General features: G+C 49.9%; 1 protein-coding gene across 9 annotated transcripts; it reads left to right on the top strand.

Annotated features, from left to right (window-relative positions):
- Window positions 1-25,266: 25,266 nt before the first annotated feature.
- MYOCD (myocardin) lies at window positions 25,267-64,926 on the top strand. 9 transcript variants are annotated; one of them, XM_075044845.1, is made up of 14 exons: window positions 25,268-26,358; window positions 36,137-36,202; window positions 39,719-39,763; window positions 41,243-41,298; window positions 45,889-45,964; window positions 49,058-49,219; window positions 52,646-52,821; window positions 53,487-53,612; window positions 54,137-54,399; window positions 54,759-54,912; window positions 56,090-57,043; window positions 60,512-60,625; window positions 61,584-61,641; window positions 62,280-64,926. In XM_075044845.1, the coding sequence occupies exons 5-14, from the start codon at window positions 45,949-45,951 to the stop codon at window positions 62,846-62,848; spliced, it is 2,592 nt and encodes an 863-aa protein (XP_074900946.1). In that variant the 5' UTR covers window positions 25,268-26,358; window positions 36,137-36,202; window positions 39,719-39,763; window positions 41,243-41,298; window positions 45,889-45,948; the 3' UTR covers window positions 62,849-64,926. The 9 variants fall into 9 exon arrangements, with proteins under 9 accessions (XP_074900939.1, XP_074900946.1, XP_074900940.1 ...); XM_075044846.1 differs by having other exon boundaries at window positions 25,650-25,677; XM_075044838.1 differs by lacking the exon at window positions 39,719-39,763 and having other exon boundaries at window positions 25,267-26,445; window positions 61,587-61,641.
- The last annotated feature ends 6,014 nt before the right edge of the window (window positions 64,927-70,940 follow it).

Raw genomic sequence — 70,940 nt, 5'->3', positions numbered from 1 at the left:
CTGCTGCAGCCCTCTGAGTCCTTGCAGGGAAAACAGGGAGCCAGACACTGCTGCGTGATTTCAAACAGGTGATAAATCCTGCTATTTATGTAGGACAGGGAGCTTGCCTGGCAGGTAGGCAATGGTGTGCTGCTGGACCAGACACAGCACAGAGCTCCTCTCTACTCGTCGCGAGGAAGCAGTGCAGTGCCAGGATCAGGCATGCTGGCTTTCCAAGGAAGTGCTTTGTGAGTTCCTGGGAACTGCTGTGTAACCTCTTCAGGATGGGCTCTGCTCAAGTGGGGAAGCATGGCTGTCAGGCTGCCAGGGAGCGCAGCGATGGGGACTGACACTGGCTGGCAAGGAAACCACAAGTAGCTCCACCAGCATATCTAGGGACAGGAAGCCCATTTCAGGAGATTTCTAGAGCAGGATGGGGGTCCTGACCACACACAGCTGTCACTGGTGGGGATATCTCCTAATTCAGAAGCGCTTTGACCTTGAGATGGGTTTGGGCCAACAAGGCAGGCTTTGGGTGAGAAGCTGTGGGTGAGGAGGGCAGGTAAGCACTAAGCCCATGGCTGAATGGCTCAGTGCTTCACATTTCTCCCCTGCTCTCTGGGAATTAAGGAATAATATTTCTACAAGAAAGGTTTCAGATTTCCCCTGCTTGCTGCTAAGGAGCCCAGGCATGTCTGTGTTAAGAGTTTGGTACCCAGGGGCTCGTTAGTTTAGGGAAAGCTGGCTTGGCCATCAGCCCCTCTGCTGACCGAGCATCACTGTGGGTGCAGCTGTGCAGAGTTACTGTTCCCCTCAGCCTGACAATTATTCTCCATCACCTCTACATCTCAAGAGGAGCTTGGCTTTCTTGGCAAGGCAACCTTGCAGAGAAATGCTTGGCAGCTGTTAATCCCTTCACCTCTCCACTGGCCATGCTGACCCCAGCTCCCTCCTGATGGCCTGGCACCAGCAGGCATTCAAGCATCTAGGAGTCATGACTTTTGGCTGAAAGAGTCGCCTGCCGTGGTTTATCCCCAGTCCTGCTGCAGGGCTCTGCCTGGCTCCTACGTATCCTGAGGCAGCCACCTCTGCAGCCTGTCCACAAGGCTGTCTGCATGACAAATGGAGGACAGCAGACGCAAATCACTGTCAGCTGCACCTCCCAGGGCTGTAGGGATGCTGCCGAGGAAAATCCCCCTTTAGCAGGAGCTGCAGAAGCAGGCGGGTCCAGGCTGCTTCTGTCAGCGTGGGATGTCCCAGGCAGCTGCTGCGCAGAGAGTGCAAACGGGAACACAAATCAGCGAGGGAGGCTGGAAAAGCAGCAGTGGCTCCCTGCCTGAGTCACCATGCTGCTTTCGCTTTGTGCTGCGGGCTGACAGCGTTCCCGCTGCCGGTTCCCACAGCCTAAGCACTGTTCAGGTGATCCGTGCCTTGCAAACTCTGCCTGTGTTATATGCCAAGGCACATTTCACTTGCTAGGATTCAGAGCAGGTTTTATATCCTGAGTAGTGTTAGGGAGGCACTTAGGCAGGTGATTCCAAACCCCTGATGCATCCACCCTGATGAGGTGGACCTCCTGACAGAGCTGGCTGAGCATCCCATCTTGGAAACTCAAGGGAAGAGTTTGTAACAGAACAGTGCTAGGTCGTGATTTTGGGGGTTTTACTGGAGACACAGGTGAGATCCAGCTCTGGTGTCAAATCGCCTCTGAAGGGGATTCAACCACCTCTTTCCTGCAAGTGTATCACTCCTCCCTGGTAAGAGGGAGAGTTCCATGGACCTTTGATTCTCCAGAAGAGGAGGCAGGCCTATCTCAGTGCAGGAGAGGTCTCACAGCCAAAAGCCTAGAGCCCAGCTATATTTGAAGGACAGGGTCAGGACCCGTCGCTTGCCCCAGCCTTACCCGCTGCCAGTGTATGTCAGTAAAGAGGATAATATCCAGATGGGCCTCTGCAGGACAGGCTGAAGATGAGTCCTACATCACGGGACTCCCCGCTGCATGTCTGGCATAGGTCCTCCAAGGGGTTGAAGGATCTGCGTGGTTCCCTACTCAGCTGCGTAAACTCTCTGAGATGGTATTGTGAGCAGATGGCAGCTGAGAATTTGTCATGGATCTCGGAAAATCAGGGAAATGCAAATATTTGTGATATTAGAAATAGCTACAAAAATACAGACCAATAAAAGCCATGATTAGGATTATAATAAGAAATGCATTCCAGAGCTGCCGCTGTGTCTTAGCTTGCTTGGGAAGCTGGCATCTTGGCCTCCCTCTTCCAGGGCTGTTTTTCCCCAGAGGATTGCTTCAGCTACGTCTTTCCTGTGTCTATTGTCTGAGATGTCCAACACTATCCCTGGGGATGGGGATGAAGGGGGGGGGGGGGGGGCATGAAATGGAGACTTCTGAGGAACCGTGCCCATCCTCATCTGAACTTGAACATCCTTTCCTGTTTTCTTCTCCTATGTAAAGGCTCCCCCTTTGGAGGGCAAATCTGAAGAAGAGACCTCCCAGTCAGGGCACAGTGGATCAAGGGTATCTTGTTTGCAAAGCCTGCTGATTTGCACTCTGTCTTACGTTGTACTTCCTGGTTTTATTTGAAATAATTTTGTATTTAAAGGCCCTTTGCTACATGGGGTATTCATGAAGAAAAGGACAGCTTGGTAGCCCTGTTTCAAAGCTCTGGAAGACTCCTGGCCCCATCACACTGGCTGTGTACTTAAATTTGCTTTGCTTGTTGCAGTCCCTGGAAATACAGTGGGATATGTAGACCAAGAATGACATAACTAGTGGTGAACCTGGGAAAAGGGATCCTAAATTCACCAATTCAGGCTATCACCACATGACTATTTACGTGGCCTGGAGAACTGTGCACTCCAGAGTTCTGAATAAATTGTCACTGAGTCCCTGTTGCCGACATCAGAAGTTGTTAACAGCACTGGTGGGAAGCTGATCTGCAGGTGTCCAGATGCTCTAAAAACAAACTACCAACATTTTCATAGCAGCACACACAGCTGGCAGAGACAACTGCTCTTAGGTTGGCAACAACAGAAGATGTCCCCCAGTGGGGCTGCCCAGATTCCAGTGCACAGCACCGGGACTGGTATACCAGGAACAACACACTGCCACATCCCCACCTCGTATGGACACAGTGTTCCTGTCATTTTCTGTAGTAGGCGACAAGCACAATCACATGCAAGGTGCTACAAATGCAGGTTTGTTGTAAGGATTAGAGGTGGTTACCTCTCTCCTGGGCACCAGGTAGTGCAGTACACACACTTGTGCCACACACTGGTCAGTGCAGCAGCTAGATCAGGCCGTGTCCATCTTTGTGTCACATTCCTGCTGAGAAATGCTGGGCTCTGCAGAACTGCAGTGGGAACATGGTTGAACTGTGTTTCTAAGGGTTTGTCTACAGCAATCTGGAGCAGAGATGCAAAAGATATAAGGTACTCAAGTACACAGCTGAGCATAGCCCCAGCTCAGCCTCAGCTACTGGCCTGGAGCTGATGGCCCCAGCCCAGCAGCCTGCTCAGTCATCACCACCACAATCCAGTGCATGGAGATCTGGGAGGTTCACTGATGCTTGACTCGGATCAACAGTACCTGCAGTGCAGGCAGGTATTATAAAATGCAGGTAGGCACCCCTTGCTGAATGCCGTTTGCTGTCCTGCCAGAGCGGGTGTTGGAAAGATCAGTCTCCTTCTCTTCGGAAGGTTTTCCAAAGGTAGTGGCATCTGCAAGAGCAGGTGGTTCTTGTTTCATACTTGTCTGGTTATTGCTGGGGTAAAAGCAAATAGTCCAATAGCTGCACAGACTACTCACCCTTCATGGGAAGCAACGGCAGCAGTGTAGGAGATGACAACTGTGTGTGACTACAAGGCAAGGTCACACTGGGCCAAATTTGACATTGTCTGTAAGGAGCACCATCATTCTTAGCGAGGCTGTCTTCTCTGAGCAGAAGTGGTCCCTGCTGCCAGGAGTTGGCTATTCTCAAACTGTGTCAATGGCCTTGGAGATACTGCTATAGCACCTCTAAATAATGTGAGGTGGCACCTGCTGTGGACCACAGTCCTCCTGTGCTAAAAGCTATAAGATGGTGACCCAAACTATAAACACACAATTTTCACTAAAACCAAGCAGGAAGGTCAGCAGGATAATGCTAATGGTTTTCATAGACCTTTCCAGAGTCCCTGAGATATTTAATTAAGTCACAAAGTTTTATGTTAGGCCAGAGAGAAATGTCAAGGGGGGAAGAAAGAGTGGAAATTGTTGAAGGTAAGAAGCTGTATTATCTGCTCTGGGCAGATACTCAGAGCTAACCACAGACACGAGGCAACTGTTCAGCTAACCAGGCAGTAGCAGAACTATGCCAAAGTTGGCTCTAGTCTACCTGGAAGGAAGGTGAGAAAACCTTACTTGCCATACTTGTACTACAGCAGCTTCTCATTAATTCCTGAGGGGTATGAGAAGTGCCCTGCTCTGGGCAAGATTCCCAAAAAGCAGTCTCCTATCCATGCTGCAGCTCTGCTTTGCAGGTGCAGCCATGCATTTTACCTCATGAGGAGAAGGTTTTGACCCCGGAGGCTGCCAGTGTGTGTTTGATACCTGAGAGGTAAAACATGGGTGTCTGAAGCCTCCTTTCCTTATTTTGGTCTTCTAAACATTGTTCTACACATCTCTTTCTTTTCTGCACTATTTGTGTTGCATTATTCTTTCTTTAGTTGCTCCATATACAATCTGCAGTCAAAATACTTTGAAGCAATTGGTTTTCTTTTCTTTTTTTTCTGGGGAGGGACAAGTCCCTTGAATTCCTCTTCATCCCAGCTCATGTCAAGGTGCAGACACTTTCACAAGCAGGGAAAACCAAATCTCTTTCTTTTCTCCCAGGCTGTAGCACAGATTTTTTTCTTGGTCATTTGGTGTGCAGCCAAGAAGGGATGGGAACTGTCCACCACAGCAACCTAATAGTGGTAATGCAGTTCTCTGCTTGCTGAAGGCAGCGATTGTATTCATCAACAAGCAGAAAATCATGAAGAGCTTTGGGTACCATTCAGTTGGTTTCAACAGTTCTGTACTGCTTTTTGTCAGACCTTCCTGCTGCCTTCATGATGCTATGGAACTGCCTTCTGAAGAGACTTAAGAGTTTATTCCAACCCTAGCATGCAGGATGAGAAACTGTAAGCACCTGGGGGTAGAAGTGCATGGACGTATTCAGGATCTGGAGAAAGGAAAGTCAAAGGGGTTGGCCATCCAAGGCATGGAGGTGGGACGGAGACAGGCAGCCAGCGAGGGGAGGGGTTGCAGGACATGCCTGCCATCTTGTGTGCCCAAAATTTGCTACTGCCAGGAATGCATATGTGGTCATTACCATCATGCCTACTTGTTGTCCCCTTCATCACTCTGGTAATGGTGAAAACCCTCCAGTAAGTCTGTTGAGAAATACCGCTCTTTCCAAGCTGGAATGGCTTGTCCCCCCAGCCAACCTGTCCTCCCATAATAGCACAGATGTGTGTGCCTTTCAGAGATATTAGTGAGTCTAATTGAGGGCAACTTTACATAATCCTCTTGGCCAACAGTTTTCCTCTGAAAAAAAAAAAATTCCTTTCTGGAAAACACTGGAATTAAGCACATAATGCTTCAGTGAGGTATGAGCAGTCTGCAGTGTGGAAGCAAGGGTTCCCTTGTGAGCGTGGCTCTATTTGCTCACAACACACACCAGTGCAATGCAGCGATGAGACCCTGCCAGTTTCACTGGCAGCGCCTGCCCTTTTTCCTTGGCCCCACACACCATCCAGAACAGGAGGAGCGTATCTGCCTGTGTCAAGTTGTTTAGCATCCAGTTTAAAGACTGTCTCATTTTTCCTCATCATTCCCCCCAGGGATTAACTTATCACATTCTTTAGGTGATGTTTTTGTCACTTGCTTGCACCTTTGAGCGCACACACACACACTCAAATCAGAGCTAGTAATATGTAAAACTATTCCTTCCAAAACAGAAACTCATTCTTGTCAAGATTCCCATCTATAAATATCTCTGAAAAGGACAAGAAAGTTTAGCTTGGCATGAAAATGTGGGTACCATGAGGAATGCCATTTTTCAGTGCTACCAGAATGGGCCCCACAATAGATGCATACCATGGATACATATGCCCTGCCCAGAATACGTGCCTGACTGTGCACTACAACCTATAGATCGGGCATGCCTGGTAAGCAAAAGCCTGTGGAAAGTTGCACAGTGCTTCAGGCGATCTGACTGGCCAGGCAACAGCACACAAATTCCAGAAAAATGCCATCTACAATGAGGTAACAAGAATACGAGGCATTTGGATGTGGGCTGTACAGACCATGACAAGGGACACCCCCTATCCAGAAGAATTTAGCATCTCAGTAAACCCCTTGTGGGAGAGGAAGTGGGCCAAGAAGTGACTTGCTGGAGAGGGACTTCCCTGAGGCTGGTGGGTGACAAAGTATGGTTCCCTGAGCATTGGTGCCAACAAGTAATCTGTCTCCTAAACTAGTTTCTCCAACTTGACGTGCGCCCACCACCCCCAGAAACCAGTGGCCCTACACACCTGCAATCAGCATGTTGTGTTCCTGGCTACTTCTTGATCTCCCCCTGAACAGTCCTTGCTTTCTCCACAGGACCCCGCCCTATCGTTGAGAGAACCTGCTCTCCACACACTGATTCATCTCTTCCCTTCTGCCCACAGCCATATCGCACATCCTCTGAACTCCACTGCTCGCGGGCCATGCTCCCATGCTCTGCATGCATGTAGGAGCAGGTAGGAGACTTCAGGGCAGGGCTAACTTTTATGGCTGTGATTGTGTAGTGGAAGTCCCTGTTTCTCTGGCTGATATAACTTCCATAGGCATGTGGATATCCCCCAAATAAGGTGTCTTCTCAGTAACACAGCAAGTTCACCCAAATTTACTTCTCCAAAGGGATCACCACTTTCCCAAGTGGCTGCTCTGGTGCGGCTGTGTCTCTGGCACACCTCAGGGATCAGAAAGCAGACTGCAAAGGACAATCTCATCCCCTGCACTCCACACAGTAAACTGGGGTCTGTGATGGTACAACAGCCCCTCCTCCCTGTTATCATCTAGACCCCTCTCAGAAAGGACCCCATCTGTGATGGCTGCTGGGGATGCTGATAATGAGGTCCTTAGGTCAGACCATTTCTGAATAAAGCCCCCTATCTCAGCTCAAAATCCTTTCCCATTCTGTGTTTAAAACAATGCCTGGAGAGCCTGAGCGCTCTGGGCAGGAGACACATTTGGCTAATCTCTGTCTGTGGCTGGCTGCTCAAAGCGCAGCTGACACCTGTCAAAGCGATAGCAGAGGTGGCTTCCCAAAGAGGCCTCTCCTCAAAATCCGCCAAGGTTCATGGCAAGTAGGAGCCAGCGTCCCTCAGCCCTTATCTCCCAGCTGCGCTGAGAGGAACCTGAGGTGTGTGAAGGCAGCTTTATCTCCCCAAGTGACAAAATGCCTCGAGTAAATAAGCTACCGGTTTGGGAAAGGTCCCAGATGTGTTTCTGGGGCACGTTTTGAACCGTCACAGCTCACTGCTGAGCAGGGAGGAGCTCATGGAGGAATGGTGTGTACTGCCAGCACAAACCTTCCTCACACCCCATGGAAAATCAACAGGACCAGGGCATGGAGCAGACACCCAGGCTGCCCATAGCAATCTGCAGATCTGACACCCATGGTGAGGAAAGCAGTCAGAGGAGTTGTCTCCCTCTGTTGGACCTAGGTGAGTGAGGGCAGGGTCACACAGTCTCATCCAGAAACAGGTCCCTTGGGAATGTGATGTGAGCTGTCACAAAGATGTTGGTCACCTGTGATGATGTGACCACCAGGAAGATGAGCCAGGTGCCCCTGGGCTGGAGACCTCCATACAGCATTGAACTGGGTGTCACCAAGAGAACTCTCCCATATTTCCTTTTAGGCCAAAACCTGTCTGTCCCTCCTTTCCCAAGCATGAAAACCAGCCAGGTGTCTCATCAGAGGGCAACAGCTCTACCACACACCTCTGGACAAAGGTGTGGATGTTTGCTGGCCTGCTCACCAGATTATGTACTCCAAAGGTGATGAATATCAGCCCACAGAGGAATACAACTGAGGATGGGCAGTGCTGTACCAGAGCAGTCATGTCCCTCTTTTAGCTCTCTCCCAGCTGCTTCCCTCCTTCTCCCATACGAGGGAAACTGGTGACCAGAGCCCTGGGGTCAGGGCCACACTCAGAGGAGCAGGCAGTCCTGCCATGTCCCGATTATGTCATTGGAAGCCAGAAAGAAAACCAGGTTTTTTACATTTTTTCCCCAAATGTCATTTCCATTAGGTTGTCTGTTTCAGCCAATTTAAGCTCTCAGCAGAATTCCCACCAAATTTTATATCAACTATTTTAGGGAAGAGTTTAAAAAAGTGAAAGAGTTTGACTAATTTTAAACCCAGCTTTCCCGAGGGACACTTAACAAAACATACAATGTCTAAAAACCTTTGCTGTTTCAAAGAGTTCAAAATAACATTCCAGAAGGGATCTTTAGAAAAATGTTCCTGCACCGGTCCTGTTCCCGCCACTGGGCTGGGCCGCCTCCCTTTAATGCACCACATTTGTTTTCCATTTAGTTATCAAACCTACATTAAAATAAAATCTCAGAGTAAATGAAATCAAACTAACCTGCCTCCTTTCATTTTCAGAATATTTAAGGCATATTAAAGGAGCAGAGCCTATCTATTTTCATTTCGAATAAGGCCAGGTACCGGAGATCACAAGCTCACCCCTCCGAGCCCATGTGATGGGGACGGGGCTGAGGACACCTTTGTTTTGCATCGTTCCACACCGTCGTGCTCTGCACCATTAGTTCTGGAGCCACTCCAGAAGAGAGGCTTTTGGGCTGCCCCTGCCACCCCCACTTCGATATGAAGGCACCCTGGCTGCCGCTTGCAGGGAATACAGTAAATCTCATTTTACACTAATCCAAGGACTCTGAGAAGCTCCCTCCATAGCTTTTGTCTGGAGAAACTGGACATGTTCAGAGACAGTTTTAGTAAAAGAGGCTAGGAAGGAGGTATTTAAATCACCCAGCTTGGCAACCTGATGAAATTACCTGTGTTCAGCCCCCCAAAAAACACCGAATCACTTGCAGAATCCCCTTCCTTCAACAAAAAAGATGTGATTTCTTTTTCCTGCTGTAATTTCTTTTTCCTGCTGTAATTTGTCACTTTTAACATGCTCCCCTCACTCACAACCACCCCTCTGTCACTGCTTTGCCCAGGTTACCTGTTGTCAGGTCCAGGGTGCTGGTCCCCAGCTTGGTGGCAGGGTGCTTGTTTGGGGTTTAACGCTTGAAACTCCAGGTAGGAACCACACAGGTGATCTGATCAGCTGGGTGGCTCATTCTTGTACCCCATCACCTTCATGTACCAGCACAAGCAATCCTGGTGATGGCAGGCATTTGAAAGTCATTTTTACATTTGTATTGACCTATGTGCTGGGGAGTGCTAGTGACAATATTAGATCTTTTGGAAGGAAGATCTATTTTGTCTGGTTTATTCCTAGTTTTCATACTATGAATACCCATCAGACTAAAACATCTAATTCTTAACTTTGTCTGGTTTATTTCTAGTTTTCATAGTATGGATATCCTTCAGACTAAACCATCTAATTCTTAACTTATTTAAAAAAAAAGAAATAAAAATTAAGAATTAATGTATATGAGTCAACATCTACCCAGAGAGCATTTACTAGAATATTAATTATACAAGCAACTCAATACAATGATTACCTTCTTTTCATTAACAGCAGATGACATTTCTTTTTGTCAACAAAGATATTTCAGATTTATTGAAGCATAGTGGGATATGTCTAGGTCCCAAACATACAAACAAAACTATAAATAGTTAGAGAAGATAAGAAAAGTATCTTATGTAAATAGTCAGCCTAAAATGAATAGAGAACCCAGGAATCCTTCCTTGCTCCCCAGTATATTTAACATTTCCAGATGTGCCTGGATGACCAGTTTGGGATTAGGGGTCTGAAGCTGCATGACGTGAGGCCCACTGTTCAGACAGAATTAAATCAGAATAAATGTCCTACAGCACATCCACTTTTCTACAGTTGTCCCTGACCTGAACAAGTACTTTGGTATTTCATGAAAGACACCACTTTCATTTGATTTTGTCTGTCCTGCAGATCATTTTCAGGCAGTTTCTTTTTCTTACTGTGGCTTCAAACTCTTGTATCCCTTTGGAGCATCTGGTTCCTGCAGTCATCAGCACTGAACAGACTTAGATGTTGCAGTGGACCAAGAACCTCACTGTCCTCAGTGATCTTCACATTATTTTGCTTGTGAGCTTGGTCAAGAAAAAATGTCATGTCTTACAGGCTGTGATATTTCCCCGCAGGAGCCCTCTGAGTGTACCTGGATGCATTGTACAAAGGTTTGTCATACCTTAGATGTGAACAGCCCCAACGTGTTATTAGTATTATCCCATGCAGAGAGCCCCAGGGATCACTTTCCAAGGCCTTTTCCAAGGAGGCCTAGATTCATTAGACACACTGACAGCACATTACTTTGTACAAGACACTCCAGATTTATTGTACAGTGGCTAAAGCTGGCACACACTCCAGCAGAGCCTCACCATCCTACTGACATCTGGCACACAGGCCAGACTGACAGAGATGTGCTGAGCCTACTACACCACATAAGACAAGAGAGACATTCGAGAGAGAGTTAGGCATTTGAGGGAAGTCACTTTGGTCTGTTTTCAATGCCTTGCTATCTATTCACCAAGCTCACATCCACTCAAACCATCCCATCGCCAGATAGGACAACCCCTAATGTTGTCCTCTCTGTGCCAGGCCCACAAAGGGACACTGACATTAGATGACACAATTTAGGTTGTAATTGTACAGTAAACATTAAACTTTTCTGCCAGTGATAAGATCACACTGAACCACAACCAGGAATACATCCCTCACACAGCCATAAAAAGATGGTATTTGCCATGTTGTCGCAGGTAACGGGGTGCGAGTTGGCAACAGCTCCAGATCTGAAGGTCTTGTTAAGTCACATCCTAAGACTGGCAGGTTTCATGCTTTTACCATAAACACCGTAACTCCATAATATATCTACACAGATTTGGCTGGCCACCTGGGCAGGGTTTTAGAAGAAGACTGAAGAGAAGGTGAGGACAGGGCAGAACAGGGTTTGTGCCAGTGTTCAGCCCAGGTGCTTGTTAAGTTGCTTTGTACCACCAGGTTTTCCTGCCCCATTTTGCGTGTTTTCTAATGTCACTCTTCAGTGCTGCTTGCATCTCTGCCTCCCATGAATTCAGATCTGCTCTTTTCCTACCGTGCTGCTGCACTACTCTCACTTTACCAGGAATCTCTTTGGCCCCCACAAGTCCATTCCCTCTACACTCATCTTTTTGTGCTGTCCAGTGACCAACTGTCCTCTCTGCCGTTTGATCTCGGCCACGTCTGATGGGATTCATCTCCTCTCACGTCAGTTATCTGAAAGTTAGAATCTAGTCTTGGCTGTCATCTAAGCTTCCTCTCTGCTTGATGGAAAGAGAGCGTTTCCTCCAAAGACCAGCTCCTCCCAGTCTGAGCTCAGGGTGGAAGATAAGCAGAGCAGATGGCTCTCTGCCAGCACCTGCTTTGTCCTTTGCCTTTGCAGGAGACCTAAAAGCTGCACTCTGCATCTCATTTTTAGAGTCAAGTTGGGAAGAATGAATGCAGCTCTCACAGAACAGCAGTCTTGCTACTTACAACAGAGCAGGGGGTTAAAGGCAGCCCCTGCTTGTCTCAGGACTGCCACCTCCCACCAGCACAGCACAGAATCGCCTCTCACAGCCAGCATGGGTTGGGTGTGGGGTTCTCACAGAATCTCTTCCTTCTCATCCAGAAACACAAGGCTCTGAAATATCCCTCAATACTTTCACGGAAAAAACCAACAACAACAAAGTTAATTTCTAAAAACAGATTTGTAAGAAATAGGGTAATGTAAAGAACAAGGACAGACACCTCCTTTTGGTTCATTTTCCCTTAGAATGGACAGGAAAAGGCTTTTTAGAGCAGTGTGTGAAGTGATTTTATTTCCAAGAGTTTCCTCTTCATCTGCATTATAGCATTAGGTCTATGTTTACACAGCATTTCAGAGCCCTGTCCAAATAACTTTCCTGTTTGTTTACAAGTCAACAGTAGGAATCTCCCTGTTACCATTGCTTTAATGTTTTCTCATTGTAGAGAACAGGGACATATAGCTACGTGTTTTGAAGCAATGCTGCTCTGTCTCTAGCAGCAGGTCTATTTCTCATCATTCAGAAAAAACATATACTTACATGGTAAAAGGTTATACCTAGCATTGATTTCTGTTTTCATAATCTTTAAAATAGTAGGTAAGCCCCATGGTTACATCAGACTTGCCCCAGTTTCTCTTTTTGTTTATTTGGGTTTTATTATCTTGGAAGAAGTTTTCTGGACATTTTGCATCTCTGCTGCAGCACTGTAACAAAGACTTTGCTCAGGTTATTCATCTCCAAATCTGTGTTTTGCAAACCTTGGCACCTCTGTATCCCTCCCCAGCTAGGAGAATTTAAAAGTCTCTGCTTTGTCTCCTCCTTGAGTAGCGTAAACTGATTGAAGAGTGAGACTTGATGGGGCTGCTGTAAGCAGAATTAACCACCAGCTGTCCCGGCTTCACGGCAACACAGCTCCCATTTCTGATTAGAGAGTGACCGATGGAGGAAGACATCTCAGATACCCCAGGTGAAAGGCTGGCGGGTGGTGAATTTTGCAGCAGAAGGACAGCTATCCTATGGAGGGCTACAGGGGGAATCGGTATTCTCAGGAAGCTGGCAGCCCACATGCTGTAAACGGTGCAGTCTCTGCTGCAGATGATGAACAGATATGTGCATGAACAGACAACTCCCTGCAGACCCGGTGCTTACAACAGGCGCTGCGGAGCAGTGAGCCAAGGTGCAAGACAGTAGCAGCCCGAAATCTTATAAATAAACAACACAGGCAGATCGCACCAAGCAGATTCCTGCTCTTGCCTCGGGTCTGCGCGGCAGTGCAGGACTAGCTGCTCCCTGAAGGCTGCCACGTGCGAGAGGCCACAGTGCACAGGGTCCTCAGGGCACACTGATGGGTGCCGGCCCCCAGGGACCCTGACAGCGTCCGTCTCCCCAGCAGCTCTGCTGGGTGCAGACCATGCCCTCACTGCATCTTGTGGTGCTTTGGAGGAGGCAGAGCCCTGCAGAAGTTGCAGATTCTCTATTTTCAAGCATTGTCTAATCTCAGGAATGGAGATGGGAGAATTGGGCTGGAGAAGGTCCATGTGTGAGGGAGCTGGGGTAAAGGATGCTTGGGAGCTGGGAGCCTTCCAGGATGCTCCTAAGGAGGTGAGGGAGCTCGGAAGGCTGGGAGCAGGGTGCTGGTCACGGGAAACAAACATCATCATTCACAGGCTCCTGTTCTGCCCCAAACCACCGTGGCCACACTCACATATTCCTGCCAGATACTCTGGTCTGAGGGGACACTGAGGAACCTCTCCTACCCTGGTGAAAGGTCCAGGCTCAGGTGTGAGGGGTGAGCAGTGGCAGGGCAGGGCACTTGAAGCATCTGTGATAGGGCCAGCACCTCCTTGAGGGCAAGGACCATTAGCCCAGGGAGACCAAAGGAAAGTCCTGTCCTGAGAGGCTCAGATGGGATCAGCATCTGTGTGTCCCTGTGCCTGAGGAACTCATCTGAGCCCAGAGGTCACCTGGGTGGGGAGGGCTGGCAATGCCGCAGACATGGTCCTCCAGGAATCTGACAGTTTGAGTGAAATTTGGGATCCATCTGCATCCTCTTCCATGGCCAAGGCAGGCAAGCAATGGCACAAGCTTGAGTGAAATAATGCATCTAATCCGCCTGAGTAATGCTAATGCAAGCCTCTTGATTAGTGTTTAGAAACCAGGCAAACAATTGATTTAAAATAATTGGTAAATTATGATTAAATAAAAACATTTATACAAAAGAGTTTGTCATTGATATGGTTAAATAAATATTTGTAGAAGTAACTTATACTTGGCCCCGTGCCTGGGTGATGAGCTCTCTTGGGCTGGCTGTGGTTTCATTTTAATAAAGACCAGAAGGCATTCCAGAAATACATAATGCTCCCAGCCCATCCGATGTATATCTGGGGCTTTAGCTCTGCTCGCCACTAACCCAGACCCAGCTTTGCTTCGTATCGCTCGCTAGTGCCTGTCACACACACACCCCCTCCAAAACATGCTCCTTATTTACAGCTGAACCACAAAACAAGTGGCTGTGTCAAGATAGTTTAGTGGGCAGGAGGGAGGGATGTGCATGGAAATGTTCAATTCGTTGCCACTCTCCTGCATCGTTAGAGCAGAGGTAGGGCTTGGTAGGCTGCTTTATAGCAAAACCTCAAGCTTTGGAGCTGCTGCAGGGCTTATAACAATACAGCTCTTATCTGGCCCTGCTCGGTGGGAGATTTCTAAGAGCTTTACGAAGGGGTTACCCTCATTACCGCCATTTAGAGATAAGGAAACCAAAAGGAGACGTGACTTGCCCAAAGTCCTGCTGCAGAGGGAACAGAAGCCAGGTCACTCCACCAGCCGGGGCCCTGCGGAGCCTCCACAGCTCTCGGGATGCACTGCCCTGCTCGGGCACATCCTCCTTGGGTCTGTTACCCTAACTGTTTCTGCACTGCCTGGCTACCGAGCTGCTCCCATGGACTAATGGGACTTGTGCAGCTCCTCTGGACACCCACGTGCTGCCGAATATCTCTCTGCAAACACTCATCAAGCAGAGGGTGAAGGGGGAGACACAGGTCAGCAAGGCATGTAATCTGGGGCCTCTGGCGGTGATGCTGACACTGCTATTGCGTCTCTCCCTCATTTCCAGCCAGCCACCAAGCCACCAGAGCTTGGAGCAGCCAGGCCAGGCATAAAAAACCCTTCCTGCCTGCACTGGCCATCCAGCAAGCAGCCAAAGGCTCATTCATCATTGCTACAAAATGCACCAGCTCAGGCTGGAGGCTCACGTGCTCCTTATTGCTCTCTACACTGGTCCAGCAGCTGTTTGCACAAGACTGGCTGGCTGGGAAGCCCTGCTTGTAGAGGTATCAGCCCAGCCCCAGCCTTTCCCTTCTCATACTTTGGTAGAGACTCCTGAGCACCAATGCTGCTGCAACACGTGCTGCCCAAGCAGCAGCAGGGTGAGGGTTGCTCAAAGGGAGTGCACATTTGGCTGGCATTAAAGGCAGGAGAGCTAAGCAGTTACTGCACGCAGCAACTGTCTCATTCACTGTGACATCCCTTCAGAAACTGCAGCCTAGACAGCACATAGAACGTATCTAACAGCATGGTCTGGGGATGCGAAGGCATGCTTGGACTCTTGCCTGGGGTGACCTGTGTGGCTGGCTGCTCAAGGGAAGATGAGAAGGAGGAGAAGCTTGAGGGATGCAAGAGGAAGGACACAGGCAACCAGTCATAGGCTTGGTTTGCACTATGCACAAGTTACTTGCAGGATAGACGGAGTAAGTCCCTGCTTTCCTGGAGTGCAGCATTTGAGGCTTACCCCACGCACCACTGCAACAGGAGCTCAGCACCAGAGAGCACATTGCTTGTGGCCTGAGACACCAGAGCAGCCGTGGGTGCTAGAGAAGTTCCCTGAGGGGAGCAAGTCACCAGACTCTGCCATTCCTGCCCAGCTCCGTTGGGAAACCAACCCCAAAATGTTATCTCCAGTGGACTAAAATAGAAATTTGCCTGCCCCAGCTGTGAGACACAGAAATATGCAGTCCCACTCAGCGTACGGCTCCCTCAGGTTTGCCTGCAGGGAATCAGCAAAGCCTCTCCCCAGTCCTCCTCCCCATCACCTCCCCACAGGAACATGGGGCTAAGACCCTCCACCACCTGTGGGTCCGTACCAGGGACACGTTCAGAGCACATGGTGCTGCTGTGCTCATCCTCCCACCAAGGGCAGTGCCCTGACCTTGTTGTCCCCCATGATCGTGAGTCAGGAGGCAGTTCTTGGCATCTTCCATCCCACAGACCAGACCATTGCTGCCTCTGGACAACATGGGCTGTGTCTAGCCTGGCTCTTCCCCCTGGTCTGCATGGACAGAGGAGGTCCTCGAGTGCCTTGAACTCCTGCCAGCGCAGCCCGCTTGACACTAGAGCTGTGCTCAAGCCAGAGTCCCCATCAAGAGCATCACTCCTCCCGCTGACCTCCCCAGCCTCAAACCAGGCTAAGACTATGAGCCTTTAACTCTTCCTTCACCCCCTCTGATCCACCCTGCCCTGAGACTCCTGGAGATGATGGCTACTTGGCTGCAGTCACTGCAGCCAAAGAACCAGTTAGTGTGTCAAGAGTGAGCTCCCCGCTCTGCCCACTGCCCAGAGCCAGCAAGACAGGGGCGACTGTCAGTGCATCCACTGTCCCCGCAGCCTGGACCGCATGGGAAGGGATGGGCAGGGACATGGGGCAGGCTCCACCACAGTGCCTGGCTGAGGCAGCTCTCTGGACTCGCTGCGCATCCCTGCTCAGTAAACACAACAGGCAAAGTTTTACAATCAAATATTTATGCTAGTAAAAAACATTTTACATAATCTTTAAACAGCTATGTCATCTCCCTATTTTCATTCTCTGATCTCTCTGTTTTGAATTGGAATTGGAGAATTTAGCATATTTACAAAGAAGTAAATATTATGATGAAAATATCAGGCAGCTTAATAGTAGCTTTAGTAAAGTGCAGAAGTATTTTTGTGTTCGTGTTGTCAATTGCATAATATCTTCTGGACCTTCATAAATTAAGGGACCTTGCTTGGATGCTTGCGGCACTGTAATAAATAGTTCACAGCTCGAATTCAAGCAAGACCTGTCTGCTCTGAGAATGGGAAGAGCTCATGACATCTTCACCATAAATTCCTGCCCTCAAGCTCTATGAGGAGATAGGGAGGTGACAGACCAGTTAAATGCCTGGTAGACTGTGGCAAATTCAAAGTAGGCAAATGCTGCTGTGATGGCACTTACCAGGGTCTGATGCAATCAGAAGGTAAGGACCGGGTGGTGTTGGGCGACTATCCATGCTCACAGCTTCCTGACCAAAGAAATACCATGCTCTGGGCTAAGTCCTGAGCTAGGACCAAGCTAGGATCATTCTGAGCTATTCCCCAGAGATGACCTCTGCTTCACAGTGACAAAGACACTGCTGCTTTGCTAGCTCCAGCTCAGAAAAGGTCTGTCTGTCCCAGGTCATGGAGAGGGTCCTGACTATTTGCCATGTGAGAGGCAGATGACCTCTTTTCTGTGCAATTCACCCCTGGGCTGAGTCTCAGGCATGCAAAGACAAGCTCATTTCTTTGCAGGTTCCTAAAGACCATGACTGACAGCACAGCTGGAGCTTTGCTGGGGCAGTCTCAGAGCAGGAGATTCATATCTGCCCTAACTTCAGATGACTGCAGCAATCCATGTCTCCATCATTTGGACACATTAATGGGCAGTTCACCCGGCCCATTGTAAAAGTCTCCTCTGGGGAAAGATTGCTTCTTCCACTCTCTATCAAGGTGATGACATCCTGGCAGTGGGTATCTTCAAAGGATGTCCAGAGGTCCTTGTGAGCCTTGGCTACTGGTTTCCCTGTAATGCCTGCCCTATACTCAGTTTATCACAGCTGTATTGGTTATGAATGGAAGAATGCACTCCTCCTGAGCAACATATTTGTAAAGGCAAATCTCTCTCCAGCTTTCCCCCTCCTTCAGGATTCAGTGTTATACCAGCCTGGGAACATTCAGCATGGAGCTCTGTGCCAATACAGCTGTATCTCCCCATGGGACCTTCGCCAGCACAGCTATGCCAGCATGCAGCAAATTATCACTAGCCTACACATAGAATGAGGAGAGTCAGGGTCACGACTTCATCCCATCAGATTTGTCTTCCCAGAGCATGCTGTGGAGATTCAAGAAACAAGGCCATGGCAGGAGGGCTCTTCACCAAATGGAGCTTCCAGGTGTTAGAGAGAAGAAGCCAAAGGCAAACTGGGCTCATTCCTACAGGAGAGGACAGTTTGAGCAGATGTGACTAGCAGGATACCAGGTTTGGGGAAGAACCGTTTGCTTGGACAGTTGTAAAATGTTTACCAGACCTCTTACTTGGCATTACATCCAAACCTAAGCCTAACAGTCAATTCAGTTTGCCGAATTCAGGGGTTTGCTGTTGACAATGCCGATAAATACATTCTGTGCTGGCATCAACACCAGCAGTAGCTCCAGTACATGGGTAAAATAGCAGGTCTTCTCTGGTGCAGAGCTGGATCTCCTGTACAATGAGAAAGCAAGTGGCAGAGCAGTGGGCCAGGCAAAGTGAATTCCCTGCATGAGGCTGAGGGCAGGAGACAGACCCCAGCCTCACCTGGCAGTGCAGCCCTGGGAGGGGTCTGGGAGACATCCCTCCCTAGGGCTGCAGCTCCACAGCCCTGAGACCTGCTGGAGTCTGGCTTTCTGTGCCACAGACACTGTGTCACACGCTGACCCCTCCAAGTCCCCAGAGGGATCTCACAGAAACATCAGCTCATTTGGGTCTTTTTCCCACAGATGCAAATCTACACAGAAACAAACAATCTGCTTTAAAAAAATCAGTACCATAAACAATAGGGTGTGCTGGAAGATTAGAAGGGACTGCTTCCTGGTATCTGGTGAGCAACACAGAGCTGATATCCTTATGGCTCTGGGGTGTGACTTCTCAGTTCAAAGGAATTCCCTACCATGACTAATTTATTTTGGTATTTAAGGCTCACTCCTTCACTCACTGCAGTCGATATGACCCTGTTTACAGCAGAGATGCCTATAGCAGTGCTGAAAAGAAGAGAACAGGGAGCAATACTGGTCCTTGTGGTCTTTGCTACCTATGTGCCTGTTTCACCTTCCAAAGAAAGGTGGCAACTGGTTGTGATGCCTGCCCTTTTCAGAGCTGAAGAGTGACTGTGGTGGCAGACACATCCAAGACATGTGAGGGCAGTGTGAACTCTGGAAACACATGAAGACCTTGTGGAGGGTTTTGCTATTTCTGGGCTACCTAAGGCAGATTGCCTTCAGGCAAATGGCTCAGTATCTGCGGTGTGATCTCAGTGCCTCTAGTCTGAGGTTTATGGGAGGCAACTTACCTCTGTTTCCTGAGGACATCAGGAATACATGAGGTCAGGGCTGACTCTCACGTAATGACCAGCATAGGGAAACACCAGCTCTGGACTGTGAATTCAGCAGTTGAGTCATTTGTGGAGATGAGTCCTCTCTTAGAGGTTGCGTCACCTTCTAAGAAACAAGCGTGGACAGTGAACCGAGAGCTTGCAAGACTTGGACACTGGTACTCCCTGCAGGAGGAAAGGGAAAGGGAGAGGGAGGAGGGGAGAGGAGGAGAAGAAAATGTCTTTCAACTCTTCTGACCTCTCAGCCTTTGTCAGTGGCATGGTTTTACAGGGCATAGTTTGTGGCTGTTCAGTTTTGAAGAGGGGAGAAAGGATTTCTAAGAGCAGGTCCTGGAATCGGCATCATGGGACTTTGAATCTTCACCACCTCAGAAGCCTGGGGTCAACTAAGAACATGGCCTCCCATCAGAGCCCATGTGCGCCTGATCCCTTCCCACACCTGCCCTAGCAGGGAGAGGCAGCAGTTTGCAAGAGCCAGGCCAAACCTGTGGCATTGCTCCCCATGGAGGTACCTCTGTGGGTACAGCATGTGTACAGTGTTCACAAGGCAGCAGAAGTTTCTCCTGGCCCAATCAGGCTCAGGCATTGTTTAACAATATGACTAACTGGCTTTCTTCATTATCACTTAATTCTATCACAGGCTTATCTCTGCATTAAACAGAGTGGTAAACCACACACTGGGTTTTAGTTAATTCTCTGAGAGGATGTCAGGTGGGTACGTGGCAGTAGGAACCTAAATAGGGTGCCTAGTGGAGCTCATGAACTGGCTTGCTTCTCCCCTAAGCACCTGTGCAACTTACCTTACCTTACTTGCCTGGATTGGTAAGGGCAGGGCATTGCCCTCATTTGGGATAAACAACTGGCATACTATGTAAAGCATGCCAAGGAGAGAGGAACAGTCACTGAAAGCACCAGCAGAAGAGCAAGAGGTGGAAAGGATGGTGGCCAGCTAATAACATCTCTGGAGCCAGTAGTATGCTGGGGTCTGTCTGTCCTGCAAATGTGATTAAGGAGCTGTTGAAGTAGCATCAGAATTGATTTTAGAAGAAATCTGTCAAATGAGTAGTAACAAATTTCTGTGACCTGGTAGTCCCAGAGTACTGCAGAACTCTGAAATATTCAAAGGAACACATCCCTGCTGCTAAGCACGGTGTGAGACCCAACATCCTTATCTGCCATGGGTGAATAAGAGTGGTAAATCTGATGCTCATTTTTACAAAAGGCTCCAATGAGGACCCAAGGAACTATTGATGAATAGATGTTCATTCCAGTTTGTAAATTTGTTGAATAGGTTTAGCAGAAATATGGAGGAATTCTATGTATGAGGGTTATCATGCCTGCCAATTGCTCAAAAGTCTTTGAAGTATTCACTGACAGTACAGATAATAGTGGGCCAAAAAATACAGTGGCTATGGGTTTCCACCAACCTTTCAATGAGATTTCTCCTCAGACATGTCTACCTCCAACCTTGTAGGTGGGAAGAGGAAGAGCCTTCCAGGGACTAATGACTTGTTAAAGATAGGAATAAATGGCCATTTTTCACCTGTGAGTGAGGTAGTTTGTGGAGTGCCAAAGGAGCATGTGCGAGGAGAGGGGTCCTCAGCAGAAACATCAGGGAAAAGGGCTGATGATTCAAAATTACTAAAGCAGTTAGAAGTAAAACTTCCTGCAAACAGTTGCAGAATGCTCTCTCCATGCTGAATGCCTGAAAGATGAAACATCAGATGAGATTTGACATCAATAAATGTAAATAATACACGGAGCAGGGAAAAGAAATGACCAGTCTATGCATCTGCACAGTTAAGAGCCCAGCATTAGCAATTGCCACTCAAGGAAGAGAGGCTGGGGTCACTTCAGACTTGAGAAATGACAGCCCCATGTCTAGTGACTGCCGAAGTGACCAGTACAGTTTCTATAGCCTTCTCAGAAAAGCACTTCAGTGCTCTCAGAGTGGTGGCTCCAACACCACCTGGACAGGGAGCTGCCTGAAGAAAAGCGCCAGCTAAGCAAGATCATCTTGAGATGTTGTTTGTGCTGACGTAGAGTTTCTCCTCAGACTCCCTAAGAAAATTCTGGTTTAACCAGGAGATGAGTTTTTAGATGAGATCCTATGCAGCAGTTTGAGCCCCTCAGTCAACACTTCAATCTTCCGGCTCTTCCCTTTCATTTTTGGTGGCATTCAGCAGAGTGCCAATGCTGATTGTTGGGATCTGGGCATTCAGGGGAAGGACTATCAGTAGCCAACAGGCTGTAGCTGACAAGAAAAAGGAATTAAAGAAAGCTGCAACAGTCTTATCCATTCCCTCATGGGCTTGTAATGCCAGGGAAGAGGGAGCAAAGCCATAACACTAGCAATCCTGCACAGGCACTGGCATTCAGGACAGGCTCTGACATCTCTTTTGAGCAAACCCTGGCACTGAGAAACTCACAGTGTGTGAGGGGGTGCTTGGGTGCCTCACACAGCTAATTATCTGGTGTAAATGTGCTCAGACAGAAGCAGGCTCACTCTTTCAGCCAACAGAGAAGTACCTACATACCTTGGGATACATGGCCAGTACAACCTCCCATATGAAGTGCTGGTCTGACATGTGCCTTCCAGGGGAAATGCTCAGGAATTGTCTGCAGGTTAATAAAAAGTCCTGAGAAAAGAGTAGGGAGGAACGAAGGCATCCCATTAAAATGGAGGTCAGGTCTGCCAGCTGAGACACCATGTACCTCCCTAGAAAATTATCAACTGGGATGTGCCCGCTAAATCACACCACACTTTCTGCATTAATCTGGATGACAAGTCACCGAATAAGTAAGTAGAAAGCTTTACTCTGAAGTATAGATACCATCTCACCCACTTACCCCTGTACACACTCACAGTGACTCAAGCTCAAGGAACCTGTGATCCTTGCATGACTCCATCTTCCAGGCTTCTGTGCTTGGGGGCTCTGCAGGGTTCATCCTCCATTCTGACACGAAAGTAAAGAGTTTTTCCACATCAAATGGGCTCCATCTGCCACTGTCTGGCCATCCTCCCCAGTTGAGGCAGGCCATGAACAAGTTTCTTGATCATTCTGGTATTTTACTAACCTGTTTACTTTTTCAGCTGCACATTTTGCAGCCCCTACCCCATCTAAAAAAGTAATAAATATAGTGCTTGCCCTTTTTCCCTGTTGATCATTGCCCAACCTTTCTACTCCCTTTTCTTGTGTATTCCTGATTTTGACTCATCACAATACTTTGCTTCCTGCTTTGGAACAATTCTGAGTTTGTATGGGACCATGTGAAAAATTTTCTGAAAGTCAAAACCTGAATTTTTTAATTAGTTCTGTTTTATTCACTGCTTTAGAGGCACCTCAGACTGCTCTGAAAAATTAGGAGACCACATCTCCTAATTATCCATCTCACCCACTAATAATTTTAGTAGTCCATGCTAGAAAAAAAGTCCTTTGTCTTCATTTATCATTTAGGTGGGCAATGCATCTCCATGACAGAGGGAAGACTATGATACTTAAGGGCTTTAGGGGCCCAGAAGGCTCCTGCACTGTCTACATCCTTGATGTGGGGTCTTTCGACAAGTCCTCTTCTGTGCACAAACCTCAGCAGAGACAAGATGCCAGTGGTGGAGGTAATGGGAGAAGCCCACCCAGCAGAGTGCCTTGCAGCAGGGAGCAGGCCTGTCCTGCCAGCCCCCTCCAAACATTTGGTATCAGGCCTGGAGCTTGTGTGCCCATCCATCACATCTGCAGATAGTCCTGAAGGGGTAGAGGGACAGATCCAGGGTGGGATCAGCACATGAGGTGCTGTGCACTTAGGGCAGGTCACCTCTCCTTGCTGGTCCTAAGCCATCCCCACTGATGGCTCTTTACTGCCACAGGAAAACTTAGCCCAAGCAGGATTGCACCATGCAGTATCTCCCTTGTACTCCACTCTTCTTCCACTGAACTCAAAAGACTGGAGTCGGTAACTTGTAGGCAGAGAAGGACATGAACATGAACCACTTCAGCAGCCGCAAGAGTGGACTGAGAAAGCAGAGCTCATTCTCACAGGAAGACATAACATTGGAGTGAAAAAGTCCTGGAGACCCTTCCTCTGGGCTGCTGGGTGACATAGGCATTGTCATGGCTCATGTGGAACCAGGGATCCATCTATCGTATCTGCAGATAGTCCTGAAAGGGGAGAGGGACAGATCCAGGGTGAGATCAGCACATGAGGCGCTGCATGGCCAAAGCCTGCTCAGGCAGGTCCAGCCAATGCATGATGGAGAAGACATTAGGAACCAGCAGGCTCCAAAGGGAGCAGGGATACCCAAGTGGTGCTTTGGCCAGCAGGGCCAGTAAATCATACAGAAGTTTGCAATGCAAAAAGTACAGAAAGTGCAGTTTGAGACTGGGGATGTCAACGAGTCCTGTCTTGTCCTTGAGCTGCTCATGGTGTGGTTCTGCTAAATGGCGGCATTTGTTTCAGGAGAACACTACTTATGAGGAGAAGTCCATTAGATGGGACATTTCAAACATAGTGGACTAAGCATTAGGAAAAATTAGTAAGGAACAAGCCTCCTGGCCACCTTGTTGGACACTGCAGTAGGGCTCTGTTTACTGACTCAGGTCAATGCTTGGAGAGTCAATAACTTCTTCCCCATCAGACATTAAGGAATATCGACTTAATCAGATGTAGCATGACCAGGAAATCACATGTCCAGTTCATGACAGGTAGAGGGCTCAGCTCAGGACAGCCTCATCACGTGGACTACATGAGGGTGAGGGACCGCAGCACTTAGCTGTAAGTGGGGCACTACTGGAATCAGAACTTCTGTGGTTACCGGGTTTCTAAGGTCTCTGGCAACATGGGCATACAAGTCTGGAAGCCGTGAAATTCCTATCACCAAGCCAAAATATTTAAGAGGGCTTCCCAGAAACCATAGAATTTAAAAACAAAACAAAACAAACAAACAAACAAACAAACAAACAAAATAAAACCCCAAACCAGGTCTGAGGGAGTTTTCATGTGGATATTTATGATGTAGTGGGAATTTAGGCAGCTTCCCAGATGAGACCCATGTGTCAGGGAAGATAAGACCTGTCCTTGACTTAGCTTGACTTGTACCAGTTATGTTACAAGTTAAAAGGTGCCACCAGTTCATTTTCTTCGACTTACCTCAAGTGAACCGGATGTGGGCTTGGGGAGGGGAAGCCTTGAAGGATCTGTATTTCTTTACTTTGTGTGTTGGCAAAAAGTTTTTCTTCTCTGAGAGAATGTTTGGTAGGTGGAGAAGCATCCTCCATTGCAGCTAGGTCCAGCACACGGCTCTGCCCAGCGTCTTTGGGATTACTGTGCTCACCTGTAGCACAGGAAACTTTAAGTCAAGAATTAGCCCCATCCCATATATTTGGCATTATTCTGAGTGTCTGTGTGTAACAGGACAAGAGGACATGTTCTGAGTGCCTGCAGCACATGCTACCTGAACCACAGCGTATGTGAGCATCTCAAGTGGATAATCCCACGGATGCAGCCACATAGTGACAAAGGTGCGCACCGAGCAGCACAGCTTTGGGAACACCTACACTGCAGGAGAGAGAAGCACAGATGAAACATCTGAGCACACCCCTGTGCTCACTTTCAGCTTCCAGGTGCAGCCCCGGGATCTGTGCAGCCCAGGGCACAGCCTGCTCTGTGCCTCAGCACCCAAACTAACCGGACGAGCGGCAGCAGCCGTGGCCAGAGTCACAGCCCCGTTTGCCGAGTAGCCAAGTCCTCTCTGGTCCTCTGGCTCCCTGATGGGATAGGCATCCAACCCGGCACTCGGGTGCAAGGACCTGCACCCAGCCGTCCCCTCGCCTGGGACACTCGCCCTGACCACAGCCCGTCCTTCGTCCTAGGGGCGCGCAGACCCCCAAACCACACTGGCTGCCCCAGCGTGGGAGACGGAGGCCGTGGGGCCTGCCTCGCACCATGCTGCAAAGAGTTAAGCCCTCGCTCTGTTGATATTTCCGAGTGGCTCCCAAAGTCGGCCGAGACGGGGAGCGTCCTGATTGGCTGCGCACCGGCCGGTAGTAATTAGTATCAGATATCAAACTTCTGTCTTTGCTAAGACCCTTTCCGATATAGTCGCTGCTCCCCGCTAGACGATGACATCAGCCAGGACACCCAGCTGCTGGTAGTAAACTCCGGGCAGGAGGAGGCTCCCGCTAGCTCCACGTTAATTAGTTCAACACAGCACAGGGGGAGCAGTTGGTGTCTGTGGAGGGTCAGTGCTGGATGGGACCAAAACTTTCAAAGCCACTTGCTGCTTCTTGCCAGCCGGCTGTAAAAGCACCTAGAGAGTCCAGGAGAGCTGGATGAATCCTGAGCACTAGCTGTGGTCTGGTCGGCTTTTCTCTGTGGAGGAAGTTAATGGTTTAAGTGAGGGGCGTCTGGATCTGGTCCCCGAGTCACCATGACACTCCTGGGGTCTGAGCACTCCTTGCTGATTCGGAGCAAGTTCAGATCAGGTAGGGGAAATGTTGAGATTTCTTTTAAAACTTCTCTCTCCGGCAAGCCGTAGCCACAGACTGTTTTGCATTAAATGTTTGGAAGCAGCATGCAAGCAAAATATTCAAGGGGTCGTAGAGCTGTCACGGCTTTACTCTTACAGAGGCTGTTCCGCAAGTGGAGAAACGCATCTTCCTTCCTCTCTGTTGCTTTTTTTTTTTTTCCTGGTTTTTCATTGTCTTCGATTTATGTCTGTGGTTTATTTTGGTAAAACTGCAGTTCCCGGGTCTCCTGCCCTGGCCCTGCTGCAAAGGATTTGGGCAGGAAGCCAAAAGGGCATCTGGGATAAACAAGGTACCTAATGCCGTCCATATATTCTAGGTGCTCTTGCGGGTCCGTCTGTGATAATCGCAGTGAGGATGGGCCTGACACTCTCTCTGACATGCAGGCAGCTGACTTTGTTCCATTAAGTCGTGACTAATTGGAGAAAAATGAATTTGAAGAAATGCGTCATTTTTAGAAGTAAAAATAACAAATGGAACATGAAAAGTATTTAAAGTGACATCATCAGAGAAATAAAACCAGAGCCACACAATTGATTGCCACTCTCAGAGGGTTTGCAAGTAAAACATGCCTCCGTCTCGTAAGTTAGGAGAAGCACCGATAAGGGGCTTCTCAGAGGACTTTCAGCGTGAGTGAAGGTGAGTGAAGGTGAACTATGGGACAGTCACTTCTAAATCAGACCCTCTGCTGGATATTCATGCCTTTATTCACTGGCTTTATTTATAGTAAGTATGCTGTGTTCGTGAGTGAGTATCTTTACTTGTAATTTTTTTTTAATGACCATAATGTACTGTAATATTAATGGTAATGTCAAAAAATGTTCTTGAGGAGCTTTCTCTGACCTTCCCAGAGGTGAAGTTCTCCCTGGGAATATTATCTGGGAGGATGTTCAGACAAACCAGCTGCATGTGCTGTATGGGACACGGTAAAACCGGACGGGGTAGTCACGTTGGAACATGCACCCAGTCTGGCATGTCACCCACGCCGTGTGTGTTTTTGCCTCCTTGTGCATTGTAGATAATGAAATCAGAGATTTATGATACTGATGGTAGACATGAGTGGTGTTATCAGGATCTCTTAGATAGCTGGGTGGTCAACTTAAACTTTGTTTTCTCAGCAAATACAAAGTTGGCAGTTAGTTGAAAACCCAAGAGTGTGTGTGCAAACACAAGTGTCCTAGTCTGGCTGAATTATACAAAACTTGGGTCCAGGGCTTTGGTGTGGTTTCCATATCGCTCTGATCTTACATTTCATTAGATTAAGTCATTCCTTAGATTTTGTTGGTATATTATGGTACATTGCTGTTCATTTGAAAAAATCTCAGTCTGTAACAATTCCTCCAGCAACTACAAAGCAACACTGCCACCTTTCTGACGAGAGGAGGACAGGCTGTGTTACATGCCTCTGCATTCTTTTCAAATGATCCAGTATTGTTTTTAAGGCTCATTGCTGGTTTATTTGTAAGCTGGCTTTATTATGGAACCAACAGTGGGATCTCTAAACATATTTTTCAAATGATTCTCCAGTAAAAGTAAACTTTGTGGGTCTTTTCATCCATAAATTCTCGTGCCTTTCAGCATTCCTAGAGCAGTCAATTTGTGGGGCATTCTTTGGTTCATGACTTATTCCCACAGCTGCCATCCTTCACTATTGCCTGATGAGAGATAGGTTTCCCATTTGACAGGATTTCTCTGTCTATTTATTTTGTTTGAGTTGGGCTTGCCAAAATCCCAAATGAGTGTCTGCTCCTTGCTCTCCCCACTGCTGGGACTGCCACAGGTAATGTGGGACATGGCCATGGCACAACCCTGGTCATCACAATCTGTGAGACGGGAGGAAAGCAGGATGCTAAGGAATACAAATAAATCAATAATGCTGCTTTCAGTTTGTGCTGGATTGTTAGTAACATGGGGAATAGAGAAGAAAAGCTAACATTTAATGGTTGAAGTGATTGAATGTCTTTTATGTGCAAAGTCTCTATGTGACAGAGTTTCCTCCAGTGTCCCTACTCCGTGTGCAGTCTTTGGTAGCTGTAAAGCCCCACAAACATGGCAGAATGTGCAGTGCTCTGATTTACTGTCCTCCATTCACTTGGAAGAGGAATGAATGTCTCAGACAACCCACCCCCCTGCACCACACCCCCTGCACGGCTCAGGGGCTGTAACACACTATGGGACAGCAGCAGTTTACACAGAGAGCTATGTAGCTTGTATGGAGCATGCGACGGACAAGCCAGGAGGGATCAGACCCTGAAATGCCAAGCCCCAAGGAGCCATGCTTCACGATGCGCCGTTGCTTTGGAAATGGTCTTGTGCAGGCAGGTGTGAGGCTTTGCTTGCTCCCCAGGTTTGGGAAGGATTAGCTGTGCTCTGTGACTCATGACGAGTCTGAATCCCTTTTGAAGGATTCCAGGCCAGTGTTAATGAGGGCTGAAGTAATTCTTAATAACTAAACTTCTGCCATCTCTCCATGGTCTGCACACACTGAGCAGCTGAAAGAGCCATGTGTGTGTTAAAGGGTGCTAGAGATATATTAATTGCTTGTTGTTTCCTCGTCCCAGAATTCTTTTAATCTCCGTGGCACACAGCAGGCAGAAAGTGGAGCAAGGACGTGGCAACTAGAAGATGGTGGCACATAGGTGTCCCTCTTAGAGTGGCTCGAGGGTCAGCATTCCAGTCTCTTGCTTCCATCTGGCAGCATCAGTAGCAAGAAAAAGTTTGTCCAGGAAAGGCTGATTTGGTGGAGGCAGCGGCTCTTTCGCACTGTGCCCAGCAATCCTTCCTTGAGTCCCACAGTGTTTTCTCCTGCTCTTCACTCTCCAGTGGTCCAAAGTGAATGGCCAGCATAGCCATGCAGTGAGGAGAGATAGTAGCTACCCTGGTGGAGGGCACCAGGAACCACTCCAGAGGAGATAAATCAAATCAGCAACATGTTGCAGGCCTTCAGGTTCCCCCTCCCCTTCCTCGAGGATTTGTGTGCGTGTTTATTTTGTGTGTTTTGCCAAAGATAAATATACTGATCTGAGGTCATCCTGACAAATTTTGCAGGAATGATGATTCTTCAAGCCTGCCATGCTATCCCATGTTCTCCAATTATCAATAGGATTGTACTAAATCAACCAGGACATCTAAGGGCTGTTCCAGAAACATATTTAACTCTTCCCAGAGACGATCATTTATGTGAAGTGATCTACTGCTTTGAATACAAACCAATTGTACTCCAGCAGCAGAGAAGCATTGTCATTGGACAGGGCAAACAAAGCTGGCAAATGCAGACTTAACCTTAACTCTGACCTTTTCTGTCCAGCGATATGGAAAGAGAGTTTACAAGGCCAACATCTGCATAACATCAGTGGTAGTTCAGATAATTGTTGAGAAGTGAAAGTTTAACACTCTAAATATGGCTCTGCATGGCTTGGCATGCGGTAAGATCCAGGCCTAATTGTGGACACATGGGTGTGAATTTGCAGAGAAGACTTGCCTGGCTCTACGGAGGAAAGGATTCATGCTTACACATAGGGCTTGAATGAAGCTGGTTGAGATGGGAGAGGAATTTATTCTGTTTGCCTCTGGTGGAGAGAGTGATTTGGACCAAGATCAGCAGGTTAATAAAGGCAGAAGAGAGTAGGTCTTGGTAGGGTGTTAGGCAAGGCATTTTGGCAGAACCTTTATTTTCCTTTTCCCAGTGTCCAAAGATAAAGCATGCGCATGTGTTTCCTCTCAGATCATGAAGTCATACAGTTCACAATCAGTGTGTGCATTCAAACCTCAGCCTCTCTGTAACTGATGACACTGTTTTGTGATTTCGTGAAGTTTTTGTAAAACACTGACTTGTTGTAGACTGGTTTGTGCTTTGTTTTGTTTTTCCAGTATCTTATACCTTGGTGCTTTAGCTGACAGACATATGTTTCTCTGTCAGTCAGGCATGTGTTACAGCACAGACTGAAAGGTATCTCACTGTGCTTGAGGAAAAGGATGTACAGGCTGCTCACGGGGATGCTGAAGGGATGACTTCAAGGAGGGCTGGTGGCAGCCTGTTCTCAGAACCATGGGGTTGCACATTATGATGGACACAGACTTCAGAGGGATTTCACAGCTGGTTGTTCTCTAGTGGTGACCTGCGCCCATTTGGTGGTCTGGGCTCCTTGCTAGCTAGGTGTGGGTCTATGTCTCTTCCAAGGCACCTGCAGGTCCAGACGTGGGTTTAGAGATGTTGTTCTCACCAATGTAGATGAGATTTTCAGCACAGTGCAGCCTCCCCGGTAACACACAAATTCGTAGCACATCTGCCTGGGAAAAGGTAAAAAGCTCCTACCTCTGAGGCAGAGGTAAAGCTGGTGTGGCTTGGCCTCATGCCGAGGCAGCACCTGGCCAGGAGAGGACTGACCAGGGCTTTCCATGGCTGTCCTGGCTGAGCGGCGCCATTTTCAGCTGGGCTGTGGCTGGCTGAGCTTCATCTCTGCTCACACAGGTCCCACACAGGCTGTGCTGTCAGAGGAAAACATGGGCCTAGAGACCTGATGCTACAGAGAAATCACTTTGTGGCACCTGGCTATTGGCAGAGCACATGGGCCGACAGCTATGGAGGGTTTTTGCAAAACAGCAGCTCCAGAAGAGCAGGCCCTACGATGCTCTGCTGGACCAGTGCTTCACCCTGCCAGTGGTGGCACCCAGGAGGTCGGCTGGCTTGTCACCCAGCTCGGGGTGACTCCACATTCACCCAAGTACAGCCCCCACATCAGGAGCCTGATGTCAGCCTGTTGCTCAGCTGGGACAGAGCACCACTGCTCCCGGCTGCCCTGCCCACTTGGACATCCTGCTTTGAATACAGGTTCCTGCTCCTGACACAGCTGCGAGAGCCACAGTCCCAAGAAGGCCACAAGCAACACGACTGCACCCTGCCACGGAGCCAGCCCTTCTCCTGCCCTGCTGGGACCTGGGGACAGTTGAAGGATCCCATGTGCATCTCCAACTGGGCAGCTTCTCTCCCCCTGGCATGCTCACGTGAGAAAGCCTCAGACATCATCTGTAAAGACGGTCTCGAAGCCAGCAGCAGTCCTGCCTTTCAAGGGAGGCTGGGTCCAAAACAGGACCGTTTTCTGTCAGCTAGTGTGTGAGCAGTGGTGAGTCTCCAGGTTCCTCTCGTACACACCATGGCCATGGACAAACACAGGTTTCGCATTTGCTCAGCTGCTGTTTGACATGCAACAAAGCTGCTGTTGAAAACAGGAGTCCCTCCTTCCCATCACCCCATTTCTAATTTGCTGCCAACTCCTCCCTGGTCCCAGCAGAGCACTCCCCATCCTGTGCATCATTGAGCTGCACTCATGCTCCTCAAAGCCCAGCTCTGGGCCCCAAAGGGCAGGAATGAGCTGCTGGGGTGGCTGGCAGAGGGGACGGTGACTTGCTGCTGCTTTTTTCAGTGGCAGTGCCAGCTTCACTTGTTTGTCAAACTGCTGACTCCCATCATGGTCACACACTTGGGTCAAACTGGTGTAACGTTGTGCTTCTGCTGGTCCCCTTCACTGCACAGCCCAGCAGCACCAGCTGGTGCAGAGAGCCACACAAGATGCAGGGATCAGCAAGCAACTGCCTGACCATCAGTTCTGGTAGCAGCAGTGACTTATTTCAGAGGAAGATGAGAGCACAGCAATTGCACTGGTTGTGCCAAGCAAAGCAAAGGTGCTGGCTCAGCCCAGGCAGGGAGGAAACTACCAGTTATTGGGATTTCACCTGAAACCACATAAGAGAGCTGGGAAGAGCTAAAGCAGTAGGGACTCTGCCTCAGTCACTGCCACTCCCAGAGTGTCTGTCAGAGATAGGGACAGATGCCGGGTCAGAAGTCATGAAGCAGCAATAGACCTGCAGCTCCACCTGGACAGCTCATCTCAGCTCCAAGGCTGAGCCGAATGCTGAGAACGCCTCGTGCAGCCTCAGAGTTTCCGGTGAACTTGCATTGGCCACTATGTAAGTGTTGATGGGGAGGGACGGGCTCTGATACAGCCTCCTTCTCAGAGACAGACCGTCACCAACACTAGGTCAGGTCAGCTGTGGTTTTGCCTGCTTGCACTAGTGCTGAACCCTGTGAGAAGGGCAGTTCCCCCACCTCCCTGGGCAATGTGCCTCAGTGCTGCTCAGCCCCCTGTGCTGTTAAAGCCAATTCCCCAAAGAGAGAAGATGGTGCTATGAGTGCTCTGGCAATGCCTCAGCATGGGGGATGCTCTGATGCAGGTGGTAAAAGTCCCATCCTGACCATCTGCTGAGCACTGGACTCAAAGTGCTCCCACAGACTGAAGGAGAAAGCCAGGTCTGCCTACTTCTGGGGTGGAGGGAGGATTTGAACATGCCTTTTCCAATGCATCACCAGGTCAGGCAAGGCCCAAGCTGTCTTCTTAGCTTTGTAAAGCTCTGAGGTCAACTCCTAGGGAGGAGGATGACTCATGACTACGAGTCATGGGCAGTGCTCAGAGCTTGGGCCACCAGAGCCAGCTATGACTGATGCCAGGAGGTCTTCTCTGCACCAGTGACACAGCCCCACTGCAGAGGATGTTTCTGGAAGCTGTAGTACTAAATGGGACTTGGTGCTAGCATAGAAGAAAGCATCATTTCTAATGGAAAAAGTTCAGGAGCAAAATCTCTGGAATACCTCTGACATGCTTCACACCATCTAGGGAGGGATTTCTCATCGTGGTGTACCATGGGAGGGAGGAGGGTTGCTGAAAGCAAGGCTGTGTCTCAGCTGAAGGTAGCTGATGGTGCCAGCACAGCTTGGTACCACAGGGTGACCAGTATGCATGACTGCTCCCTTGGGGGTACTTCTCACCGTCCAAGCTGGTGCCGGCAGGCAACAAGGATGCTTGGGGTGTGGGACTAAGATTGTCTCATCAGTGCTCCAGTCATCACTCCTTGTAACATAAATGTTCCTCTGAAGTTTTAGCAAAGCAGTTTCCTTGAAAAATAAAATGTTCAGGGAAAAAAGTAATTCTCGTATGTGGAGGGTGACAGCATCCTCGAAGTGAGTCACAGGCAGCACTCAGAGCTTAGGCCTTCAGACACGTGGCAAAGGAAGAGGACAGGAATGCAGCTGGGGTCAGACACAGATTTCAAGTCCCCTTCAAGAAGCAGCTAAGTGGTGGTTGTTTGGATGGTGCCAGGGGCTCCTCCAGCCCTGTTTTTAAGCATTGTTGGTTGTAAGGGAAAGGTGCAAGCCTTGACCTGGCATCCACCAAGCTGCAAGCTGCAGCACTGACTTAGGGGCTGCCGAAAGTAGTGGCTGATTTACCTCTTCCTGCAAGGATGTTCAGTGTTACTATCTGACACTGTCCACAGCTACATTTCTTCAGATGGTTTGCAACAAGCTTTGGAATTTCATAGAGATGATATTTGAGAGTCAAGGCATGCATCCTACTGCATGAGGAGGTCCAGATCTGGATGAATATTCAGTGGCTGAAATAACTGTTTCAACCATTGAGCTTGGGCTGCTCCTAGAAATAGCCAGCTTTTGCACTTGCCTGTCCTCACATTTTCTGTTAGTGTGCCCTGAACAGACAAGGATGGATAAACTTTTCCTCCTTGTCCTGTGGCTTAAGAATGGGCCAGGAAGTTTGTAAGCTCAGCATGGCCCAAGATGAACCATGTGGGGGAGGTTGCATGGTCTGCCCATAGCCACTCACCCATGGAAGACGTTAGCTCTCATGCTCAGAACAGCTTGTGTCATTGCTGGGTCACAGCCTTTATGCCTGTCAGCATGAAAAACAATTTGGAAACCTTTTCTCCCTGCACAAAATTATCATTAAATAATATCAGGTCCCCTCTGTGATGGTCTATCAGCAGGGTAGGCTCCCTCAGATTGTGCACTGTTTGCAGGAAGGCAGTAGGATCTGGGAAATCTAGGTTTCTGAGTGCTACTCCTGCACCCAAGCAAAGGGAGAATTATGGCAGTGAAACCTACACATTTTCAGCACTTCTTGAACCAAGGCAGATGCTGAATCTTATAGCCACCACACTAGAAATCGTCATCACCTTCCAAACTATGCTTCAAGGGAATTTGCAATATCTCCTTTTTATTTTAAACAGGCCTGGCTGACAGCTGACTGCACCCTGAGACTGTTAAATTATTTGTGTGCTAGGAAGGGCTATAAAATAAGCAGAAGCAGCAGAGAATGTGGGCTTTGAATGCACAGTCATCTGATTGATAGCATCCCCCTTGATCACATGGATGTGGTATATCACTTGGTCTGGCTGTGTCAGAAGTTGGAGTGAAATGGTGCAAATAGTTTGGCACATGTGGGAGCTGTGAAGGGAAGTGATGGAGCATCCTCAGTTGGGATATTTTACAGCTAGATGGGGCAGACTGATGTGTCCTTGGCAGGGTGTTGTATGTGGCTGTAGAAGCCTTTGCTATCTCCAATTCCTGTTTGATGACGGCATGTTGTGTGTAAATTGCCTCAGTCTAAGGCAAGATGCTCTAATGCCCAGGACGCTGGACCAGGACCTAGGAGAGCAGAGAACCATTTTTGGGTGAACTACAAATCTTTATTCTTGAGCAGTCTCTGACCTCCCTCAGCTCACCTATTCCATAAAGATACATATCTTCCTCAGGGAAAGTGCAAAGCTCTGCATGGTTCTTCAATATTGTGACCAGTCACAGAGAACGTTCTACACAGACAAAGTGGGGTTCACCTCACCCTGTGTAAGATACCTACCAAGAGCTGGTTATCATTAAACTGCCTCTATAGTCAAGGAGGAAAGACAGGCATTCCTAAAGCATAGACAGTCTAATTTGGTTTTGAGGTTCCCTGAGGGCAATGACTCCTGCAAAGGGGATGCAGATACCTAGAGTGCAAGCATCTAAATCTGTGTCCATGAGCAGAACCAGCACCGACTGGGGGTGGTGCCATGGGGCAATACAGGGCTACAGAATTCCCTGGCAGCAAGGTTTGGCAGTGACTTCTAGCCACCAGCTTCACGCTGGCATAAGGGGAACAGCACACATGCAGACTTTACCAGGTACTGAAGGCTACATTCTTCCCTCACAGCACGAATCTATCTTTGGTGCCCTAAGAAGTGCTGGCATTTGGCAGGAGATCATTGTCCCACGTGGGGCCTTCACTAAACATTTGCTCTGAATGTGAGACGTGGTTTGTACAGAGGACATGGAAAAGTCACAAGCAATGGCATCTCAGGAAGCCTTGTGCTCTGGGGACTCCTCTGGAAGGGATTATTATTCAGCTCCATCCCACATCCCAGGGAAGCTGCATTGTAGACATGAGCTGTTGGCAGAGCTCAGCAGGTTGCTCCTGAGGACAAAACAGCTGTTCTTCCCTCTCTTCCCCTTCCAATACCAGCTCTCTCTGGGCAGCTAAGGGGATACAGTCTGGGGCTGTGCTGGTAGCCAGGGGATATGCATGCAGTTATATTGTGACTGCTGAAACATATATGTCCTCATGGCAAGCTGTACTGAGTTTCCAGCAGGAAAATATGGAAGTGAGTTTTATGTTTTACCTTGTGATACAAGTGTCTGTCTTCTTGAAGACAAATTTGCAAAACCAAAAGTGTAGAATAAGTTACTAACTCAAAGTACAGGCAGGGTCACCTGAGTGATGGGATTAATTAACTTGTGCAGTCCTGGGCCATGCAGGGGTCTGTAACCTTGCAGAAGGCAGGCTGCAGTTGTATGGTGGGCTGTCATTACGTGCTGTAAATACTGAGAGGTGCTTCTTCGTTAGATGCCTAATCGATGCTCTGTAGCTGAGGCCATGCTGCTAAGCCACTTAGTGACCCTGATCAGTGGTTCGCTCCCATCTGTCAGTGCACTGTTTCCAAAAAGAAGTTATACTGGAGATTGCATGTCCTTGGAGCAGTGGATTAATACAGAGATGGCACTAATCTCTCCTCACCACATTATCTACATCCCCCTTGGTACAGTAAGTATATCCACATCCAGTGCTGAGCCTTGCAGGGCTGGAAATGTGCTGCCAGGCCCTCAGGAGGGAGATGGAGTTGGAAAACTCTACTGAACCCACAGTGCTGGCGCAAGGGAGGACCTCCCAGCTTCAGAGCTCAGAGCTGAGCAACTATTTGAGCTGAAGCCATGGTCACCTGAGGCTGCTATGACAGGTGCCGGGCAGGGATCAGTCCGTCCCAGGCACTAGGGCACTGCCTGCACCAGAAACAGCCCTGCCCTGTTTATCTATCTGCAAAAGTGAGGACTGGGTCAATGCAGGCTACGCGTCTCCTCCATGGCAGTATTCCTTGGCTTGGAGCACTCTGCTGCACCAAGGCTGGTCCAGCAGCAGCAGGGATCAGTGCCAGATCTCTGTGCCACACACAGACCCCCCTGACACATTGTCTCTGATAGATGTATTAGTACCTCAGCAAAATCCTGCATCTTTTCCTGACATTCTCTCTCTCTCAGTTTTACAGCTACGGCTTCAGCAGAGAAGGACCCGTGAGCAGCTGGCAGACCAAGGCATCATGCCACGTGAGTTTCTTTTTCTGCCTTTTTCACCCACTCATGGCTCAGAGGGGCTGTGTTCATCTTGGGTATGCTGGGGCACTGTGTGGCACCAGCTGCCTGCTCAGACCCACTCAGCTCTGAGCAGATTGCTACTGGGGGAACTTTTCTTCCTGCCCTGTAGAGATACTATGGTCCCTGGTGCTATACAATGGTGCCCAGCATTTGCCACACAGATTATAATGCTGCTGCTTAAACTGAAGTCAGGAGAGATGCGTAGCTTACACCATCCAAAAATTCAGGTGAATAGCTCCCTGTCCCAGAGGTCACTGTGGCAGTACAAAAATATCCAGCTCCAAGCAGAAGACTCACAAAGCTCTTCACATAGGCAAGGGCAGAGAATATCATGTCCTCCTGTAAAAGCCAGGAACCTCTGGAAAAAGGAAGAGGTGGCTAACTGCCTTGGCCCCAGTGCAGAGAGGCAGCCCCTGGATGAGTGAGACATATCCAGATCTGTGCCTGTGCCCAGCCAGGACCGCACAGGGCAGAACTCTCAGTGTACACCTGAAGCCAGTGAAACCCCACCTGGACCTTCGTGCTGCAGACTGACAAATTATGTCCATGCTTTCCCCTCTCTGACCACATTCATCCTTGCTAACCTGTCATTCAAGCCTGAAGGACAAGCTCCAGGCCAGAATTATCATGTAATCATTCAGCATCAGAAAGCCAGTTGCTAAAGCCCAGAAAGTAAGTGAAAGAAAATGAGCCCCTTCTGCACCTGCAGGTGCATCATGAAACCTGTAGCACTATCAGAGAAATGATGTTGGGACATCAGCCCTGCTCAATGGATAACTCCAACCTAACCTAGCTCAGGCTCCATGTGTATGAATCTGTGATTATCTGGGATGCAGGTAGAGGATTAACCTTTCTGTCTCATCAAGGGCCCCTTGGGTTCACTGCTAAGATCACAACTTTCCAAAGGCTGTGTCACTTTTACCTCTTCTGGCTAACATTGAAGACTGTGATGCAGCCCTTGTCTAAACAGTAGAACAACAACTTACTAAGAGCATGGCTCTAGCACTGCTTGCTGCACTCTGTCCATCCCTCTGCCCTTCTCATGCAGCTGCCTTCCTAGAGGATTGTGTCAATGTAGCCAGTAACAGAGCCTTCTCAGTACAATATTAACAGCATCAAGCATTAAGAAAACTTGAGTAGGATGACAAAAATCATGACTGTCAAAATGATCACATGGTTTTAAGACTGATAAATGCATGCTCTTTCCATTTTTCTTCTGTTTATTTCTTTAAGTGTTCAGATTTTATGCTGCCTGCCACCAAAGAGCAAGCATTTTAATCACAGGACTCCAGGAGCTGGAGCTTCAAGCAAAATACTGTGACATTTGTTACAGTATTGCAAGCACTGGCAATACAGTCAGTGGCCAAAAATATGTTTAACATCTCCTGAACTGCTAAGTCCACTCTGTAAAAGTGGGCACACTCAAATAAGGTGCAGGACGCCCCATTGCACATGTAGGGAGCAGTAGTGCCAACTGAGAGGTTTGCATACCTGACACTGCTCTGCAAGGCTGAGTGCATGGAACTGCACTTTTACAAATGGCACCTAACATTTGAAACCTTACACATTGCCGACCACATATTAAGACAAATTTATTTGATGGCAACTGAAGGGTATTTTCCTGTTACTTACGGCTTCTTTGCACTCCCAACTTCTAGGCTGACATTTGGCAGTCTGGTTTCTGTCCAAGAAGGCCATTTGGGAAAGCTTGAGCACAGTTCACTCGCTAAAAGTAATAGAAGAAAAGGCACTTTTGCCATTATAAAAACAAACCTGCAGAATTTAACTGCTGAATTTGACCTCAGGAGGAAGAGTCAGATGTTAACATCTAATACGTGGGAGCCCCAGCCAGCTTCCCCCCATTGCTTGGGCATGTTCAGTCTTTCCTTATGAAAAACAAGTCTTCCCATGCCCTGTTGGCTCTGAGGACCAGCAGAAGAGGTGAGCTCTAGGAGATGCACTGGGACAGGATGTCTGTTCACATGCATTGGAGGAGGGCGAGAAATAAACCCATATGTCTGTTACCCACAGTGGTTGAGTATAGCCCTTCTGGAAAGAGAAAAGACGGGCATTGCTGGTCTCCATGGTGAGAGTCAGGTTTAGTACCAGGCTTGGAGCATGCACTTAATCCCACATTGCACATCACATCTTGCACAAGGATTGCTTTCAACCCATTGTATACATTTTCTGTTGATATAATCCCAGGACAGAGAAACTTTGTTTTTCTAGCTGATCCATTTTATACAGAGACCAGGAGGAGAGATGGAAGATCAGAGTAACAGAATAGCATTGGATAAAAGATTTGAGGGCTTGTGAAAACCATTGTAGGAAGGGGAGTTGATGATTATACGCAGAGCCTGCTGAGCTGTTCAGCAGTGCAGCTATAGCACAGTAAGTGTGAAACATTGGAGTAAGTCCTAGGAAGCTGGCTGGTTTTTGGTATCCAAGAGAATAGTGCAGGGAGAAGTATCAGTGTTACCTGAGCATAGCACAGTGAGATGAATATCCTTACCAAAGCCCAGTCTGCATTTGGTTTGACTGGAAAAGATTAATGCCATTGCATACCTGAGCTCTGTTCACACTCCCTTAGATGTTCCTCTAAGAAATGGGAAGCCTTCAGATTGCCCCATCACTGGAGAAGACAGGAAACTGCCTAAAGCAGGATGCTCAGGAGCAGTAGCATTGAGCAAGACTTCAGGTTCAAAGCTGGACTCTGATTGTCAGATGTTTTCAGGTTGTAAATTGAACAACTGGCTGGCAAAACAATCAACAGTACTGAAAAACCTCTGCAAATAAAGACAGGTGCAGACTGGTAGGCAAGAGCAGCCTCTGAGTTCCTTCAGCCCTGTGACTCTGTGGAGGATCCTCTGAAAGCAAGGGGAGATCCAGGTTCGTAGAGACACTGCCACACTCCTGATGCATAGGAGTGCAGGTGAGAGCAGAGCCTGCCCCATTCTTCAGGCTTGCTGAGTAGGAAGTTTCCAGTTCATGCCACAACACAAGCAGTTCTATTGTCCTAGTGAAACTGGTACAGACCCAGGAAAAGCATTTTAAATCAAGAGCATGTGGTGTCACTTGCAGAAAGGCAGGCTGTAGGGCTGAGCATGGATGAACCCTCTCTCTAGACCTGCACAGACGCCTGCCCCAGACCCCAGCCAGATCCTGCTCACCTACCCAAAAGGAGGGGGAGGCAGCTTCCAGGATCAAGGATTCCTCAAGGCAAGGTTGCCCCTACTGTGATGGGCTGCAGAAATAGCTGCGCTTGAAGTAAAGACCCTCTTGCCATACGCAGCCACCACCTCATCCTCTAACTGAAACCTTAGACACAATAGTTCCAAGATTATCAACAACAAGCACAGCAGCTCTGCCCTGTTGCCTCCAGGCCCTCAGCCATTTCAAGCTGACATGTTATCCCCTGACAAGTTGTCTGAATAACTAGTGCTAGCGATGTCTTTATTTGTTTTGCAGACTAATACAAGCTGCAGCATCCACATAATTCCTCCAAAAATCTTGGTAAATGACTAAATTCTGAAACATTTTCCTCTTGAATAGCACGGCGTTTGGTCAATGCCCATAGCACACTCCCAATGTCAGTACTTCACAGTGAGCAGGGCTGTAAAAGTCATCTCTCTTGCTAACTTCTTTTTCTTGTGTGCACCATTTTATTTTGCTTCTGATTAAACCAGCTGTCACTAGTCCTTTCGGCTGCTCACTGGAGCATGGCACAGTAACACTAGCTTGTCTGTATGTTCGCTTTCCAAATGTTAGGAGCAGGAACGTGCCTTCTGTGTTTTACTGTGATTCACTGGAGGTTATGGGGATTGCCCTAGGTGTTGCCTACCAAAAGCCAATTCAGAGGGCCCCCAAACATGTCCCAGCTGCCCCCAGTCTTCTCTTCATCCTCCTCTAGACTGATGGAGGATAACATGTCCTGTGTGAAAATAATTTCTATCCTTATTGGATCCCATTCAGAAGACGGAAAGGGAATTCCTCTTGCCAAACAAAGAGTTGTAGCAGACTGTTTTTGTGGGTCAGGACACCTTCCCTTTCCCTGTCCCAATGGGAACAGTTAATTTTGCCCGCTTACACAGCCAGAAAAGAATTTTTGCAGAATCTGAGAAATATTAACCCCTTCACCATACAAATTCTGCTCCTATTTCTACTGAACCAGAGTAAACAAGGAAATGTGCAAGGTTATCCATGACTCCAATACAGACTGCTCCATGGGACTGGTGTTCACTGGTCCAAGAGCCAGGGATCATTGGCCTTTTTTGGGGACCCCCTCTGGGTTAATCCTCCTTGGTGTGTCAGGAGATGCTGAGGGCATAGTCTACTACCTGGTACCTGGCCGGGCAGCTACCTGCCCAGGGAGGCCCCATGTCACACAGGTGCTTCTGGGCAGGGGACAGGACAAAGGCACAGTGAGAGATGGAGGGGTAGTCAGCGATGGAAGAGGGACAAAGGACCACAGTTCTGGGGCCTTGCCTTGAAATACCCTCGCTGGATGCTGCACCCACATGACCCCAAGAAGTGAGGCAGGTCTTTTCTGGTTTTCTGCTGGCCTCAAGCCTCAGTCACCCGCAGGTTTTACTTGCAGGTGAGATCCCCTCTCAGGTTTTTGCTTTTCCCAGATCTGTCTTTGGTGGCTGTGGTGCCTTTCACGACATGTAGGAAGCACTCCAGGGAAAAGCCTCATCTGCTCTCTGACGTGTCCCACAGAGCACTAAGTTTCAAAGCCTGCACCCCCTCCCTCCCCATGTGCCTCCTGAGCAAACCCATACTCTCCATCCCCCCTGCTCTCTTGCCATGGACTGGCTGAGAGCATGGGATTTCCCAGAGCTTTCCTGGGTTATTTTTAGTCAGCGCAATAAAGAGAATGGCTAGTTTGTGTTACTATTTTTATAGCACTCATTAAAATGCTGTTGCTGAATATCCTGGTGGCTGCTTGCTTCCACTCCTGTGCTGACTGCTCCTCTTTCTTTCCTGTTGCAGCACTGAAAAGCCCATCTGCATTCCATGAACAGCGAAAAAGTCTGGAGCGAGCCAAGGTAACTCCTGCAGCCACCCCGATGAGGGAACACGTGGGCTCGCTTTGCATGAGTTGTGGGGTTTGAAAGCACCTTCCACCACTGTCCCCTCCTCTGGCACCCTCCATTCAGGCGCTGTGGCCAAGGATGAGGGTCAGCATGTCTCCCCTGCTTCCAGACATGGTCAGGCCAAGCCAGGGTTCACAAATTATCTGGAGCACCCTTCTCCAAGCAGGGAAGTTTTAAAAGGGCAGAGGGACCATCTGTGCCCTGAGCTATGGGGTTTTACAACAGCTCCTGGGTTTTACAAGAGACTGTGGGCAGGGTGTAGTTCAGCATGGCATTGGCAGTCCTTGCAGTAGACGTCCAACCAGCTGAAGGGCTGTTTTCCTCTCTGGGCTAGGTCCACAGCCCACTCCTCACTCTGCTGCCTGCTCTCCACTCCTGCTCTAGTCAGCGGGGTTAGAGCAGGGCCAGCAGCAACCAGCACTGAAGGAGCCTAACTATTTAGCAAGTGTGCAGGAGGAATGCAGATGCCCTCTGTCGCCTGGAGTGAGTCCCCAGGGACTCACACTTGTCATCAGACAGGAGCCTGGCTTTTAGCTCAGCAGTGTAGCTTGGCCATTACAACATATAACATCCAAGGGGCTAACTGGACCAGGCTCCCACCAGCCCCATTATCTAACTGCACTCAGGCTTCCCTAAATATTGCTGAAGGCAGAGATAAGATAAGTAGCCATTTCCAGAACACATTGAAACTCTGTGATGCGATTTACCTGATTTTGGGGAAATCACACCGGTTTTCACACCAGTTTTCCAAGCACCCATCATCCAGCCTTGACCAAACTGGAGGGGTGTCCACAGAAAAGGGAACAATCAGTCATGCAGGTTTTTCTTGAACACAAGAGTTTGTTCCATTAATCTGCAGAACATGCTTGCACTCACATGGAAAAGGACCTTTGCAAGGAAGAATGATTGTGAAATATGGAGAAGTGCTCTTCTGAACTTAAACACACTCCAATCGCTTGCCCAACTCTCCTGCGGTAATAAATGGCTAGCATAAGAAACACAATATGACTCTGAAAAATTAGTATGCTTACAAAATTTCAAGCAATCCAAAGTATCCTTGAAGTGTCATATATTTTACAGTTTAAGTATATATTTCTGTCTCCTTGTCCTTCTCTTCAAAAGCTTTCACTGGCTAGTTGCCTGGGGAAAAGGGAAGGATGATCTAGTCTATCCCAAACTGCATACATTTTTAGAGCATGCTAATGAAGACACTAATGAGCACAGCCATAACAAACATATACTCCTTTGCAAGGATGCCCTGCTTAAAGCTGTGACAGGGAAGGACCAGTGGCTCTTTCCAGATAACTACTCAACGGTATTTGTTGTTTAGCTCATATTCCTCCCAAGTGAAGTTCTGCAAACAGAAAGCAGATAACAATAACTGCTTTCATATGTTTTGAAAGCTCTTCTGCTTCAGCTGATGCTAAAAATCCCCACATCTGAAGTCTTTCTCTATCATTTGCACCCCAGTGACACAAATGCAGCTTATAAACAACAAAGGTCAAAGGGAACTGAAATCATAGCAGAAAGTCAGGCTAACGCAGTGTGAATGCTGGATTCAACATGAACAATGCCACATCTGCAGGACAGCAATTCAAGCTTAGCCCAGGTCAGGACCCGATCTGAGGATTAGCTGGAAATGCATTAGGTGAATTTAACTGCACTCAGGCGCAGACATCAGCCTGCTCTGACCTGGCACAGGAACCAGGCAAACCTACACATGGTCCAAGCAAGGGATCATGTTGGTGAAAATAAGCTGGGGAAAAAATATGGGGGGAAGGGTAAGGAATTGTAAAGACTTCAGTAAATAAAATGTCTATTATTTGTTTAAACATGTCACTGGCTATGTTAGAGGCTGGCATCAAGCCAGTGCAGCAGACTTTGAAGTCAATGTCCTATAATAGATTGCTGGATTGGAGGACAGAGAGCAGGCTGACTTTCCTGAGGCAGTTTGGCTCAGCAGGGCTTTAGCACTTACTCCCAGCACCCCAACAAGTGTGGCAGGGAGGCACTGTGGGGGACAGCTGTCATGCCTCTGCCCCAGAGCAGAACAGCCCCATCTGGGTCATTCCTGACAGTTGTGTGACCACTGACAGACATCCCACCCCCCAGCAACATGCTCCAGTGCTCTCTAACCTGCGCTGTTGGCAAGTGTCCCCCAATTCCCAGCCCAAGCTATTCTGTTGAAGTTTAAGCCCACTACTTTTTCTCCTATATGCATGCATATGCAGAACTGTTTATCTTTTTTCTTGTAGCACTTCTAAAAAGTATTTTGCATCCTGTTTCCCTATAGACATCTTACCCCTGGACTGACCAACCTCCCCTCCCTTCAGTCTCTTCTCATTGATCCCATCCCTGGTTCAATAATGATTTCTGTAGCTGTTGTCCAGACCCTTCCCATGGACCCTTTCAGATGCAGGGCATAGAATAGGGCTTTGCTATTCCTAGGGCCCATCTGACATCCTTCATTTTGTCTTCTAGAAAGTTGCCTGCTGGTCTAGGGATGTGGTTCAGCTGCTGAGCACTAGATTCTCCAGATCCTTTTATATTTTTTTCTCTATTTATGAAGTAACTAATTTCTGCCTAAGGCCACTGTCCAGTGACCACTACAGAAGCATCTCTGGTGGATTAAGTCTTCATCCACCCCCATGCTTAATCACCTGGTTTAGCTGTGGCTAACTGTGACCTGAATGCAGTCCTTTGCAAATGTCCTCTTGAAATTTTATCAAATGTATTTCAGATCATTTCTTCAATTACTCCAAATCATGCTGCATTGTAATCTGTTAGCCTTGAATGATTCAGAGTTAAGGAGTATGTCTTCTATCATCCAAGGCATTAATGAATATGTTGACTAGTAGGAAGAATTGCTGTGTAACATGATTTGATATATTCTTCTATTTAGACTGTGAGCCATTCCTAATTCCTCTGGTGACCAACAGCTATGCTCCTTTTTTATTTTAGTCTTATCCAGACCAAATTTCTCTGGCTTACATATGAGAAAGCCATGTGAGATATTGTCAAAACATACTTAAAGTCAAGCTACATGACATTCATTGTTTATTCCTGTAACAGAAATCTGTCATCTCTCCATAGAAGGAAATTAGGTTGATGTGATATAGTTTGTTCTTGTTGAATCCATCTTGGCTGCTACTCACCTCCTTGCTATCTTCAAAACCAATTTATAGATTGTTTGATTACTTGGTCCAGTAACTTGCTGACTGGTTTATAATTTCCTGGTTTCTTCACTCCATCTCTTTTAAAGCAAGAAATTATGCTCTCCCTTGCCCAGTTTCCTGGAGACCCACAGATAGTTGTTATTACTATAGCATTCTGTATCTCAAACTGTTTCAGAACATTTAACTCATCTGAGTATTCTCCAACTTGTTCTCCAACCCAATAACTAGAGCTTCTTCTCTTTTGTTGCTGAAGGTTCTTGGCTTAGTCATCGGATTGATAAATATCCATTTATCTTTTTATTGAGGATGGTTTAAAAAGGGGTTAAATCCTGTAGCCATCTCAGCAGCATTCACAATTATTTCTCCTGTTTATGGAACACAGACAGCACTTTCCATTGCTTTGTCCTGGCTACAGAAGTCCTTATAAAATCTTTTTCTCATGATACTGTACATTTTGTACTGTGGGTTTTCTAGTTTTGCTCCAGCTGCTTGTACTGTTCTTTTATATTTATCCTTAAGATTTTAACCTCTTTGAACTACGTACATTTTTTGGTACTATTTCTTCTTGCATCTCATGTCAATAATAATTTGTCCAAGTTGTGCTCTAGCTTTTCTTCAGCAGGGGATAAGCTTATATTTGTATTCTTGAGGTCAGCTGCCCTCAATACTGACTTCCTTGGCCCTAGTGGATGGTGTCATTATACCTCTGCATGCCTTTCTGTTCCTAAAGACATTAGGAAGTTGACACAAGGCTACAGAACCATGTTCATCACAAGCTCTGCTGCAGTGATCTGTAAAGTGGATTTTCCCAACCCCACATCATAGCTGGGGTGAGGAATCACAGAACACAGGAGCTGCAGGACTGCAGGAAGGCTAAGCCTTGTGGCTGACCTGGGTAGAGAGTCTGGGTATCTTCATGACTTGCTCAGCCTTACATCTCACCCCAGAGTGCCAGGCTTCCCACAGAAGCCATTGCTAATGGTACACTCTGGAGCTGCCTTGGTGCAACTCTCAAAGGCCACATGGTATGCTAAGATAGGAGCAAATCCACCACTCCCAGCGAATAGTCTCATCCTTCCCATGAGCTCTCATAATACTTCAGGCATCAGAAGCCCAAGGGAGATTGGAAAGGACACAGCTTAGGAGTGGGTATATTGAACAGACAGCAGCTCCATGCTCATTGTTCCCTTTCTGAAGGACTGCCCAAGAACAAGCCAGTGCCTGAGTGAAAAATAATTCCATTTAAGAGCCCGCTCAACCCAACTTGTAATAAATTCAAAAGAACCATGAGATGGCACAGGGGCAGATGCTCTTTGTACCTCATTGCTGCTCTAGCCAGGTAACTCTCTGCATTTGTGTTCTGCAGACTGAAGATTATCTCAAGCACAAGATCAGAAGCAGGCCTGAGCGATCAGACCTGGTCAATATGCACATTTTACAAGGTAAGACTGCCTGAGCTTCTCCCACATAATCCTTGTGTCTCCTGCCTTGTGACTCATGTCTCTACTGCCCCACTTGGATTCCCTTCAGGACTCTCATAACGATTAACTTTGTCCCAGCTGCTCATGAGAGGCAGATTGAAATGGGATACATGTTGTACAGAAGTCAGTCCAGACCTGGTCTTCAGGAGGCAGCACACACATTTATTCCCTGACAGAAGCAGACCCAAGGCCATCTAATCTTTCTCCCATCTCTGGCAGAGACCAGCATAAGATGCTCTAGAGGACAGTGGGGTAGAGAACAGCTGTGAGAGAAGACTGTTAGACAGAGGTGCTGATGTCTGATCCTCATGAAAACCATACCTGGGGCATTTGGTGTCCAGGGCACTGAAATCCCTGTAGCACATGGTTGCAATACCCTTCCAAAGCTGGACATCTTTTGTTTTGCCATAATTCTGGATATTCTATGTGACAATTCATGGCAATGAAGTCAATTATCCAAGCACAGCCATATGAATAGGATGAGCCCTGCTATCGGTCCATGAGCCACAGCAGTTCTCCCCTCTTCCATCCTGGTGTCCCCTCCCAGCCAGAGAGTTGGCACGGCTCTGCTGCATCCCATCACAGACAGCAGAACACTGCAGTGTCCCTTGTTATCTCCAGAGATAACAAGCTCCTTAGAGACAAGGAGGATGTGCAGCCTCTCTCCTCAAGTCCCGTCAGTCACCTGGAAGAAGCAGATAACTCTCTGGCAACTGTAAATGCTGTCCTCTGCTCTCAGCATGCATGAAGTTCATATTTCTTTTTCCTCTGGTGCACAGGAGGGCTGAGCCAGAGACCCATGCCGGATCAGTGCCACTGCCTTGCTTTTCCCTTGAGTCTCCATCCCTAAAATGAGCTAGCACCATTGCTTGTTTGACAGGTGGAAATTGTCTTTCCCTTAGGTTAAATAATAGAAGCAATACAGACTGGAGTTGGGGCTCGGGGGCTGTAAACCAGATGTGGAGGCAGCTGCAGTCACCGGGCATGGACAGGGCCAGCCAGACACAGCCAGAGGAGAGGTGGAGCAGACACTGCCAGGCTGTCTATTGAGCAGGCTGGCTGTGCTGCCCCACACACACCTCTTAGACAGAGCATCTGCTCACAGCTATGTCCATCATGCTCTGCATTTCATGGGGGTGTGCCCTGGCATATGATGGACTTACGTGTCCATTTGGTTCATAACAGGACCTAGTGGTGATTGATTGAAATTGGCCAGCTGAGACACTTTGCCTCATCTAAATGCCTTACAGGCACACCTTCTGTTACTGTTCACTTCAAGGAGCTCATATGAGCCCGTGCAAACCTCATGAAGGTCAACAAGGCCAAGTGCAAGGTCCTGCACATGGGTTGGGGCAATTCCAATCACAAATACAGGCTGGGTGATGAATGAATTGAGAGCAGCCCTGAGGAGAAGGACCTAGGGGTGTTGGTTGATGAGAACCTCAACATGACCCAGCAATGTATGCTCACAGTGCAGAAAGCCAACCGTATCCTGGGCTGCATCAAAAAAAAGTGTGACCAGCAGGTCAAGGGAGGTGATTCGCCCCCTCTACTCCACTCTTGTGGGACCCCACCTGCAGTACTGCATCGAGCTCTGGGCCCCCAGCATAAGAAGGACATGGTCCTGTTGCAGCGAGTCCAGAGGAGGGCCATGAAGATGATCAGGGGGCTGGAGCACCTTTGCTATGAACACAGGCTGAGAGAGTTAGGGTTGTTCAGCCTTGATAAGAGAAGGCTCTGGGGAGATCTTATAGCAGCCTTCCAGTACGTAAAGGGGGCCTACAAGAAAGCTGGAGAGGGACTTTTTACAAGGGCGTGTAGTGATAGGACAAGGGGTAATGGCTTTAAACTGAAAGAAGGTAGATTTAGATTAGGTGTAAGGATGAAGTTCTTCACTGTGAGGCTGGTGAGGCACTGGAACAGGTTGCCCAGACATATTGTGGATGCCCCATCCCTGAAGTGTTCAAGGCCAGGTTGGATGGGGCTTTGAGCAACCTGGTCTAGTGGAAGGTGTCCCTGCCCATGGCAGGGAGGGTGGAACTAAGTGATCTTTAAGGTCGCTTCCAACCCAAACCATTCTATGACTATGATTCTGAGGTTCTATGATTCTATGTTCACTGCCCTATAGTCTGAGGCCTGAAGTGACCCTAGATCAGCTCTCCTGACCTCCTGCAGAGAATTTTTCCCTGCTATCAAACCCTGTAGCTTGTGTTGCCTACAGTATATCTTCTAGAAGTGTCCATTCTTTGAAGACAGCACAACCTAGATGCAGCCCTTCTTACTTTAGACCCCCAAAGGTATAGACATGGTCTAGTTTAGAATCCCACTCCCTCACTACTCATGTCTGTGCCACCAGAGAAGCCAGATCAACTTTGTTCAGGAAATCATTCTGTTTAATTGGCTGGTCTTCTGTCACCACTTGATAATTCGGGACTTCTCAACTGGGTTTGGTAGGGCTGTAGCTTCCAGATCTAGCTGCCTTTGTTATGCTCCTCTCCAGCTTGTTTTTCTCCTGAAGGCCTGGAGCACTGTAATCACTCCATCTCCAAATGTCCACTCCCAGACTCAGCTTTTGATCTTGCAGTGTAAGCCATTTACTCCTGTTGTCTAACACTGTTAATGGGTCTTTTCTCCAGCTGTTGCCCAGAAGTAGGGATCACAAGGGCCAATAGGCTCCTAGCAGGCAGGAGCTGGAGTCCACTTTGGCTCTTATGTTAGTCACAGCTTGTTAATGAAATTTCCATTGCAGATCATTCCTGGGGCTTGGGGAGAATGCTCCAGCTGCAATCTGTGTTTGCAAGCCTAGGCTAGTAGACAAAGGCTCTTTGTTGGGAATGGAGAACCTGGACCTAAGGGTCAGAGGAAGACCCATGTCCCAAACCCCACCAGACCCATCCTCCCAGGCCCAGAGCAGCTCCTGCTGTGCACTTAGCCATGCTTAGGTTTTGGCCACAGCCCAGAAAGGCTGTGCTGGAGGGGAAGAACATTCTTGCTGGGCACTGTGCTTACAGATGCCCCAGGTCCTGAACTGACACCTTCCATTTGGCCTTTTAGACTCAGCTGCAGAAGGGTCCATTCAGTCTACTCAAATGAAGCTGAAAAGAGCCCGACTGGCAGATGATCTCAATGAAAAGATTGCTCTCAGGCCGGGTCCTTTGGAGCTGGTGGAGAAGAATATTATTCCTGTCGACTCAGCTGTGAAAGAGGCCATAAAAGGTAGTGGAAGTGAATGTGCATGTTATGTTGTATGCATGGCATGGGACAGGGGCTGGCAAGGTTACGAGGACGTACAACAGTGACTGCAGGAAGTAACCGACCCGGACTTAAGAGCTGCTTTTATTGCTTAAATTTTGTTATTTTCACAGTAATCAGCGCAGTCCAGCACAGCCCGTGCTATCTTATCCAGACCTATGAAAAGAGAGCTCTCATCTTCTTAGAGCAATACTACTGAAACATGCAGAATTGCTCAGCCATGTCTCCTCAGAAAGAGCATCCCTTCTTAAACCCCTTCCCTCCCCATGGCTTTGAGTGCATAAATGATACTACTGGAGACAGGACATTCCTTCCTCCCTTGCGTGGGAGAGGACCTGGGTGCACATGTGTGGTTGTGAGGCCAGCCTGGATTCTCCCAGTTGTACCCTGCCAAGCTTCTACATCCCAGTAGGTGGGGGTGAAGTGGCCCCAGTTCAGTGAGGCTGCAGTTGTCTTTTTTTTTTTCCAATGATGCTAGTGGTATGCAAGGCCCAACAGAGCAGGGTGGTGCGTTGCTGGGGTGGGGAAGCATCCCGGGGGTGCTAGACTGCTGGGGAATATGAGAAGCAGCCTGCACCCCAAAGCAGGGTACACTCCTACCTACCAGCACCCAGCGCTTGATTTATGCCTAAACTTGGTTTTCCTCCATCACCTACCCCCCAGCCAGAGGAGGGAGGCAGAATCCTCCGCAATTATTTCCCCCATGCTGCCACAGGGAGGCTGGTGTGGGAGCCGACACAAAGCAAAAAGGTGACTCAGATTTCACCAGGGCCCACTGCCAGGACAGGGAGGTCCAAAAGCAGAGAAAGGAGCAGGGAAGCCAGCAGGGTCCTGCAGTGCCAGGACAGCAGCCCGTATTTTTGAAGCCTGGGGCCATCTCTCCATGTCCAAATTGGCCCTCAGGTCTCTAGTGAGGCACTGAGAGATGCTCTGCCCCCTAGGAACTGCTTGTTCTGTTGCTCCAGGTTCCTCAATTCATGGGATTATTTCCATTGGCATAATTCCACGTTAAGTGCCTGTTCTGGGGCTCAGAGCAAACTGGGGACAGTGGCAGGGCTCTGGGACAGGAGGGAGGGGTCTTTGAATGACAGGAGTGATGCTGAAAGTGGGAATTGAAACAGGAAGCACTTTGACTTTCATTTCATCTCAGAAACCAGCATAAATGACATGAAATATTCCAGGCTCAGATACTGCTCTGTCCTACCCCGCAATTGTTCCTGCTCTTGGTTTTCCCACTGTGAAGTGTAAGTAGCATATGTACAGCGGCTTCTCCAGTCTGGCCCTTGAGCTGCTCTGTGTCCAGCGTTTCGCAGCTCTCATCTTTGAAGCCCCAGGCTGACAGCTCTTCAAGCTGATATTTGGAGTCAGAGGCACCTTGTGGTGCTCACTATTTGGGGTGAAGGGCTGAACACAGAGCAGAGATGAGCACTGGCACTGCTGAACATTAAGCCTTTTGTTTTTGCAATACCAGAAAGATGACAGGGTTTAAAATCATTTTACTTTAACCTTGGAATCTCAACTGTTTATACAGTGGAAAGTTCAGCTGACGTGTTCCTCTAATCACCTCCGGCAGGGTGAGCAGAAAGTGCCAGACCCCAACCGAAAGCCCTAACGTCCCAGTGACAGGAGGCCGCCAGTGCCCTACATAGCTGAGCAGTGATATAAGAACCCTTTTTTACCAGGTCCTTGTCATCACTTTGTCCAATACGCTTGAGAGGACAATACCCAGTGCATTAGAAACAGCCCCGAGCAAACACCATTCTGCCTGAGATTACAGCAGAGACATGGGATCGTGAAACAATACGGTCAGCCCCGGGCTGGGTGAGAGCAGGACAGATAAGGGCAGCATTCCCCAGCCGGCACAAGCCCGTGGTATCAAGCAGCAGGATGCAGCACATTCCTGTCATGCTCTGGGCTGCCACCGTGTCCTGAAGGTCCCTTGGGCTCCTGGTTTTGGCACCACTTCTCCATGCATGCTTATTAAATGTCAGCCCAGCAGGAGTCTTGCAGATCCACAAGTCCCCCTCGCTTGGTGTCATTTTTCCAGAGAGAGGATGCCCACGCTAGTCTGCAGGCATGGGGAGAAGCTCCCAGCCAGCCCAGGTGGTAGACCATGCAGTGCTGCAGTTCCTCAGGGAAGACCCAGTTTGGGTGCTGTTTCTGAGAGAGAGGGGACAGGCCCTATTTCCAGGGACATATAAGGAGCCCCGTGCCCTGGAGGGCAGGGAGGAGAGGGTCTCCACAGGACACAGCTGATCTCATATCCCCACCCCATATAGTGGCTGGGCAGCAGCTCGGGACAGGGAGCCAGGGCTCCCTGCTTCCTCACCCACCCTGGCACCACAAGCCGGAGCAAGCAAAGATAACCCTTATCTTGCAGATAGGGGCAGGGGTCAGAGCAGGAGGGTGCGTGTCCGTGAGAAGGCGCACATTGCTAGACCGGCAGCAGGGACAGGTGGAAGCTTGTCCCTGGGCCCTTCCTATTTCCCCATTTGTCACCTCGCTATCAGCATGCCAGGCTGCCTGACAAATGCCAGACATGAGCACGAGGAGATTACAAGCGTGGCTGCGCTGCTCCTTCCTCTACCCCGACCTGCAGCCCTCCTGAGACTCACATGAGACCTTTTTTTTTTTTCAGCACTTTATTTATCAGCAAAAGCTGGGGGTCAAGAGCTCTTGCCCATCTGACTAGGAGATAGCGTGCCGGGAGCTTTGCAGGGGGGGAGAAGCAATGTCTGGGGCCATCAGGGAGGCAATGGTGGTGGTTTGAAGCATGTCGTGCGGGTGAAGCCTGTGGACAGAGACAGGATCTGGAAGCCTCTATTCAGCTGCAGCCAGGTCCACTCATGTTGGCTCTTGTGCCATGAACGGATGGGTCACCCTGCGGGTGGATTTCAACCTCAGTTCTTCTGCTGAGGACAGGATCCCAGGCGTGGTGTAGGCTTGTGGTTGGGGTGCTCAGCTGGTGGAGAGGGCGACGCAAATACCTCTCTCCCCATCTCGGCCCAGCGGTGGGGCAGGACAGCAGAGCCACTCCTGCGCCAGCCCCACTTGCCTGCAGAAAGCCCCCTGCCCCTGACAGGCCAGGCTCCTCGGACGCCTCCTCTCTCCCGCTCCCGAGTAACACGGTCCACGGCACAGGCCAGGAGCCGACGCCAGCCCCTCTCCCACCAGCCTCGGCCATGGGGACACAGCCAGGCGCTGCCCCTGTGCATGGCTGGCGACGGGAGGAGGCGTCCGAGCTCTGCGAGCACCACGTCCTTCGCCCACGGCCGGAGCTGGGTGCAGGCTCGGAGGCCTGCCACGGGGCTCACCCCGTCCCTCCCGCCCTCAGGCTCGTCCCCCCCGCCCAGTGCAGGGCCCTGACCGTCACCCCCTCTCCCCCGCCAGGCACCCAGGTCAGCTTCCCCAAGTCGGCCGACGCCTTCGCCTTCGAGGAGGACAGCAGCAACGACGGGCTGTCCCCGGAGCAGGCCAGGAGCGAGGACTCCCCGGGCTCCACCGAGCTGGCGGCGGGCACCAAGGCCCCGGAGCCAGCCCCCGCCGGCCCTGCCGGGGCACCCCAGGTAGGGCCGGAGGCACCCCGCCTGCCCGGGGAGCGCGGGGGCACGGCCGGGGCCGGCCGCCGGAACTCGGCCTCCTGCCCGCGGCGGCCCCACGGCCCCGCCGGAGGACGCGGGGCTGAGCGGGGCCGCCGCGCCCCCTGCTGGCGGGAGCGGGTACTGCAGCCGGCGGGCCGGGCCGGGCCGGGGCGGAGGGCGGCTGCGGGAGGGGATGGACCGGGGTGGGCTGACGGGGACCGAGACAACTGGAGGGGCTGGGAGGGACCGGAGAGGGCTGGGGGGGTGACCAGAGGGGACTGGGGCCAGCCCGATGTGGACTGGGGTGACTGGGCTAGTCCCGGGGACGCTGAGGGGCCAGCGGTGTCCTGGGGGGAACGAGGATACAGGGCTGAGGTGGGATGGGGAGGGCTTGGAGACTAGGCTGTACTGGGGAGACAGAGGACTGAGGAAGGCCTGGGATAGCCTGGGAGAGTGGGGATAGTGGGCTGGGATAGACATGGGGGGGACTGGGAGGGACTGAGGCATCTGGGATGGACTGGGGGACTGGGGGCAACACGGGGAATGGGGTACCGGGTGCCCCTTGCGGGCAGAGGCCATCTGGGCCGGCCAGCCCCTGGCACCGGCCCCACATCCCCTCTCCCACCGCACTGCTCGCCTCTCCCTTGCAGGATCACCCCCACAGTGCTGATGGCCACGCACCGGACCCGGCCTCCGGGCACGGCAGCCAGTGTGACAGCCCCAAGCAGACGGCGGGGCAGGAGAGCCCAACCCTCCCGGTGCCCTCCGCTGTGAAGGTAATGCCTGTGCCTCCAGGCTGCCCAGAAGACAGAACAAGCCCTGGGCACCTGGCTTCATCCAAGCCCGAAGTACCCATGTGCTGCACCCCACATGTGTGGGAGGTCTGGGGGTTTGGCCTTAAAGGCTTGGAATAATGCAGGGAGACAAACCATGTTGCCAAAAACTACAATTTGATTCATTTTGTCACGGTACAAGGTATAGCACTGCACCTTGCTAGAGGCAATTGCTCAGGTCCTGCACTGGAAACGTCCCCTGGGGCTAGGAGCAGAAGGAGATATAAGGCAACACTGAAATACCTTCCTGGTGAGGAGAGTCATTCTCCATCTCATGTGCTGTCCAGCACAACTGAGATGGGACACAGCCCTGAGGGATTCCCCCACTTACAGGCACAGCAGCTCTTGGAGCTGGAGTGTCAGGGTGCCGGCAGGAGCTACCTTTGCTCTGCCCCAGGCCTCTGAGTTCCCACGGGTGTGGCAGAAGCTCTTCTCCCAGCTAATTCCTTTCCTTCTTGGACCAACAGTCCAAATCATCCAGTGATAGCAAGAACCGTCACAAAAAGCCCAAGGACACCAAACCCAAGGTGAAGAAGCTGAAGTATCACCAGTACATCCCTCCAGACCAGAAGGCAGAGAAGTCCCCTCCACCCATGGATTCTGCATATGCCAGACTCCTCCAGCAGCAGCAGCTCTTCCTGCAGCTCCAGATCCTCAGCCAGCAGCAGCAGCAGCAGCAACAGCAGCAGCAGCACTTCAGCTACCCAGGGATGCACCAAGGCCAGCTAAAGTGAGTGGCAATGTGCCAATAACAGGGTTTAGTCCTGTCTCTCTTCCAAACTTTCCCCCGCTGTACCCATTTGTGCCAGTGCAAGGGGGATAGATGCATGCAAGTAAAACATAAAAGCTTGGGTACAGCACAGTCTCCTGCAAAGCCGTTCTGGCTTTGAGCACTGGCTAGGGCATCTGTGACCTGCTGGTGGGTCACCAGCAATCTCCTTACAGCCCATTCTGGTTTTCCTTGGGGTTGGCAATCCTTCAGGTCTCATACAGGAGATAGCAGTCCCAAGGGAGCAAAGAGATGGTATGCTGGGCACAGAGACCCCAGGGGGACAGACAAATTACCCCAAATCTCGTTTGTTATTTCAGGCAATCAAATGAGCAAATCGTCAAAAGTTCAAATTCTTCATCAACTTCTGTCAACAACACCCCTCTTTCTCCTGTGAAAACCACCTTTTCAGGCCAGACTTGTGTCTCATCTATCAAGCCAGGCCCTCTGCCGTCTAACCTGGATGATCTGAAAGTGAGTGCAGATTTTGTCACTGCAGGAGCAGAATCTTGTAGTCTGAATGTGCTTTTCTACCCCTGAAGTGTGTAGTGTAGCGCCACAGGCTGAGCTGGCTGGGGGTGACCGCGTGTTACAGCTCAGCAAACCAGAACCACCATGCTGTGAGCAAACCCAGGAATACATCACACTGGGTCAGACATTGATCACCACGACGGTAACTGAAAACATAGGTTTGCTGCTCTGCAGGTGGCGTGGGGGCACATTGCTCCAGGGCATGTATCAGAAAACCTTAAGTATAACTTGAGATGGCTGCAGGCCAGGCCACCAGGTCAAGGACTAAAGGACTTCTGTGCTGCTGCTTCTGCAGCTCATGGGTCCATACCATCTGTGGGTTTATGGTAGACATCATGGATGCTGCTAGCAGACCAGCCAGAAGCTAGGAGGTCAGCATGGCCTCCACTTAGTGACTCAACTTCTCAGTGGTCATTGCAGCCAGGCCAGCTCAGCTCTCTGCACAAGCAGGTATCTCCTGGAGTCTGCAGCTATGAGCACTGCTTTGAACAGTACCTAAATCTCTCATGTAGGCAAGACAGGCAGAGCACAAGTTCTTTTATACTTTGCTAATGGACCCTCAGCGATGGGGAAGGCCAAGTCCTTTTAGGAGCAGAGACCTGGGGGCAATACTCATTATTCGAGAAAGAAATAAAGTGAGGTAGAAATAACATGAGTTTGGCCATAGCGATGCCCCAGCTCAAATGCCTGAACCATGTGCAGATGCCTGAACATGGAGTATCTGGCTCCAAGGTACACGGTCACATTCTCTGAGCTAAACGATGCCATCAGCTAGTTCCTGGTCTGTGTGGAAGTCCTCTGCTCATGTAGAAACCTACTGCTAGGAAGGGAATCTTGAGTTACCTTCATGGCCCAAGGACCAGTGCTGGTTCATGGAGAGCGGTCACAGTTCCTGGAGGAAGAAGGAAGGTTTCCTGTTAGGAAAGGTCGAGAACCTGCAGGACGTGCGATGGTCAGGGCTGTGCATGGTGACTGCAGATGAGACAGTGAGCACCTGGGGGGGTCAGAGCTTTAAAGCAGGAAGCTGGGAGCCTGTGATCTGAGACTCCTTGTTAGAAATGCTGGGTTTCTGAAGGGCTCATCTGACATTGGGACTGATCATTGGTGACTTTCCTTGCAGGTATCAGAACTGAGACAGCAGCTCCGAATACGAGGCTTGCCTGTGTCAGGTACCAAAACAGCGCTGATGGAACGGCTGCGGCCCTTCCAGGATTGCAGCAGCAACGCGGTGCCAAACTTCAGTGAGATCACCACTGTCACCTTCCCCGTCACTCCGACAAACACCCTCTCAAGTTACCAGTCGCAGTCCTCCACCAGCATGTTATCAAATGGCTTCTACCACTTTGGCAGCACCAGCTCCACCCCACCTATCTCTCCAGCCTCCTCCGACCTCTCTGTGAGTGGCTCTTTGCCAGACACATTCAACGATGGGCCAATGTCTTCTCCACAGTTCGGTCTCCAGCCATCTCCAGTTCATGGCAGTGCTGAAGAAAGTCTCATGAGCAGCATGAATGGAGGGAGCATCCAGCTGGAGCTGGAAGGGATTGACACAGAGAAAGACAAGATGCTGGTGGAGAAGCAGAAGGTCATCAATGAACTGACATGGAAGCTACAGCAAGAACAGAGGCAGGTGGAAGAGCTACGAATGCAGCTCCAGAAGCGAAAGAGAAGCAATGGCCTTGAGGATAAGCAGCAGACTGCTCAGCATTTCTTTGGTGTCCCCATCAAGCAAGAAAACGCAGTGTCCAGCTGTCCGTTTGCATCCAAACAAACTGCCTTGAAAGGCCAAGCCAGCAGCTCGGATAAGTTAAGTAACTGTGGGGTGCCGCAGCTGCCTCACATTGTAAATAGTCACTGCTTGGAGCCTGCAGGGCAAAGCACCCTCACCTCCTCAACATTCCTGAGCCCACAGTGCTCCCCCCAGCACTCTCCGCTCGGGGCTGCAAAGAGCCCCCAGCACATCAGCCTGCCGCCATCCCCCAACAGCCACTATCTCCTCTCGGTGTCCCCCAGCTCACAGGCAGAAGGGCGCAGTGGGTCCCCGCAGACAAACAGTTGCCTTCGCACAGCATCGGTAAGTGGAGAGCACCCCATATGTCATTGCAGTGGTGAATGTGCTGGTGTCTGTGGGCAGTCAGTCAAACATCCCAGTTTGAGTCCTTTCCTATCAGACTGGGACTGTTGGCACCGAGGGTGGGTACCCAGGGGGGCATGGCAGCATGTGGGGCTGCCTGGAAAGGCACAGAGTATCCCAGATGGACAACAGGTTGGAAGCTGATAGCACCACAGGGTCCTTTGCAGGGCACCTCCTGGGGATCTCTGCTCCCACCACACCTAATTGCCCTGGGGGGACACAGCACAGCTCCCATGCCCCGTTCAGACCTAGCACAGCTCCTTCTCCCCTGGGGGACCCTTGGCACAGCTCCCCTTTTCCCCAGGAGACCCCAGCACAGATCTCTCTGTCCCTGGGTGAGCACTGGCAAAGGCCCCTGTGTCCTGGGAGAGTCCTGGCAGAGCATCCTTTGCCCCATGGAGCCCTGGCACAGCTCCCTCTGCCCTGGGGAGAACTGGAACTGCTCCCTCTGCCCCTGGTTAAGCACTGGCACAGCTCCCTCTGCCCCTGGAGGAGTCCTGGCACAGGTCCCTCTGCCCTGGGGGGGCATTGGCACAACTTCTTCTGCCCTAAAAGAGCCCTAACCCAGCTGCCTCTCCCCTCAGGGGGAGGCCCTGGCACAGTTTGCTGTGCCCTTGGGGGAGTCCTGGCACAGCTTCCCCTGCCCCATGGAGCCCTGGAACAGCCCTCTCCACCCTAGGGAAGACCTGGCACAGCTCCCCTTGCCCCATGGAGCCCTGGCACAGCTCTATCCACAGCAGGGAAGCACCAGCACAGATCCCTCAGCGCGAGGGAGAGCCCTGGCACAGGTCCTACACCCCTGGGAGAGCCCCAGTGCAGTGTTGCAGGGCTTTTCAGCATCTTGCTGAGCCATTGCAGCTCCTAACAGTGTGTGAAGGATTTTGACCACTGGGTTGAAGGAGGGCAGTTACCTCGGTATTGTGGTTTAACCCCAGCTGGCAACTAAGCACCATGCAGCTGCTTGCTCACTTCCCCCTCTACCCAGTAGGATGGGGTAGAGAATTGGGAAAAAAAGTAAAACTCGTAGATTGAGATAAAGACAGTTTAAAAGGACAGAAAGGAAGAAAATAACTATAATAATAATAATAAAAGAATTGAAATATACAAAACAAGTGATGCTCAATGCAATTGCTCACCACTCACTGACCAATGCCCAGTTAGCTCCCGAGCAGCGATCTGCCCCGCCCTGGCCAACTGCCCCCAGTTTATATACTGGGCCTGGCATCACATGGCATGGATTATTCCTTTGGTCAGTTTGGGTCAGCTGTCCTGGCTGTGCCCCCCCCTCCCAACTTCTTGTGACCCTCCAGACTTCTTGCTGGCTGGGCATGAGAAGCTGAAAAAAAATCTTTGACTTTTAGTCTAAACACTACTTGGCAACAACTAAAAACATCAGTGTGTTATCAACATTCTTCTCATACTAAATCCAAAGCATAACACTATACCAGCTACTAGAAAGAAAATTAACCCTATCCTAGCTGAAACCAGGACAGCCAGTCATATGGAAAGCCTTTTCTTGGGAAGATAGACCAGGGCTTGCAACTGGGGTCTGCAGTCAGATAGAGCTTGTGCCTCCCCACCAGGCAACCAACACAGCAGAGAGTTGTCCCTTCAGCATCCACCACTCCTCATTCAGCTCTCTGGACAGGTACAAAAGCTTGGAGAGAGGCACATGCTGCTAACACATAAAAGCAGCACAAGCTGCTGCTGATCGCAGCCCCAATTCATCCCAACACCCTACCAGGGTTTCCCAGGCAGCAGCAGCACCTATTATACAGTCTGTAAAACACACACAGTGGTGCAAGGCATGCACACTGCATTCAGGGGAGATGTTCAGGAAGTGCACGCTGAGTGCACAACAGCTGCACAGCAGAGTGACAGCCACACAAATCACGTTCCTGCAGTTAGCACACTGAGGGGTGCAGTGCTGCGAGGTGGCAGAAAGTGGGGCGCAGTGTTGTCTCTAAGCCATTCAGAGGACAGTGAGATAGGTGACGTGGGCAGTTGGCACACAGCTCTGCCAGTGAAGTGAGCAATGGGGAGCTATTTAGGGGGAGAGGGGCAGAGAGACAGAGTGCTGCCAGTGAGATGGGCAGTGGAGTGCAGTGCTGTTGGGGTGAGGTAGGCAGTGGAGCTTGCTGCTGGGGTGAAATGGGCAGTGGGGAGCACTGCTTTGAGTGAGCTGGGCAATGGGGAGCAGTGCTGTGGATAAGCTGGGCAGTGGGGCAGAGAGCAGGGAATGCAGTGGGCTGCAGTGGGTGACCTCAGCAGCGGAGCATGGAGCTGTAGAGGTGAGCTGGCAATGCGGCAGAGCTGTGGGTGCAATAGGCGGTGGGACACAGTGCTGTGAGGCGATACTCCAAGACAGGCAGCAGGGCTGCTCTGGACAACTGGGCAGCCATCAGTGAGCATCAGCAAGGAGCAGCAACACCTTGGGGGCATCTCCAGCTCCTTCCTCACTGCCTGAGCACAAGAGGCATACAGAGGGGATGGCCCCATGGTGTCCTGCAGCTCATCCTGGCTGTGGCACCATCCATCCTGGGCATTCCTCTGCTGCCTGCAAGGGGATCCCAGGGGCAAGGATCCCTCTTCAGCAACAGCTCTGTCTCTGTGCCCAGCATTGGAGTGCTGTCCCCCACAAACCAGGGAAACTGTTCCTCCCAGCTGCCCTCTGCAGAAAGGTGGCCAGGATGTGCATGGCCAAGCTGAATGGTCTCACTGCTGCCCTGGATCCGACCCACCTGCTGGGGCCATGCTTCATCCCCTGGCACTGGTTCTTATGGGATGAGGCAGCTGGGGCCAGGCAGTGGGGAAGGGCACACAAGGGCCTAGAGGTGATGGTCACAGCATGGGGATGAGGTCCCTCGTAGAAGGGGGGACTGGCAAAAAGCTGGCACTGATATGCAGATATTTGGCACAAGCACAGGGAAAGCCTAGGTGCTGACCTGGCAATGACTCTTTTGAGTGGTCTTCCCTGGCCTGGGCTCTGTGAGTTGCCCCTGGACAGGCAGTGGTGGAGAGGGTCCCCAGCAGAGGGGCTGGGAGGCAGCTGGGGAAGTGCTGCATCACTGGCTGGCTGCAGCCGACCACCAGCAGCCTGTTGCTCTCTCCTCCTTGCTCTGCACGTTCATGGCTGGACTGAGCACCAGGATGCTCTGTGGCATCATGACTGTGCTCCAGCAGCGACCGGAGGTCAGCCTGGCCCTGGGTCTCAGAGCTAGCCTGATGGAACTAGTTTACCTCCCTTTCTTCTGCCCAGAGGCCAGCACTTTGTTTAAGCTAATTTGACCCACAAAATCATTAGTTTCCCTGGCACCACACTAGCTTCAACAGGGGTGAAAGAGAGCTGGGCCTCCTGCCATGCCTCCCTGTGCATTGACTCCGTTTCCCTGTATTTCCCCCACGCAGATGGCTACGCAGGCAGGTCAAAAGTTTTCTATTCCATCCCCAAGTTTTTGTAAGTCAAGCCCAGCCCTCTCAGAGGTAAAGCAGCCTCCACCCTATGAGGATGCAGTAAAGCAGGTAACTGCATGATTTTTATTTTCTATAGGGCTAGGGCTGTACAGGGTGTTCTTTTGTGGTTAATACAAATCATCTGCAGGAGTTACAACCCATTTGGGGGTCTCTGGGTAGGACAGGTCTGTTTCCACAAGGCATGGCATTTTCTTGAAGAGTTAGTGGCTGAATGACTGCCACAAAGCAGTCAGACACCACGCTGTGCTGATGAAAGGTGCCAGTCCACCCTGGGGTCCTGACATCGCACACAAATATACCAGGACTTCGGTGTACTCTTCTTTGGCGTGCTCACTATGTGAGAAACACTCTTGAGCATTCCCAAGTCACAGGGAAACCTCACCTTCCCTCTTTAGCCCGTTAGCAAAGTGCCCTGCTCCATGCGATCTGCCTCGTTTAGCCTTATTCTGGAGTGCTGTTTCCACAGGTAGGACTCTCCATCGCCCATGAACCCCTTACTTCTTGTGAGAGTCTGGCAGCAGCTTCAGTGACGGTCATGATGGTGCCTTTAGGAAAATGGAGTGATGCTGTTGGCAGTGATAAAAATGGGCTTATGCTGGCTGGCAGGGAGGTGTGCAGAAAGTCCTTCCAGACTCCAGGGAGAGGAGGATGAAGATGCATGGCTCCCAGGGAGCTGCAGGGAGTGCAAGGAGGCACATGCCAATGCAAGGTGCTGGGTCCAAAGAGTTGGTGTGTCCTGACAGCCCCGGGAAGAGGCAGTCTGTGGTGGCCACTGAGCAGAGGGTCAGCAGCAGGGTGGGGGGAACCTGGCGCCGTGCTCCCCATATCCACCATGCTTGTCCCAGGTCCCTGCAGTGCTCACCTGAACGCTGCTGCCAGCCCAGTGTTGGAGTGGCATCTCTCCTGCATGGGAGAAAGCCGTTTGTGGGGTCTGGAGCCACCTACCTGGCTTGTGGCTGGAGGCACTCTCCTCCTAACGCCCTCTACTCTTTGTCGTTTGCTGCAGCAGATGACACGAAGTCAGCAGATGGACGAGCTCCTGGACGTGCTGATTGAGAGCGGAGGTACGCACTGCTTCCCTGTTCCCCTCCAGGGCTTCCCCTCCAAGCCAGCATCTGTCTGTGGGGCTCAGTGCACTCTGTGCACCCCAGCAGAGCTGCCTGAGTTGAGTACAGCTTTCATTTGCCCTCCCTGTGCCAGCAGACACTGAGATTGAATCCAAAAACATATTGGCCCTCTGGGACCCTGCTCCTGCACATGCAGAGCCGGTGGGGTGCTCTGGGCTTGGTTATCGCCTATGCAGACTGCACAGAGAGAAGGGACAGCAGGGCAGCAGCCCTGTGCACAGCACTGCCAGCACCCTCCCCATGCAGAGATCCCAGTGTCCCCCACCTTTCCCAGTCCTGCCAGTGCCCTCCTGAATGCAAAGTGCTGCCTTTCCCATGCACAACCCATGCTCAGCCCCGTGGGGACAGCTGCCAGTGCTCGTGCCCTAGGGACCATGTCCAAAACCAGGGGAGTCAAGGTCAGAAAGCAGGAACATGTGAGATTTCCCACAGGGAGGGTGGGCAAGCAATGCCAAGGGGATTGAGTGGAAAGCAGGCCTCTGTAGGTATGCCCAAGAGCCCAGCTGGGAGGCTGTGGTGGTGCCCCTGTGCCCAGCAGTGCCAGAGTACCTCAAACCCCTCTCATTCGTTGACAGAAATGCCAGCCAATGCCAAGGAAGATCGGTCCTGCCTCCAGAAAGTACCTCAGATAACGGTGTCTACAGGGAACTCCAGCGCTTCACTCCCGAAGTCATCTGCCCCATTCGAGCAGGTCTCCTCAGCCCAGCTTTCCTTTGAGCACTGTCCAGGCAGCAGCGATGCTCACCTCGAGGTCCTGCTAAATGCCCACAGCCCCCTGGGGAGAGTCAGTGAAATCGCGCTGCTGAAGATGGGGGGAGAAGAGTCCCACTTCGAAGGGATGATAGAGGGGTTCTCTGGCAAAGCTGCAGATGAACTGCTCACCTCCCAGGAGATTTTACAGACTCCTCTCTCACCCATGGAAACACAGCTCTCCCCTTCCCCTGCAGACAGCTCTGGTTTACAAATGAGTTTCACTGAGTCTCCGTGGGAAACAATGGAGTGGCTGGACCTAACCCCCCCCAGCTCTGCCACTGGCTTTGGCTCGCTCACCCCTGCAGGTCCCAGCATCTTCAACATTGATTTCCTAGATGTTACTGATCTCAATCTAAACACCAGCATGGACCTGCACCTGCAGCAGTGGTGAAAGGGAGGGTGGTGGAGGCAGGACATGATAAGCCTGCAGCAGCCAGCACAGTGTTTCTGTCACGCCAAAGAACACACAGGGCTAACGTGCCACATCCAGGGGAAACTGGAGTTATTTTCCCAGCATATAAACTTGTTTGAATTTCCAGTTACTGCAAATTGACAGCACTACAGCTCTGGCACTTTTTGGTTTTCCTCCACCGACACGTGCCCACAGAGGACAACAGTGCCTTTAACAACACTTCTTTAGATTGACAAGAACTTCAGTTTTGTTTCTTTTATCTCCGCCCCCCCCCCCCCCCCCCCCCAGTTTTATCAGTCACTCTCATGAGAACTGGAGCAGCTTGTGACAAAACTGTGTAGTGAGGAAATCTCACCTGGGCAGCAATGGGAAATCATGGAGAGGAGAGCCCATTACTGCCCTCTCCTCTACTCTCCTGCCCGTCCAGCCCTTTAGGCAATCCTGCTGGGCTCATCTTGGCCATGACCAGGCATGGGGCTGTGGGAGCAGGGAGGGTCTGCCCAGCCAGAGCGACAAGCACACTTCTCCGTACAGTCAGGCTCGCCTTGCTTCCTGCCTCCTGCCCCTGAAGCTATGTTGCTCAGTCCCTGCACAGCTCTGCTCCAGGTGGATGAGAGATGGAGACCACCATGTTCATGGTGGCACCTCATCATGTCCTCATGGTGCCCAGGGGGCTGAAAGCCCAGGAGCCATCGCAGCTGCAGTCTGAACTGAATCAGGCTGAAGCCTGTGACCTTGGAGCAGAAAGCTCTGGACATTGGAGGCAGCTGCTCAGGCTGCAGGTGCAGGTATCAAAGGGACGTGGCATCCCAGTGGAGCTGCTGCATCCCAGCTAGTATGGTACAGACAGAGATGTGTAATGTGTTTTGGTCCAAGGTAGGAGCAAGTTGTATGGAAAATACAGCCAGGCTTTGGAGGGGCTGTCCTTTGCACAGCCAGAAGTCAGGATGGATCTCCACCACCTTGCATGACCTGGAAGCAGGTGAAGCCAGAAACGGACACTCAGCAACCGGCGTGTGGGGCAGGGCTGAGTGGGCCCTTGCATGGCTGTGGTTTTGTGTGAGCATCTGCCTTTGTTGCCTCCAATCCTCTGTCATCCATCCCTCCATCCTTCTTCCCATTCCTCCTTGATCCCCAGCAGCCATCCCCTTCTTCCCGAGTTTACTCCAGCATCACTGTTTACTTGGTCCAGAGCAAGGCCATCCGGAGAACAGCTGTGAATCACTGAGCCTGGAGGAGCTAGTTCTCCTGAAGCTGGCAGAGATGGATGCTCCCCTGCAGTGATGCCTCCCATTTGAAGTCACCAGCATTTCTTCTATGAGTCTCTGTGCAATATACTTCCTCAGGCTCTAGCAAGAAGGAGCCTTTGCTTCACTTCTTGGCTTCCACCAAAGAACTTGCTGCAGACTGTTTGACGGACATGTCTACTTCTTTGCAATTCTGGTTTTGCCAAAGTAAATATTGTTGCTGACAAAGATTGTTAAACTATTTACAGACTGAGTGTATTTAATATTTGTGTTACTGGAAGGACAGCACATCGGAGATGCAGCAGCTGGGGAGGAGATCCTGCGTGAGGGGCCTGCAGGCAGTCTGGCCATGGCTCCAGTGGGACACTCCTCCCAGGGATGCTGGAGCTGTTGGAGGAGGCTCTGCAGCCCCTGCTGTGTTTCCAGTTTGTGGTGTTGTTGCATGCTGTATAAAGCACGTGGCAGTAGCTTTCAAGTCACTATTTAAAGCACCACTTTTCTATTGTACAAATGGTCACAGTGCACTGCTAGGATAGACAATCACAGGTTGCATTTTTTTTAAAGAAGTCCTTTTTCTAAGTGAGAGATTTTTCAAAGCCGGTCCATGGAGAATATTAATAGCACTTGAAACAGAGTAGTGTTAGCTGCTACACTGCATCATTGTACAGGGCCTTCCAGATAACTTTCTCCTCTCAGCAAATGTATTTCCTTATTTAAAGGGATGCTGTCAGCTTCAAACTTGTAAGCAAGCACATTTCCTTACCTATGTTACGAGCAACACCTTCATTATTAAAAACCCCTTTGTCTTGCCACTGTGCTCACAGTTTGCTCTTTGATTTCACGGGCTGGGGCAGCCACAGCTGTCCCAGCTGCAAACATTTGGCATCAGATCCGTGCCCTGGGACAGCTACAGTCCTTTCAAGAGCAGAAGTATTTCTTTCACAGCAACAGTTTCTCCTAGAAGACTTCTAAACAAGCTAGCTGGAGTCTCCTGTTTCTGAAGGCTTTTTCTTCTGTTGGTTTAGGTTTCACTTTGTTCTCCTGCAAACCCCACTCCTCGGGTCAGTGTCCTCTTAAAAGGCAGTGGTTGGCACCCTGCTCAAACCCCTTTACATTTTCCAGCAGCCATGCTCCCAGCGGCAGTGGGCTGCTGGCCACAGGGCACTCTGAGAGCACGGGCAGAGCTCTCCCTGCAGCTGAACCTCCCACTGCCCGCAGGTGAGTCGCAGAGCAGGCTGGAGACCTCTCCCCGGGGGTACCCTGGCTCCTTCTCCCCAGTACCCATTAGTGCCAGTTTCCAGATTCATTGCATCTTTCCTTTGGTTAAAAAAGGGTTCCCAGGACATTCACCTACCTGTTTGCAGGGAGGGACTGCCTGTGTGTCCACAGATGGGCTTAAAAAGTGAAATGATCATGAGACACTGCAGAAGTGAATCTGAAAAGATATAGGTGAAAAAATTACTAGTTCCTATGAACATCTTTTAATCTCTACACCCTGCAACTAAGTGTGCTGTGATTAAATGCCTGGACTGAGCCAAGTTATGGTTAGAGAATGAGAAGACAAGCCTCAGTCTAGGATTGTTTCAGGAATACTGGTGGACTGCAGCACTCACGTGTCCCATCTGCCCATTGAGGAAAACCTGCCTGTGTTGTTCAACATGCAGAAGAGGAGCTGGGAGGACGTGCTGCCAGTCTCCCACTGTAAAAAGCAAAGAGCAGGTCGCATGGTACAGGGAGTCACAGCTTTAAAGTGCAGGAAAGATGCTTGTCAGGTGCCAAGATTTGGAGCAGAGTATCTAGGGAGGCTGAGTCCAGACCAAGGTCCTGCTGTGGGGCAGAGAGAGGGATTGCAGGGTCTCCTAAGTTCTCCTTCCAGGACCTGAAGGATACCTGCAGCAGAGATCCTTTGCTGCCTGGAGAAGAGCTCAGCTCAGCTCTGCCCCAGCCATTGGTTCTCCAGCCCCACCAGAGCAGCCTCTTGAGAAAGCACTGGCTGTGCTGGCAGGTACAGGACATGCTCTCCCCTCCCATTGCCTTGGGGTGGTCTAAGCCTTTGATGTGTGGGTGATTTTCCCACACAGGCTGTCCCAAGGGATTTAGGGTCCTGGGGTTTTCCTTCCTGTTGACACCAAGCTGGAGGATTCCAGTGATGTGCCACTGTCCCTGGGCCTTCCTGCCTGAAAAATTCAGGAAATAAAAAGCCAAAAAGTGTTCCAAGAATCAAATTAACATTTTTCATGCCTTTGGCAAGTTTTTTAAATGTGAGATGCCTGGCTCAGTGCACCATTCAGTGTTTCCTCCACGAGAGGCACTGAGACATCAACAGCATCTTTCCACCAGCTCCCAGATCAAGACAGACCATGTTTTAGGTACAGTTTCCCTCCCCAGTGATGTGGGGTAACACCTGTTTCTCAGCCCTTCTGGGCTCAGCAAGGGTACCCTCTGCCCTGGGTGGGGGGGTGTGGGATGAGGAGGTTGCAGAGGTAGGAACTTGGCATGTACCCATCACAGACACCTGCAGCATGAGGGGGACTGAAAGCCCCAAAGCCCAGCGCCACGGCTGTCAGTGCCTTCCACCACCACCCCATCACCCTGTGACACCCACACCAGCATACAACATCCCATCACCAACACCCCATCCCTGTGACACCCACACAAGGACCCCCACTGCACCCCAATGCCACCTCCACACCCACAGCAGCTCCAAGCCCAGTCCTCACCAGCTGCCCGCCGGCCGGGGCCCCTTGGGTTCCTCCTGCGCACAGGCAGCCCTGGCACTTCATCACCCACGCAGAGCCCCCCACTGCCTCCTGCACCAGTGTGTACAGCCCCCCTGTACCTGCTATCCAGCACAGGACCACCTCTCACCCCTCTCTGAGCACACCACCATTCACCACCCATCCAGATCCCTTTGCTCATCCCTGACCAGTTCCCCCAGAGCCTCTATCCTCCTTTCACCCAATCTCACTGGGGGTGGACCAGGGCCACTCCTCACCCATGCATGGACCCTCTGTACCCCCTTGATCTGCTGTCACTCCCGTATCTGCAACACCTAAAAGGAAGGCACCAAAGAAGAAGGACTTCTTCTGGCTGTGCAGGATGCACTGAGGTTCTCAGCGGGCTTCAGCATCGTCGACGTGGTTTTAAAGCCCAGACACTTTTTCACACTGGAGCATTGGTAGTGATACAGCTGCATGGCCAGGTTTTTTTGAGATCACCAGAGCTATCTGCACATCTTGGCCTCCCCATAGGAGGACAAGATGGTCTTCATAGAGATGTTTTTTTTTTTTTATCACAGCACTCCCACCCTCAAGCTTCTACTGACTCGTTGCATGCAAGTCAGGGACTAAGTTCCTTGTATTCCTACCAATTTCTTACACTCAAAATTTTGTTGCATGCAAAAGGAAACATGCTTTTTTACAAAGCCATGAATTTATTGTTAGTTTCATTAACGTCTTAAGAATTGAATCAAAAAAATAGTTTTAGTCCAGTTACAATGACAGTAATAGTTTCTGTTACACACAATTAAAATCAATGCTCACAGACCTCCTTGTACCTACCACCTTTTTGGGGGGCTCTGCTCACCTTCACTACCTCTCTGGGGCTTTCAGCCTGGAGGAGGAGGGTGTGGGGTGCCATGGCATGTGTCAGCATCCTCAGTCTTTGCCAGGAGAAGCAAAGATATTGATATTGATGGGGCTTTCCTCCCCAACTCTACAGTCGGCTATAGGAAACCAGGGTAGTTTTTACACCTCTGCTAACATGCTCATTCTTCCTTGGTGTATAACTCCAGATTACAATTGAATTTACTGTAGTTGGTGTGATTTACATATGCCAGAGGCTTGTTCTTTGTTCTCTTTGTTTAAGGCTGTCTTTACCCTACCCCCCCAATTACATTCCTTTGATGGCCAGTGACTGGCCACTGATGAGGTGTTTATGGCCCTGGGGCCCCTGGCATCATCCTGTGCCTGTTCCTTCAGGCCCCTGCTGTCATCCCGTGCCTGTAGTCCTCCACAGTGCATTGTACTATAGAGGCATAGATAGTTATTTATACACAGAAGAACTACCTGGTATTACTAGCTATTAGTTACAAAAATATACACAAAACAATGTGTTACATCACACAGTTGTAGGAGAGCTAAAACAAAGCAAGTAATGATCATCTTGTCATTAGATAATTGCTGTTACAGCTAAACAAGCTAAAGCAAAGCTCCAAGCAGGCTGAGACTAGTTCAGACAAGGCCTGACAAGTCCTGAGACCCCTTTTGCTAGCTTAGCACAAGGCTGTGGCCTCATACAAGCAGCAGCACCACCGTATTTACTGGGCTGCAAAGCTACAAAAGCATGGGACCTCAGGAGAGGCCACAAAGTATCATCTCCTGCATTGCCTATTTGGTAAGAAAACATGTTCTCCAGGGACACTTGAACCTCTCCCATCCAAGTAATCGCTCTTCATGGTGCCAACCCCAGTCAGCACCATGCGAAGCCATGGATCTGGCACCCCTTGCTGGAAATGCCCCTACATTCAGATTACACATCGATGTGGCAGTGATCCCATGAAAAAGGTGGCTTCAGCTGCACTCACCTTTCTGGAGGAAGCAGGAATTGGCTGGATTTCAAGATGGTTTCCACCAACCTCTTGAAAATGGGATCAGATTCAAATGTCTTCAGGAAATCACTGTGATGTGGAATCCCAGGATCTGAATCTTTCTGTCCTCCTTCCTTATTTGCTTCCCTCTTGCTTTTCCAGCTAAACCCAAGTGCAGAGGGAGAAAAAGAAAGAAACACACGATTCTGGAGCAAGGAACGAGGAGAATGGCCGTGGTCTGCAGTACGCAGAAGATTGAGTTACAGCTTCTCACCATGCACCCATCACTGTTTTCTCCATGTTTTGGTATTTTTTCTCTTAAAGCATCTTCAGCTGGCCGGGTGTGCTTGATCACATGGAGCAGCACTCAGAGGTTATGTTTCTGTGGAACACTGAGATTTCAGCATGTCTCCTGGGTCAGTGGGATTAGAGGTGGTCACAAACTCAGTGGCTCATGAACCAGTTCTGCAAATGTCTGGTGGGCCTTATAATGAAGCTTTTTTCTTCTCATTTTCTCAGAAACATACAACAGCTTCTCAAGACAAACCACTTGTAATCAGTCTATCATGAAGCTGTTGGTATGCTGCATCACATGGGTTCTCAGTCCATTATGAATCTGGTGAGAAACCTGTTTTCCTTGGAAGGTCAGGCAGGATCTCCCCCTCTTCTCAAAATAATCTGACTAGACATAATCTGAATTGCTGCAGCATTGGCTGGCTCCATCTCTATCCAACAAACTGCATTCCTCTCTGGCTGAGGGACAGAGCTGCCTCCATGGTCAGCCACTAAAGTAAACTTTCTTCCCAGAGGCACAGAAAAAATTGAGGCACCTGAATTTTACTGCCCCTCATTTTCTTCTTGTCTTTCTATCTGAGATGGCTGACATGTTGAGCATGGACCAAATTTGGGAAAAGAAGGGACAGAGCAGAATTGCTCTGGGCAGGACAACGGGACACGACTGCCAATGAGCCAGAACAGGTGTCTAGTGTCCAAAGAGATGTTAGGCTCACACAAAGCACCTTGTCTGATGGTTTTCGGTGTAGCTCTGAGGTTTGCACCCACACAAGCACAAGCGTGGACACCCACACAGATACCGTAGACTTTAATACACACAACCTTGCAAGCAAGCACATCTTCTCTAGTGTGAGTAGATGGCCTTTCTATACACACCAAACTCTTTCAGCCTTCCCACTTTCTGAGCGTGCATGTGCTTTTGGGACTGTTAGCACAGCTACACCTGCAGAGTAACCTCCCTGCACCCAGCTCTTCTGGTGCAGCTGAGCAGAGATTTGCTGTTTGGAGATGACACTTTCTCTTGACAGTAGGGCCTGCTCAGCTCTTCCATCTGGGATTTATGCAAAGATAATGGCTTTTAGTCACACACTGTCTGGCAGATACCCCACAGTTCAGCCAGCCAGCCTGCTCTGCTATTTTATTCTCAATAAAACAATGGTGCTGTGTATCTCCAGAAGAGGGAGTTTGCGCTTCATCCTGTTCTCCAAGCATTCACACAGCTTTAAAATTAATGGAAAAATTCAAGACCTGCTTTCTTTTCTTATTCATCAGAGCAGCCACTCCTTCTTTCCCTGGACCTTTAACATGTTCAAACCAATGACCGCACTTGTGATCTGTATCAGGACACAAAATGAAAATGGAACCTGTAATATTAACCCAGGTCTGAGCACTTCATTTATACTTACCTGGCCACCAAAGGGGACAAGAGGATGGGATGAAAGCCGGGGGAAGCCAAGCAGATCAGTGGAAATACAGACCACACAAATCAAAGTGCTCCTGACAGGAATAGGTGGTGGTGCACATTTGCATTCATACTGCTTGGGTCCAGGCAGGGATGTGTTTGAACTCATCTGAACCTCAAAGCTGGTCTTGGAGTTCCATAGACATATAATAATCATAACAGAGCACAGTATGCTTTTGTGGATGCTACATAATGCTTGGTGAAGATCAGAGAAGTGCCTCAGCCATGCAAGTGGGCATAATGGTGTGAGGAATTGGTATGAGGTGCCAGCCTGGACCACTGGGCACAGAGAGAGTGGTCAATGGCTCAAAGTCTACGTGGAGGCTGGCTCAAACATCTGCTCCTCAGCCTTGGCACCGAGTACCGAAACCAGGGCAGCCTTAGAGCCCCTGTGGTGGCACAGAGGGAGAAGCCACAGTGAAGCCATATGGACCTGGTCATGATGCCCATAGGAGGACTCCCAGCCCTGGGTTTGGAGAA

This window comes from Buteo buteo, chromosome 13 (genome assembly GCF_964188355.1).
Source record: "Buteo buteo chromosome 13, bButBut1.hap1.1, whole genome shotgun sequence".
Classification (NCBI taxonomy): Eukaryota; Metazoa; Chordata; class Aves; order Accipitriformes; family Accipitridae; genus Buteo; species Buteo buteo.
Note: the sequence above shows the minus strand (reverse complement) of the source record. Positions and strands in the feature narration are given on the sequence as shown.

Excerpts from the sequence above, each read along its gene's own strand:
- MYOCD (XM_075044837.1), top strand. The coding sequence starts at position 26,376 with ATGGGACAGTCACTTCTAAATCAGACCCTCTGCTGGATATTCATGCCT. Across the intron at positions 26,446-36,136 it reads ATTCACTGGCTTTATTTATA|TTTTACAGCTACGGCTTCAG; the intron begins GTAAGTATGCTG and ends TCTCTCTCTCAG. Across the intron at positions 41,299-45,888 it reads AAAGTCTGGAGCGAGCCAAG|ACTGAAGATTATCTCAAGCA; the intron begins GTAACTCCTGCA and ends TGTGTTCTGCAG.